Genomic DNA, 71,733 nt, shown 5'->3' with positions numbered 1-71,733 from the left:
TAGTTCCTCTTGCTACTGATTTCTAGTTTTGTTCCAGTGTGGTCAGTGAAGACACTTGACATGCTTCAACTTTAAAAAATTTGTTGAGACTTGTTTTGTGGCCTAACATACAGTCAGTCCTGGGCAATATTCCATGTGCTGATGAGGAGAATGTGTATTCTGCAGCTGTTGGATGAAATGTTCTGTAAATGTCTGTAAGGTGCAGTTTAAATCCAATGTTTCTTTGTTGATTTTCTATCTAAATGATCTGTTCAATGCTGAGAATGGGGTGTTGAAGTCCCCGACTATTATTGTACTGGTGTCTATCTCTCCCTTTGGATCTAATATTTGTTTTATATATTTGGGTTCTCTGATGTTGGGTACATATATATTTAGAATTGTTATATCTTCTTGTTGAATTGATCTCTTTATCATTATATAATGACCTTCTTTGTCTCTTTTTACAGTTTTTGACTTAAGTCCATTTTATCTGAAATAAGTACAAGGGTACTTCAGTTTGTGGAAAAATGGAATTGAAAGACAATACAAATCTTTCCATGAACTTTTTGAAGATTCCTTGTATAGCTACTTCTGCTTGCTTTTAGTTCCTGTTTGCATGGAATGTCTTTTATTATCCCTTCACTTTCAGTTTATGTGTGTCTTTACAGGAGAAATGAGATTCTTGTAGGCAACATATAGTTGGGTCTTTTTTTTTTCTTTTTTCTATCTACACAGCCAATCTACATCATTTAACTGTGGAATTTAGTCCATTTACATTCAAGGTTATTATTGACAGGTGAGGACTTAGTCCTGTCATTTTGTTGATTGTTTTCTGGTTGTTTTGCACATCTTTTGTTTCTTTCTTCCACTCTTATTATTTATCGTTGCAGTTTGGTAATTTCCTATAGTGATAAGGTTTGATTCCTTTCTCATTTGTGTATTTGCTTTACCAGTGAGTTTTATCCTTTTGCATGTTTTTATGATGGCAGCTATTGTCCTTTGCTTCCAGATGTAGAACTCCCTTGAGCATTTCTTGTAAAGCTGATCTAGTGGTGATGAATTCCTGACATTTGCTTGTCTGTGGAAGAACTTATTACTTATTTATTCCTGAAGGATATCTTTGCCGGGTATGTATGGTATTCTTGGCTGGCAATTTCTTTTTCAGCACTTAAAATATATCATCCCATTCTCTCCTGCCTGTAAAGTTTCTGCTGAGAAATCTACTGTTAATCTAATGGGTATTTTCTATATATGACCTCATGCTTTTTTCTTGTTGTTTTTAGAATTCTCTTTTTGTCTTTGGCTTTTGACAGCTTGACTATAATGTGCTTCAAACAACACCTTTTTGGGTTGAGTCTATTTGGGGACTTTTGAGCTTCCTTGATGTGCATGTCCACATCTCTCCCTATGCATTGGAAGTTTTCAGCTATTACTTTATTAAATAGGCTTTCTACACCTTTTTCCAGCTCTTCGCCTTCTGTAACTCCCATAATGCAAATATTTGTCCTGTAATTCCTGTAGGTTTTCTTCCTCTTTTAAAGCTCTTAGTTCTTTTTTCCCCCTCTGACTGGAATATTTCAAATGACCTATCTTCTAGTTCAGAGATTCTTTCTCCTGCTTGCTGTAGTCTACTGTCAAAATCTTAACTGTACTTTTTATTTCATTCTTTGAATTCTTCAGCCACAACATTTCTGTTTAGTTGTTTTTTAATGTTATCTATCTCTTTGTTAAATTTCTCATTCATATCATTAACTGTTCTCCTGATTATGTTGACTTGCCTATCTGTATTCTGTAGTATCTTGTTAAGTTTTCTTAAAGTATTTGCTTTGAATTCCTTCTCTGAAGTTCATGTATTTCCTTTAGGGGGGTGGTGTCTATAACTGGGGTGTTATTGTGTTCCTTTGATGTAGTCTTTTTCCCCCCATGTTTATTTTGTCCCTGCATTGATATCTGTACATCTGGTGGAAAAATTGCCACTTCCAAACATTACAGAGTTGCTTTCATAGACAGAATCTTTTACATGCAGATGGGTCTTAGTGTGCTGTTTGGGAACAGTGTGGTAATTCTGGTTCCATGTAGAAGCAGTGATATAGTCTCCAAGCAGTTTTTCAGCAGCAATTAATGTCACCAATAACTGTGGGTGCCTCTGTGTGGCAGAAGCTATGGTGGTGTAGGTTTTTAAGTTCTTTTTTGGTGAGGGCTTCTCATTTTCCTAAAAATGGAGAGACTTCACCAAGGGGATTCCTCTTGGTGTTGAGTCTAAGATGACCTACAAGCAGTTGCAGTGGTGCTGGGTTCCAGTTGCAGGGACTTGGAGTCACTGTAGAGCTGGGGTCCAAGGCTCAGTCTTGTAAACCTACTGGGGCATCTAGGTCTTGGAGCGCACTTTCACTCTCTGTGGTAGGGTTAGATGTAGATTGCCCACACAGCCATGATCTGTGACTCTGAGGCCCCCCTGGCAACCTTGGCCTGAGTTATGGCTGTGACTCTGACCCTGGGAGCAGGGCACAGCATTGGCCTGACTCTGGGGGAGAAGAGGTGGTTTGGGCCCAGGGTATAAGGTATGGCTGCAATTTGGGAACCAGGGCAAATGTGGTTTAATGGTCACTTGGGTCCCAGGGGGTAAGGTACCATGTAGTGGTGACTTTAGATCCTGGAATGGTGGGAATCAGAGATATCCCAGTGTCTATGAGGCCAGATGCAGCAAGGACACAGAACAGTGGGGCACAGCTGTTGTTGGGGCCCTGGAGGGAGAAAGCAGCACAAAGCTGGCTCCACTCCCTGGGGAAAGTTGTGTCTCAGCAGCTCAGTCTCTAGGGAGATAGTCCAGCTCCAGAGAAGCAGAGTACTATAGTTATTCAGCCTGTAGGGCAGGGTGTCTCAGCTCAGCCACTCCTCTGTTTCCCTTGAATGTGGAGTACTATGTCAGCTCAGCCCTGGCTGCACAGATGCAAAGCTCAGCCAAACAGATTCTCGGCCAAGGCACCAGTTCCTCAGGGGGCATTGCACCACTTTAGCTCAGGCCTGACATGGTGTACTGCAGCCACAACTGTGACAGGTAGTTGGAAATTCCCCCAGAGGGAGTGTGAACCTTCTGCTCTGGCCGAGGGTGGGGTGGAGAAGGGCCCAGCCACAACTGGAAGGAGTGGGTGCAGCAGCTCAACCACTGCTTAGCCCCTCAACATAAGGAGTAATAGCTGCTGGCAGCTCAGCTCAGGGATGTTGGGCCACCAGGCAGGGGTGGTTCAATGGTGGCTGGGATAAAATGTTGCCAATCACCCCTGGGGCAAGATACCCTCCAGTAACAGTTCTAGTTCCAAGATGGTGAATCACAGCAGCCGTGCAGGCTGCAGGGGGCAGGGTAGTGTTGGCTTCTCTGTGGGAAGCACAACTGTGTGGTCTCCAGGAAACTCCCTCAGCTGGGCTTAGTGCCTGGGAGGACTTCGGGGTCCCCAGTGGTGAGGATTGTAGGTGACCAAGGTGTTGGTGAGTAGTGCTGGTGTCCTCTTGCTTACCTTTTCCCTAAAGGGAGAAGTTCTTCCTGGTTCCCTGCTGATCCTGGCTGGGGGGTGTGGTGGTGGAGGCTGGGGGTTGTCTTCCATTCTGTGTGGCTATCCCGAGTTTCTGTGTTCACCAGAGTTTTGGTTACTCCTAAGATATACTCCAATGCTCTCATTTAGTTATTTTCATGTACATATAGTTATTTATTTGTTGTTTTGCCTGTCTTTATGGTAGAGGCAAGCAGCAGGGTCTTCTAGTTGGCGATCTTGCTGATGTCATTCTCAAAGGCAAGACTCTGAAGACCGTCCATCTTGGGAGTGGCCTGCCCAGACTCATGCTGTGGAGAGCTCTCTATAATGGCTGTGCAAGCAGTGGGTTGTGTGTGGGGTGGGTGCAAGAGGGGAAGTGGGGGGTGGGGGGATACAGTAGGGGAGGGAGGTGATGGTGGCTTGGAGTGGGAGGGTGGCAAGGAATAGGGAGAAAAGTACCCCCACCTCTTTAGGGCTTTTAGGGAATCCCTAATAAGACAGAAGGAGCAGGCATCTCTGGGCTACCACGTCCCCTTTCCCAGCCCTTATTTTACTTTTCAACTTGATATTAACTTTTTGAAAAAATTAAACTTGTTTTTTCCTAATTGACGCAAAATAATTCTACATATTTATGGGATACAATGTGATATTTGGATACATGTATATGACATGCAATGATCAAATCAGGGTAGTTAGCATTTCCATCACTTTGACCATTTGTCATCTCTTTTTGTTGGGAACATTCAAAATCCTCTCTACTAGCTCTTTGAAATTATACAATAAATTGTTGTTAACTGTAGTCTCCCTACAGTGCAAGAGTACAATCAAACTTATTCTTTCATTGAGGAGCCTGCAGAAAATTATGTTAAGTGAAATAAGCCAGGCATAGTAAGAGAAATACTGCATTTTTCTCACTCATGTGGAAGCTGATAAAGTTGATCTTGTAGGGGCCGAGCCCGTGGCGCACTCAGGAGAGTGCAGCGCTGGGAGTGCAGCAGCGCTCCCGCCGCCGGTTTGGATCCTATATAGGGATGGCCGGTGCGATGTGCTCACTGGCTGAGCGCAGTGCGACCGGTCACAAAAAGGACAAAAAAAAAAAAAAGTTGATCTTGTAGGGGCCGAGCCCGTGGCGCACTCAGGAGAGTGCAGCGCTGGGAGTGCAGCAGCGCTCCCGCCGCCGGTTTGGATCCTATATAGGGATGGCCGGTGCGATGTGCTCACTGGCTGAGCGCAGTGCGACCGGTCACAAAAAGGACAAAAAAAAAAAAAAGTTGATCTTGTAGAAGTAGGGTGCAGAATAGTGGTTACTAGAGGCTGGACAAGATACGGGGAAGGGGAAGATAGGGAGAGGGAGGTCAATGGATACGAAATTGGCATTAACTTCTTCATTGGCATATGACATGTGGTAAAGTACATGAATTGTAAGCCGGCAGCAATCTGTACAGCCCAGATTGAGGTATGGAGCATTTCCAGCTTCCAGCAGGGTCCCTCATGCTACCTTCAAGTCAGTTACCCCCAAATTGGCCACTATTCTGACCTCTATTGCAACAGAGTGGCTTTGCCTGTCCTTGACCTTCCTACAAATGGAATCACACGGCACGTGCTCCCTTCACTCAGCACAATGTCTCTGAGGTTCCTCCATGCTGTGTTTTTCTTTGTCTTATTGTGTTGTGTTCCATTGTATGAATGTACACATGTTATTTATAATCCTCCTGCTGATGGGTATTTGGGTTGTTTCCAGTTTGGGCTATTATGAGTAGTGCTGCTATGAATATTCTTTTATGCATCCTAAGATGCTCATGTGCAATATAAGCACTTGTTTCTGTTGAGCATACACCCAGGAATAGAATTTCCAGGCATCATTTTTAGGAAGTCTTCTTCCACCTTTCCTCCCGTTCTTAGGCAAAAGAGAAGGTTTTAGGGGAGCTGGGGTGGGACTTCCTTATACTGCACGTAACCCCACAGCTGGGTGGTTACCCCACTAGCAGGGCACGGGGTCTGTCCAGGAGGCCAGATGCTCAGCACCATCTCAGGTGGACACAGGCAGTTCACTGAAGTGGAAATAGCACTCTCTTGGTCTTTTAAGGCTCTAGGCTTCCTTTTGGCTTTTTCTTTCTTCTTTTTGTGATGGTCTTGAAAGAGACTGTTACAGGGGAAATAACAGAAAGCAAAGACTTCTGTTTCTGATTCATGAAATGGCTCCTCCAGAGATGACTCTACCAAAACCTCCTGTCCCTGTGTTGCTCAAAGGGGTCCGTGGACGTTTGTGCCCAGGGATAGCAATAGCAGTAACTTAAAAAGAGCTACTTTCATTAGAGAAGTTCAGGAAACACCCAGTTGAACAAAGTGAGGCAGGTTTTCCTACCCAGGACTTCCCGGAGCCTCAGTGAATCTCTAAGGGGCCCTCTAAAGCCCCTTTCTCTTGGAGGAGCATTTGGAGGGATGAGTGATCTGAAGAACACACACTGAGAAGGTCTGTGTAGAGGGATATTTAGGATGAAGTTTTCTTGGAACTTTTATGTTTGTTTTATTTCGTGGGGCCTATTTCCTCCAAATCAGACTCTGAGGTGGGGTTGGACCCAGTGGGGCATCTCTTTCTCTTGAGAAGACCGGGGTGAGCAGCACAGCCCTGGGTCCCTTCTTGATTTTGGCTCCACCCAACTCTGAGCATTGGGCTGACTTGTCCAAGTTCATATAAACCAAGTTCACATAAAACCAGGCCTCTGGGGAGTTCCCAGACCCCCATACAAATGGCGGAGGGGCTCGTCCCTGAGAGCTGGGCCCTCTGGAGCCCTGTAGGACTTTGCACTTGCTGGTCCTGCTGGCTCTTCCTCCAGATATCTGCAGAGCTCACTGCCTCACCTCCTCAGACCTTGATCTTCTGCACCAGGACTTCCCTGAACATCCTAAAATCCACCCCACCCCTGTTCCCCATCCACTGTTCTGCTATTTCCCCTTCCTTAGCCCTTACCTCCATTTAACATACCACATATTCTGCTTATTTAATTTGTGGATTGTCTACTCCCCTCTTCTCTCCCACCTAGAAGGTAAACTCCACGGGGGTGGGGAATTTTATCTGTCTTGTTCTGCTGTATCCCCGGAGCCTAGGACACTGCCGGGCACATAGCAGGTGCTCAGCAAATATGCCCCGAATGAACAAAGGTGTGCCTACTGTGTTCTTGTGAGAACTCTTTCTTCCAATTGTTTCTGCCCAGATGAGGTGAAGCTGCCAGTCTGATTTAGAGAGGCGGGGACCACAGATGGGACCACACTTGCCTTATTCAAGAGATGCTATCATGGTTCTCTGAATCAGGCACTGGGCTAGGAGTGTGCAAAGGATTCTGAGACCCATTGTGAAAACACTCACCACGGTCACCAGAAAACAGGGCTCCTTTTTCTGTCTAATATATACATATAGTAAAATAAGATCTACAAACTCATGTCCCTTTCTCACCTTGAACCCCTAAGTTCTGCTTCTGCCCAGAGGTAACCGCTGGTGAGTTTTTAATACATTCTTCCAGACGTATTTCATGCATTTATAAACTCCCCCCCCCCCTTTCCATAAGTAGTAGCACACCATGCTCTTCAGCATGTTACCTCCTCCACTTAACGATAAGTCTGGAAGGCATTTTCATCTTGGAGCATGAAGAGCTCCCTTAGAAAAGGCCACAGAGTGCTCCGTTAGGGGGATGCAATGGACTTAACCCCCCCATATCCATGGACATGAAGGCTGATTCCAGTTTTTGCCTGTAGCAAGCCATGACAACATGTGTGTACTTTTTGTAGGAAGGAAAGAAGGAAGGAGGAAGGAAGGGAGGAAGGAAAAGAGAAGGGAGGAAGGAAAAGAGAAGGGAGGGAGGAAGAGAGGGGAAAAGGGAGAGTGATCCACCCATATGGGTTCAGAATTTGACAAATATTTATTGGCACATATTTTAAGTGCCAGCCCTGTTGTTAAACTCTGTGAAGCTCTTGCCCTTGGAGGTAATGGCTGTCAAAGCCCTGCCGAGCTGTCTCCTCCACCGAAGTGGCTCGTGGCTTCGCCTGGCGGGGGTGGCAGGGGTGTGTGCAGAGAAGAGGACTCTGCTTGGCTTTGAGCTGCACACTGCGGCCGCAGGGTCTGATGTGGAGGCACTCAACCACGAGCTCGGTGGCAACTCTCACAAACACACATCGGGGCAGCCCGAGGTTGTCAGGATATATTTAGAATGAGCCCTTTAGTGGTGCCCCGAGCCAGAGAGTAAATAGCTGCTTACATGGGTATTTAAAGTGAACATAGAAAGAGGCTGTAATTGCAGAGCTCAGGAAATGCTGTACTTGAGAGCTTTTCTAAAATGACATGCTATTTGACCCAATATTTTCCAGAACGCAGAGAGGCCTCTTTGATCTTGAGGCGAGGCACCCTTCCATGATGACTGGTTCACAGCCGTGCTGCAGACCAACACGCCCAGCCAGTAGAGCCGACACTGGGAGAATGTGGGCTGAGAGGTGGTGGATGGCTTCTTGGGTTGAATTCCACCTGAAGCAGACAAGGATCAAGTTCAAGTACATTATTTGGAAGGCGGCTCCTGGAAGCACCATGGGGGAGCAGCAAAGGGAGACAAGGATGGGAAGGAAGCCTATTCAGAGTGTTGGTGGGCGGTTACCCCCTGGGCAAATGGGACTCAGGACCACTGGGGCCTTGGGAGACCACAAGCTTCAGAGCTTCCACCCGAGGGCCAAGGAAGCTGGGGGGTTTATTCCACCAACATCCATCCATCATTGTTTGAGGGCTCCTTGGGAGGGAGTTGGGGTTGAGTCTACAGTCTGCATGGCATGAAGCTGTTGGGTTGGCCTCCATGGGATTTGTATGAAAAACATTCCAGTTGATCTCCAAATGTTCTAAATGCTGTAAGAGCCAAACAAAACAGGTTGAACTCCTAGATGCAGCTTGTGAACTTCCAGGATGCTGCCAGTGCTAGAAGGAGGGCAAGACTCCACTGCCCTCCCTCTACGGGCTGCGTCCCAGGTGTGCAGGCTGGGAGATCTCCTGATACATGGTGGACTGAAGAACCAGAGAGCTCTGAGTAGCCATGGTCTACCCACCACTCCTAAGAGGATGTGCGGTTATCCATCTGCCCCTTTCCACCTCTACCTAAAAAAAACTACTCAATCAATTTGAACTAGAACAAAATCTAAATATTTGAAGCTTGCAAATGGGACTGAAATACCCTTTTGTGTGAGTCTCTGATTGAAGGTGATAGCAAGGTTGACCTTGTGAGTAGCAGGGAAAGTAGTTGTTAACAGGTTGTGACTTAGGTTGCATCAACAGACCCTGCCATCCCCACCCTCACCCTCACCTCCACCCCCTCATCCCCCAATTTCCCTGCTGGGGAGGCAGTGCCCCCAAGTGCTGTCATTACTGCACCGTTCTTCAGCTTATGGCCCAATTAAAAATTCCACTGAGTCAGAAACAGCCGACAATTTAGACCTCCTCAGTTGCTTACAACTCAGTTTAAATGAGTTTTATAGATGAAAACCTTATTGCTTTTTACTGAAATCTTACGGATAAAATGATATGATGGTTTGGATTTGTTTCAAAATAATACAGAGGCGGAAAGTGGGTGTAGATGCAACAAGACTGGTCATGAATTAATAATCATCGAATTGGGTCATGATGATTGTATACTATTTTTGTATGTTTAACATTTTCTATAAAGAAATTTTGGGGGAAAACTTTGAAAGTTATTATTTTTGTTAATGAGTGGATTAAGCGTGCACATCAGAATAAGAGTGGGACCAATGACATGCTGAAGGTATACAAAACCTCAGAGTATATTGTGTAAACAAAGTTTCATGACACCTCTCCCTGCACATTTTGATTTTGGAGGTGGCTGTAAATTCTAGAATAGAATTTAGGTTTCTATATTGGATTGTCAGCAAATGTTCCTGAGTGGCTGTTGGTAACGCTTGACCTCAAAGAAAATTCTGATGTGGTTCTAGAATCATATGAGAAACAAAATATGCTCTGAGGCTGTGCGGTACTGGATCCAGCTCAAGTCAGGTCTCAGGAGCTGATCGTGAGCATCTCTTCCCAACTCTGCTTTCAGTGACGTCAGGTTGATAGCTTGCAAGTGGCCATGGTAGGAGTATTTACACCATGGAAATTGGCAAGTGCTACATATCAGAACTTTATTTTAGACAGCTGGTTGTTACACATGAACCATCACACCTCTGCTGTAAAGGCTCCTCTGTCTCAGGATGACCACAAATCTGGAACCCTGGGGCCATGAGGATACAGATATCTAACATCTTAAATGTGAACACACTCTGGAAACCAATTGCTGCTAACTCTTGTCAGAGCTTAGGGGAAGGTAAGATTGACAGGGAGGAAGATGCAGCAGATTGCTTTTATTTAAAAAGCCAATGGCATTCAAATATGCCCAGCACAGGGTGTGGCCCATGGTAGTTACCTAGTTCACGTTAACAAATTTTATTGCACAATGCTGGGGCACTGTGGCAGGTTCTGAGAAGAGGTGATGTGTTTGAAAAGGATGATGATTAGTTTCACCTGGGATGCTGTGTTGAGGCTTCTGAGGTGGGTCTGGACTCAGCAGGAGCGAGCAGCTATCTCTGTAATGCTGGCAATTTCCGACCCTTGATCAAATGCTATGTGGCAGGCCCTCACTGGTCCCTGGGAAATGCACCACTCTTGCTCTCAGCACCTTAAAATCTTGTACCAATAAATGTTTGTTCTCTTACTTTCTCATTCATTCATTTATTTACATCTATTCTTCTTAGGCTATCTAGAGTGAATTTATTGGCAACTTTCCTGAGGGGAAAGTTTAAGGCCACTGAATATAATTAAAATATCTGCCATTTTGGGCTGTCCATTCACCACTTCCCCTTTGTCTAGAAATAGCACCCAGTTTCCTTTGGGGGACCCCCTCCTTCCCTCTCAGTGCACCCTCTGACTCCAGGGCTGATCGGCACACTGATGTCCTTGACCACAGTGATTGGTTCAGGTTGAACACATGACACAGTTTAGTCTTAGGAAAGGCAACCCTGGGAATCACCTGGAAAGAGGCCCTTCTCTTCACTGAGATAAATGTGCAGTATTAATATGCTTGCACTGTTGGTGGCCGTGTTTTTCTATCACATGGAGAGAACTAGCTTAAAAGTGTAGTCAACAGAGAGAAAAGCAGAGGTGAAAAAGGAGGAGAGCAGGAACCTTATGATATTTTTGAGTACCTGGAGCCTGCAATCCCTGAAGCAGTACCCCTAGGCTTCCCAGGTACACAAACCAATCAATGTGTTGTATTCCCATCAAGACCAGTCAGAATTGGATTTCTGCCCCTGTCTTAGAAAGCCCTAGTGATACCCTGGACTGACACCCCTTGAGTACCCAAAGGGGAATAAAAAACAAAGCCTTGTAGACAGACAGACAGTTACTACATAGTGGGTAGGAAAGGAGGTTCATTTCCACATCGGTCCAGATGTTAGGTCAATTTTAATAGGTCTCTATAAGAAGCTCATGTGTTGTTGGGCTCCCAAGCTCCGTGCTTTGGAGCTGGAGGAGGACTGCTGTGCCCCATACTCCACACTGGCCAGACTGGGATGCAGATAACAGCAACCACTTGGCTGCCCGAAGGAGCCAGGTAAGGGAGCCCAGGAGTTACACTGCTTCCTAGTCTGTAGCACATGTCCCCGGGGTAAAGTGTGGACAAGACTTGAGGAAACTATGGGTGTTTTCTGTGGGGTCTCAGAGAAAGATAGGGGAGCAGCCAAGAAGATGGGATATTTGGGGAGCTGAGCAGGGGCCATAAATAACTGTGCAAAAACAACTGGACTTTCAAGTGACAGTTGTTTGCTTGTCCCCAGCACATCTGTATTCTCTTGGAGGCTTCCCACACCAGTTCTGTTAGCCCTGGGTGTTGCCATCCCATAGTTAAAAGAGTTTTAGAGAAGAGACAGGGCCCTGAGCCCAAGAGAGGCCCACGGGGAGGAACACTGGGCTGTGATACAATCCCCAGGTTCAAGAACTGGTTCTGTGCTCTGCTGGGTGGCTTTGGGCAAGTCAGCTCACCCCTGTGTCCTTCTTGTTGAAAGTGGATGACGTCTTTTCCTCCTTCCATTGCTGTCAGCCACACCTGTGCCTCTGCCATTGCTTGCCTGGACCACTTCATCATCTCCTAAACAGTCTCCTCACCTCCACTCTGACACCCCCACAGCTGTGCTCCACCAAGCGGCCAACTTAACCTTTGTCAAATATGTCAGGTCATGCCAGGCTCCCATTTGAAGCTCTCCCTTGAACTCTCAGACCACTTTGGAAGACTTGTTGGCAGAATCTACTGATGTCACCATAGACCAGCTGTCCAATCCAACAGTTCTGCTGTGGGCTCCACACCCACCAGAGATGGCACTAACAGACTTATCCAAGAACATTCATAGCCGCTCCATTCATAATAGCCCCGATCTGGAAACAACCCAACTGCCCATCAACAGGAGAATGAATAAATACCTTGTGGTGCATTTATACAACAGAATACGTACACAGAAATGAAGAGGTATGACCTGCCACTGTACGTGGTGAAATGGGTCAATCTCACAGATGCAGTGTTAAGTGAAAGAAGCCAGACACAGAAGAGCACGTGGCCACATGGCTCCATGTCCATGATGATCAAAAACAGGCCAAGCACATCTCTGGTGGCAGATGTCAGAAGAGCAGCTACCTTGGAGGGGGCTTTTGACTGGGAGGGGGCACAGGAGCCCTCTAGGGGGCTGGAAAAGTTCTGTCTTGCTCCATGGGGGTCTTGTGGGTGTACGCATATGTAAAATTTGTCCATCTGTACACTTAAGACTGGTGCATTTTACTGTATGTTAATTGTACCTCCATACAAAAGAAACAAAAATCTGTCCAGTTGGCCCCCGCTGCTCTGAGAATAAAGCCCTCATTTCTCTAAGAACCACACAGCCTGCCTGCTTCTCTGCTCCAGCCACACTGGCCTTCTTTCTCCAAACTCCATCCCACCTCAGGGCCTTGGCGCCTGCCACTTCCTCCTCTTGTGTGATCTTCCTCCAGGTCTTTGCATAGCGGGCACCTTTGTGGCACTCCCTCCCCCAAGTAACTCCTACCCTGGATAATATGATCACTCTTGCCATTAGACCAGGGCAAACAGGGGCTCGGCCCTGAGCCTTGCTCTTGCCCTTCGTGGCCACCCCCCTCCCCACAGGGCAAGGAGTAGACAGACAGAGGGGAAGCAGTCACCCAGAGCCCATGCCCCCATCTAGACCACGGCCTGGGCACCCAGGACCCATCTCTACTTAGACGACCCAGTCCTGCTTCCAGCTGGGTCACAACACAGGTGTATACACCTGTGGAGGGGAGCAGAGGGGAAGGTGAATGTGCTCCTGGGTTTTCCACATGCATGAAGGCCCCTTCAGAAGCAGGTGGGGACATAGAGTAGGAAGAGAACTGGGGCAGGCTTTGGCCAGTGGCCTCCATTTGAATGCTTATCTGGTGACCACAGATATTAAGAGTGAGTCTGACCATCCATTGTCCTGTTCAATTGTCACAACTGTTAATCGTCTTGTTTATTTATTTGCTGTTTGTCCGTCAGCACTGTAAGGAGAGGGATGAGCTATCAGCATCTGGTTCAGAACTTGGCACACAGTGAGTGTGCAGAAAACATTTGCTGACTGCACCAATGAAAGCTGCCCCGTCAGCCCACTGCCTCTCGGGAGGCTGTGAGCAACATGGTTTGTTGAAAAGGGACCGAGCTGAGCCAATCTGAGGAGAGACATTGGCCTTGGAGCATGGTGGCTCCGGCAGGCAGGTGACATCCAGCCCTGTCTCGGCTCCTCCTCAGGAAGGTTCACATCCTCTTCCCTGGAGAGGCAGGGCTCAGCCACCCAGCATGCAGCCCCTCCCTACCCCTCCTCACCACTTGGTGTCCAAGAGGCCAGTCGGTAGGTGAGGCAGATATGCAGAAGCATGCACATACTATAAGTGTACAGCTTGCCAGATTCTCACAAACTGAACCACCTGGGTAACCAGCACTGGGTCAACCTGCCCCCAGAAGCCCTCACGCCCCTCCAGTTTGTGCCCTGCCAAGGCTGCGCTGTTATGTGAAGGCAGGGACTTGCTTTGCCTCTTGAACTTCACGAACGTGGACTCACCCAGCGTGTTTGTGGCTGGCTTCTTTTGCTCAACATGATGTCTCCATGTGTTATTGCAGATTGTGTACTCTCATTGCTGGAGAATATTCCACTGGATGGGATCAATTTATTTGTCCATTTATTTATTTATTATGATTATTATTTATTCATTATTTGCCCATTTTACTGTCGATGGGCACTTGGGTAGTTTCCAATTTGTGGCAATTGTGACTGCCACCACTGTGAACCTTCTTGAACCTGTCTTTGGTGGCTGTCTAAATGCTTATCTCTTGAGTGTACAGCAGGAGGGAATTGCAGGGTGTGGGGTGAACGTATGTGGGGTCAGCTTCCCTGAACCCAGAGAACGTGGTTTGTGTTCTTTTGGGGAAGGGGCAGCCTATTGATTTCTAAGGCTTTGGGTCCTTCCCATTTGGGGTACAGGGTGCATGGCTTGATTGGGAAGCATTCTCATTTTCATTTTTTTTTTTTTTTTGTCTTTTTTCGTGTCCGGCAATGGATCGCAACCCTCAGTGTCGCCCCCGGACCGGACCGGGACCGGCAATGGGATCGCAAGCCTCGGTGTTGCTCCCGCGCCTCGCTCAGCCAGTGAGCGGGAACCGGTCTGTACGTGGGATCCGAACCCTTGTTTTTCTGTGTCCGGCAACGGATCGCAACCCTCAGTGTCGCGCCCGTACCGGACCGGGACCGGCAATGGGATCGCAAGCCTCGGTGTTGCTCCCGCGCCTCGCTCAGCCAGTGAGCGGGAACCGGTCTGTACGTGGGATCCGAACCCTTGCAGGGAGCGCCACCGCGCTTCCCAAGCGGCGCACTATAGCAGTGCGCCACCAGGCCGGCCCCCTCATTTTCATTTTAAAGGAAGCTGCCACCTCCCCTCTGTCGTGAGGCCCCCTCCCACAAGAAATGCACTTACACGCTACTCGTGCAGAAAAGGGCAGTTTATTCACTCCAGCTGGCCAGCGTCTATCTCCCAAGGAGCAACCAAGGAAGAGCGGCCTTGGGCTTTGGTCTTGTAGGGTTTTTTTTTTTTTTTTTCCTTTTTTTCTTTTTTTGTGACCAGCAACGGATCGCAACCCTCAGTGTCGCCCCCGTACCGGACCGGGACCGGCAACGGGATCGCAACCCTCGGTGTTGCGCCCGCAACCTCGCTCAGCCAGTGAGCGGCCGGTCTATATGTGGGATCCGAACCCTCGGCGGGAGCGCCACGGCACTCCCAAGTGGCGCACTGTAGCAGTGTGCCACCGGGCCGGCCCTGGTCTTGTAGGGTTTTTAAAGGCAAAAACTACATCCCGTTGGCACACGGGTTTGTCCATGTGCACAAAGCAAGCTAGGGAGCTAGGTTACAGAGGCCAAGAATGAGCCGTTCAAGCAATCAAGCATACAAGTTGTCATTGTGTATGGCTCTTGTTCCTATGTAGTTGTTTTTGTTTCTATGAGAAGGTCAATGGTTTCTCATGCAGAAGTGGGGGTAGTTTGCAGGTCAGACGGGGGTAAAATGGAGTTACTTAGGTTAAGCAAGCAATTCTACAGAAGCAGACAGCATACGTTATGAGGGTATAGGGAGCTCTATTTCACCTCCTCCCCCCCATACCATGACCTGCAGAGAACAAACTGCCAGAGCCTGGATCCTGCAGGTCCACATTCCTTCCTCCTCCCAGCCCAGCCCAGTGCAGCTCGCTGAGCTGCCCAGCACCCGCCCCAGCTGGAGGGGATGGAAATGGGATCGTGGTGACAGGAGGAGGCACGACCCTGAGCTCCTGCTTGGTTCCTTGCGGCCTGTGTCCAACTCTGCCCTGAAATCAGGCTTCCGGGCTCCCAGGACACCAAAGCAGCCACCCAAACCTAGCAGGAGAGTCAGCGACAGAGAGTGCAAGAGCCAGAAACAGAGAGACAGAGAGACAGAGAGACAGAGCAGGAAGACAGGGAAGGAGAGAGGGAGGGAGGAAGACAGAGAAGGAAGACTGGGAGAGTAAGACAGATGGGGATGAAATGACAGAGACTGGGACAAAGAGAGGGAGGAAGAGAGAGAGAGAGAGAGAGAGAGAGAGAGAGAGAGAAAGAGAGAGAGAGAGACTACAACGTCAAAGGGAGCTGCAAAGCAAAAAGGAATGAAATCTCAGGGCTGTGAAGTAAAACCAAATAGCTTTGGGGAAAAAATCTATATCTTCAAACAGGTGATAATTGTGTTTTTACACCAAATTGTTGTGAGATGTGGCTTCAATTGGAAAGGAGCACAGCGCTTAACTCAGGATAACTCCGAGGAAATGAGATCAGCGAGGCCTCTGGCTGACTTCAGAGACAGCAGGAGCCTTGGAGGGAGGTGGGAGGCCTGCTGGGGACTGACCAGGACCCCTCTGCCACAGCCCCACAGCTGAGGCCTCCCATCCTGCAGGCCCAGCGGGGTGAAGGGAGAGCTGCTGTCGAGTCCTCCTCCAGCACCAGCGGCAATGACGACAAAGACGCTGGGGATGGGCTTCCTCTGCAGGCCCTGCTCCAGCCCCTCCCCTCAGGCACCTGCTCCACACCTTCAGAGCTGGGCACACCCCCAGAGGCCAGGCTTTTCAGAGTAGGAAAGGCCATGACCCTGCCTCACCCACCTCACCCTCATCCTGCCATGGTTCCAATAAAACCTAATTTACAAGATTGGGTGGTTGGCCCACAGGCTGTGGCTTGTCAATTGGATTTTTAAATAATATGGGTAAGGTGACCATCTTCTTGGCCTTCTGGGTCTCTGCGTGTAACAAGAGACAAGGACCCCAGGTGTCATGGACGTCGAGACTAGCAGGCAGGGAACAGAGGACAATGAGCTACTCATCCGTGAGTGGCTGACTGCCTGGGCAGGAGGACGGGTGGCAAGCCGGCCACAGCTCCACAAACACATAGGTTCCTCCTTGCGTGGTGTGCAGAAGCAGCTGTCCAGCAGAACTATATTCCCCATCACCCCATGCATCCCAGCAGGGCCATGTGACCATTTCCCACCCAGGGGGTGCAAATAGGAGTGAAGTGGCTCAGAAAGGGGTGTGTCTTCCCCACTCTACCTTTCCCCCTCTTCCCGGCTAAGTGCAGAGGACTCCGAGGAAGGGAAAGGTAGAGCCACAAGACCAAAGGAGAATTTACATCCCTGAATTAGTAAGTGGAAGGCAACCTGCTGACTCTAAACACACACACACATTGGACGTTTAAGTGAGCCAGAAAGAAACTCGTATTGTGTTAACCCACTGTGATGCAGGGGCTTATTTGTTACAGCAACTTGTGTTACCTTAACTCATAGAGAAAGGCATCAGACAGGGGTCGCAGAGGAGGCTGAACTGAATGGTCCCCAGAAGCTTGCGTGGGATTTGGGATGAGCCAAACAGACCTTCCAGGTTGGAGAAAAAGATGAGTAAAGGAAGGCATGAGCTGGGTGTGCCTTCCACTGGTCTCATTCAAACTGTCAATGTTAGCAGTAAACCTGAGGGGCCATCTACAGTCAGCTCCACTTCCAGGAGCCTCCGCCCCTCCCCCACTCTCCTACTCCCACAATACTGATAAGTTGCCCGTCATGGTGCCCACCCTTGGCGATGGCTCAGCTATCATTGCCCTCCCCCCAGACTGTAAATACTGGAACAAAGCGTCAGGTCCTCTGTTTCTGGGCAAGTAAACAAACAGACAAATGAGCATCAATGCTCTTTAGGGAAATAGAACAAAATCCAGAGTCTCTACAAAATAGCATCTACAATGCCTAGAGTACAATCCAGATTTACTTGACATGGGGAAAACCTGGCAGTTGTCCTTGGTTTTTCACTGTCTCTTGCTTTCTACATCAATCCATTCACAGGAGCTGTCAGCTGTACCTCAAAACATGGCCTTGTGCCATCTTCTTGCCATCTCCACTATGGCCTTCTTGTCCCAGTCACCACTGTCTCTGACCTGGATACAGCATGAGGCTCATCACAGAGTCCCTGCTTCCACCCTCATCCATTTCCTGCATGGCAGCCAGGGCCATCTCTTTAAAGTCCAGACCATGTCCCTTGCTTCCTTGCCATGGCCCTCAGGCCCTGCAGGATTGACCCAGCTGGACTCCAGGGCCCTGTCTCCTTCCACTCACGCTCCTCCTCAGCACTTCCCACTCTCACTGGCTGCTCCTCACACATCCTCAGAACCTTTGCACTTGGCCATCCCACCTGATCCTCCTGTTGTCATCCAAGTTTCAGCCCAAATCTCACCTGCTCAGATAGATCCTTCCTACCCAACCACCCCCTCAGGTAGCCCAAGAGTCACTGTTTTATTTTTCTAAAGCACTGAGCCACTGCTTGAGCGTTTGTTTCCATTATCTATCTTTCCCAGTTAGAGCGTTAGCCCCACACGGGGAGGGACTTTGTCTACTTTGCTCACTGCTTATCTGCTGTGCCCGGAATAGCACCTAATACACAGTAGGTGCTTACCCATCTATCCGTGATGCATATGGCCTTTCTAAACTTAGAGACCTATTATATCTGCAGATTGGGACAGAGCCCAGTAGGGAAAGTATGTTTCTATTTCCAGATTTCTGGGGCCTCACAATGTCTGGGAAGACTGGACCAGCTGGGGGTCACTCCAAGGGCTGGCGCTGGAGGACCCATTTCCAAGAGGTCTTCTCACTCACACATCTGGGATCCGGGCTGGAATGGGTGGGAGGCTGGGCTCAGCTGGGAAGGTTGACTGGGACCTGCAGGTGGTCTCCCAGCCTGGCAACCTCAGGGTCATCAGTTTCCTTATACTGTGGTATGTAGCCTTTCGGCAAACTAGGCTAAAGTTGCATAGTCTTGGTCAAAGAGCAGAACTTTCACCATAATCTGTTGGCTAAAGTAATTACGAGGGAATCTACACGCTGATGGGAGAAGTTCCAAAGAATTTGTGGCCATTGAAAAAAAGTCTGCAACAGTTCTCAACAAATACTTGTTGGATGAATGATTGAATCTATATTAACATTTCCCTAGGTAATTGGTCTCAAGTTTCAGCCGCTGAAGTCAGAGCCAATACTGACGAGTCTATGGTCTTAGATAAACACATTCTTCCTCCTCACCAGCTCAATTAGAAGGTCCTTCCTGTTGTCTGCCTTGCTTCTTGTTCTGGCAGCATGAACGAACCAGCTGATGAGGGCTTGAATTGAATTCATGTTGAATTTTTTAACATCTTAACTTGCTTCTCAAGCCATCGACAGCAGACACTGGATGAGACACAAGCAATGCATTATGTGGTGGCTTTTCCCACGCTGGATGTGGGGGTGTCCTGCTGATCTCAGGGTAACACAGCCTATGACACTGGATGACGTGGCTCCATGGACCCTCATGATTGGGTATTGATTATCAGTGGGCACGTGCCATTCTAGATTATGGTCCATGGAACTGCTCTCTACTTCGCTGGCTGCTCCATTATCGTGTCCTTTGAGCATCCGTATACACCTTCTCACCCTTGAGACCTTGCAGCCACCAGGATTCTATCCCAGGTCCTTTCCTCTTCCCAGCCAAACCCATGTCTTGAGCCTGTGTTCTGATGACCCCAGGGGTACATCTCCAATCCCAAGTCTCTTCCCAACCTCCAGACCCATAGACCCATCTGCTTACAAGACCTTGACCCCTACATGCTGCACAGACACCCACAGCTCAATGTGTCCCAAATAGAACTTATCAGTGTTCCCCACCCCTAAGTCTCTTTCCTTGATTTCATGCGCCAACATTGTCTTAACTGAGACCTTGCCATTTCTCACCTGGATCCCTGCAATCACCTCAGATTCTGCCTCCCTCCCCCCGTCTTCCCTCTGATGTGGTTGTAGTGACATTACCCTCCCTGCTTTAGTCCTCCAGTCTCCCTATCATGGCCAGGAGAAATGCAAAATTTGAGAGTAACACATGAGGCGCTGTGTGACCTGGCCACTCTGCCTAGCCCTAACAAGGCTCTGGTCCAGTCCAGGCTCCTCCATTGACTGGCTGTGTGACTTTGGGCAAATAGCATAACTGCTCTATGCCTCAGTTTCTCCACATGTAAAGTGAAGAATAATAATTACAACTTCTGTTATGAAGATGCAATGAGAAATGCACATAAGTGCTGAACACTGTACCTGGCATACAGTGACTGTTACTGATCGCTCTTGTCTTTATGGACAATCCATGGTCTCTTTCCCCATCCCTGCATGTGTCCTGCACTCCAGACACACCATCCCCTGAAGCTCCGAGGCCCCCTTTTTATTCTCCCACCTTGCTCACACTGTTTTCTCTTCCTCTACCTGACATTCCCTTCCTCCTCTTCCCCACCCTTTCCCCCTGGCTGTCTCCTTTTCAAGGCCCCACACAGGGATCATGCCCTTCAGAAAGCTTCCTTTACCCTCTGGCTGGCCAAGGCTGGGCTGGGGTCCACATACACATCTTTATTTAACTCACCATGGGTAGTAAATTTGGGGTCTTAAGGTAGGTTACAGGTATCAACATACTTTGTTCGCCTTGTACAGTATTTTTCAATTTTTTTGAATTTGTTCCATTAGAAAGTTGGGAGACATCACATGAAAATCTGGGTTTCTGGCAACTCTTGAAAAACTGTAGGAGATGGCAACGTGGCAGCCACCAGCCGGGAGCTGAGTGTCAGCTATTTTTCAGGGAGCACAGGTGCTCCAGTTCACCACAGTCCCTATTGCTACCTATTGTATGACGCCCAGCCTCTTCCCATTGTTTTTGTGTGAGTTCCTCCCAAATTAGACCTTGAGATGAGGACTTGGGTGCAAGCAGTTTGTTTGGGAGGTAAATCCAGGAAGCACAATGGAGGGGTTGGAGAACTGAGACAGGGAGGAGAGGAAGCCAATAGAGGGTGTGTTCATGGACAGGATAGTCCGTGACCAAATGGGGCTCAATCTCATGGGGCACCTCTGTGAGACTGTAGAACATGCCTCAGAATGGTTTCACTAGGGCCGGGGCAACTGGGGTATTTATCCACCAATTTCCATTCTTCATTGGTTGCAGGTCACTCCTGGAGTCAGGTCACCCTGACCCTGTCAGTTTGCCTAGTGTGCAAACAAAGAAAGTCCTTTGAGAAGCAGAGCTGTAGTGTGGCTGGGTGCTGCCCACCTCACTGTGGCGAGCTCAGAGGCCGGCAGAAGGGACATGGCATGGGACACCTCACAGCATCTATCTGGCCCCTATACACACTCATGTTTGCAACCTCTGAACCCAGGAGCATTGCACTTGTCTGGTTATTTTTCTTCTCCAACTAAACTGTGAGTGTCTTGAGGATAGGGACTGTGAACTTTAGCTCTTCAACTCCAGTACCTAGCACTCTGCCTGGCACACGGTACTCAGAGAAGTCTCATTAAATATCTCAATTAAAATTTTTAAAAAGGTTGGCATGCTTCAGTTTCCCCATTGTAAAACAAGGGCAGTTGCAGCTCTGCAACAGACGCAGGCACACTCTACAGGAGTGGAGCAACTCCCCAGCTTCTGCGGCATTGCAGCACAAATACGTGTGCAAGGACAATTCACCTCCTTGGCGCTTCTATAGCTGAGGTAGGAAAAGTCAGTGCACCCATGTGTATGTATGGGCATCTGAGCAAGGCATCCTGTGAGTGGGGGCAGGGATACAACTATACATTGTTGGATCCAGTGAAAGGGAGGAGACCCAGAGGATCAGACCCTGCTGCTGCTGAGAGCATGATAGAATTCACTCTGCAAATAATGATGGAGTTCCTGTGGGATGCTGGTCACATTTCAAGGTGCTGGGGATATACAACCTTACATTCTGGTGGTGGGGAGTCAGGCACTTTAGAAGTAAATCAAGATCTTTCTAGAAGATGATGAGCATTATAAATAAAATAAACAGGGTGGTATGACAGACAGTAGCCAGGGGAGGAGATGACTTGAGTGGTCAGGAAAGGCCTTTTTGAAGAAGTGGATTTGAGCTCAATGCAAATATCAATGGGAAAGGCATTGCAGGTGGAGGGAACAGAATGTGCAAAGACCCTGAGGCAGGAACTAACTGATCTGACTCAAAAGACAGAAAGGAGTTTTGATGGGGACAAGAGGAGAGAAGTACAAGACAAGGTCCAGGAGGGAGACAGGAGCAGGTCACATGGGACCAGAGAGGTCCCAGACAGTGTGGCTATTAATCCAAGTGTGATGAAAGGGCAATGGAGGGGCATTGAGGTTTTCTAGAAGTGACTGTCATCATCTCATTTTTTCTTTTAAAGAATCCTTCTGACTGCTGGGTAGGGAATGGGCCCCAGGGTGCAGGGAGGTGTGGAAGCAGGTGGGCCAGCAGGGAGCAGAGGTCATCTTTCAGCTGGAGGAATGGGCATGGCATGGAGCTAAGACAGTAGGAAGATTGTGGGGTAATTTTGGAGCTGAGTTGATGGGGCTGATGTCGAACAGGATGTGAGGGTCGGGGAAGGGGAGACCACAGCTTTGGAGTATGCAGATGTGATCGCTTCTGGGCTGAGCCGTGGCAACACCTTAAAAAGGGGCTGTCTCCTGTCACACACACCCTATGCTATGGCCTGCCTGGGGTGTTAGGACAGTGGGTCTTGGCCCTCCTGAGGGAGGCAGCATCCTCCCTATCAGACAGACTTTCTTAAAGAGGGGTCAGGCTTTCCTAACAGGCACTCCAGTATCTTGGGCTTGAGGGAGAGGTGGGTGGTAATGCCCACATGAAGTTGCTTCCTTGTCCCCTCCCCAGCCCATAGCCCCTTGGGAAACACCTGCATCCCGTAGCACAAGTGTCTGCAGATCCTTGGAAGGGTCCTTCAACAGACCTCAGGATTGTCCTTTCCTGAGCCTCTTGGGAGCCCCCCAGGTGATTGGGATCATTGAAGCAAGCCTGGATGGTATCAAGACTGAATATTAACAGTGATATCAGATCTCCTGCTTCCAGGGGAGTGACCCCTTGGACTCTGCCACAGTGCTGCCCCATGCCAGGTCCGGGGGAGGTCTCTCCAGGCCTTGTTGTCAGAGCTCCACTGCAAACCCAACATGAGTGTCCATTTTGTCCCTTACAGCCCCATGCCGAGATTTTTAAAATGAAGACCATATTCCAATGCAAATTACAACTGAAAAATGTGATGCTACTATACCCTCCCCAGAATGGACAAAACTAAAAAGACAACCCAACAAGGGTTGGTGAGGGTATGGAGCAACCGGGATGCCCATACACAGCTGGAGGGAGTGTAAGTTGTCACAACCACACTGAAAGTCTGGCCGAGCGTTGTAAGCTAAAGGCACGCACGCTTTGTCCCCAGCGCTTCCACTCTGAGGTGTGCCCGAGAGACACAAGTGCATGCATTCACCAAAGGACACGTGCCAGAATGCTCTTAGTGGCACTATTTATAATAGCCAATACATAAATAATTTATAAATGAATACATAAATAGGTCTATTGGTACAACGGACTACTACACAGCCACGAGAAAGAATGGAGTCTTGCTGCCTGCAATATCATGGATGAATTGCACAAACATGACATTGAAAGAAGCCAGACACCGAAGCGTACATATTATATGCTTCCTCTTATACAAAGTTAGAAAACAGGCTAAATGATCTCTGCTGCTAGGTGTCAGGATCGTAGATATCCATGGGATGGTGGGCCTGTCTGAGGGGCCAGAGGGGCCCCTGGGATGCTGATAATCCTCTATTCTTGACTTGGGTGGTAGTCATGTGGGTGTGCTGATTTCTGAAAATTCATCAAGCTGTTCACTGACGATTTGTGCACCTTTGTGTGTGTACATTACACTCCAACAATGAGTGTTTTTTGTGTTTTTTTTTTTTGACCGGTAAGGGGATTGTAACCCTCGGCATGGTGTGGTCCACACCACGCTCAGCCAGTGAGTGAACCGGCCATCCCTATATAGGATCCGAACCGGCAGCCTCGGAGCTACCAGCGCCGCACTCTCCTGAGTGAGCCATGGGGCCAGCCCCAACGAGTTTTTTAAAAGACTATGTTCCATAACTTGATTACCCAAATGGATCTTCAGAAAGAGATTCACCATGTTGAGAATATTAAAGAGAACAATTTTGGGCTCTAGCAGCCATTCCAAGGGAGGAATTCCAGAATGTTCTGAGCCAGGAGTGGGTGGTCCCTGACAGTGGCCGGGTCCCTTGAGGGGATGGGGCAATATCATTTTGGAAAGAAGCAGGAGGGAAACGCTTTGCCCTGGGGGGGGGCGGGGGGCCTGCTTGCTTGCAGAGGTGACATAGAGCAGCTCTGTGATTTGGACCGTCCAAATTTGCTTCCTTTGCTGAGGGCCCAACCCTGAGACTAATTATGGGGCATTGTTTGTCCACTGACACTTTTAAAACAATACTGTATGGGGTTTGGGAATTTTGATCCTATGCCTGCACTGGGACCCCAAGAGCCTGGCTGGAAATGTAGTACAACAGGGAGGCTCCTGATGGACTCCTGGTGCTATGCTGGACTCGGCCAGAGAAGGGTTTTCCCTGCTTCCTGCGGGCTCTTCATTTCCCACACCCTCACCTGTGTTGCAGTGCAGCCTGTGCAGGAAACTGCCTGTATTCTGGAAGACTGGAGGGCTGCTGTCCAGGTTTAGGCACAGGGGACCAGCTCCCTGGGAGGTCCTGGTGAGGTAACAGCACTGGGGTCTACTGGATAGGCAGTCAGGGGCCAGCAGCTAGGTGGGCTGCTGGGGATTCCTGGGGGGGCTCCACTCCACATGAGCCCTGGGAAGGTTCAAACTCCTTCCGGAAACAAACCTTTATTCTCCCCAGTCACATGCAGGCTTATCTGTCAGGGTCGGCCTCTCCCAGGTTTCACTCGGGGTAGAGCAAATAATCCTCAGGGCAGCTGCCTTTCCAGTTTGCTCCAGAGCCAAGTCAAGAAAGGACAGGTGACCAGGACTTGTTAGAAGACCAGTGCCTCCACTGATGGCAGGGGAGGAGAGCAGAGTGGGCAGGAGGTGGAGGCCCCTGTCTCATAAGAGCAGTTCTCAGTGCTAGCCATTGACTCCATACAACTCTTACTCACTCCACACCTACCATGCCAGGCATCAGGACAGGCTCTAATGATTAATTCTGCATAAGCAAATTATGCAGCATTTTAGGAGGTGATAAGTGCTATGGAGAAAAAATAAATATAAAGCTGGTAGAGGAGATAGGTGATGCTGGGGATGATGTTTTTAATGAGAGCGTCTCATTAGGAGGCGAGTGAGCTGGGGGAGGGTGTTCCAGGAACAGGGAACAACTGGATGAGAACAGTCAGCCTCCCTAGCAGTGAGCAGGTCTGGCATATTTAAGGACAAGAAGGTGGTCAGGCTGGCTGGAGCAGAGAGGGCTAGAGGGGCAGAAAAAGGGCGACGAGGGAGGGAATGAGCCAGATGGTGAAGGGCCTCATGAGGAATTTGGTTTTACTCTAAGAGAGATGGGATAAGATGTCATAGGTCTCACTTAAAGCCACAGTCAGCAGGCCAGTCAACTTTTCTAGAAAAGCAGTTGCCATAGGAATCAAAAGCCTTAAACAGGTCCCTGTTTTTTTCACCCAGTTGAGTCCCTTTCTAGGCATCTTCCTTAAAGGAAGAATGAGAAATGCTGTAAAGATGTACATTTAAGTATTCATTCATTCATTCATTCATTCATTCAATAAAACATGAATAGCTGCTCATAGAAGGTCTGTTTGTAATGGTGAAAACTGGAAACCTAAAAGTCAAAAATGGAGGGCCTAACTCAACACATTATTGCCCACAGATTTGCTGGGATGTGCTGTGGATTGATTGAATTGTGTCCCCCAAAGTTCACATATCAGAAGCTTAATCCCCACTGCAACTGTTGAGGGTGGGAAATCCTATTATGGTAATTGAAAGGTGGGGCTTTGAAGAGGTGATTAGATTGTAGGACCACGCCATAGTGAACAGATTAATAATGGTGGTCAGGGGAGTGGTTCTGAGGGCTTTAACAGGAGAGCATATGAGAGTCTCTCTCTCTGCCATTTTCTGCCTTGTGAGACCCCTGCATTGCTGTAAAGCCACCACCAAAGAAGACCCTCACCGGATGTATTCCCTGGACTTTGTACTTCCAAGCCTCTGAAACTGTAAGCAATACATTTAGTTTTCTTATAAATTACCCACTTCCAGGGGTATTTTGTTATAAGCAACAGAAATGGATTAATACAGATTGTTATATATATAACTGTTCAAAACTATTTCTCAGAGAAAATTTAATTATGAGGAAAAGTTTTTAAAACATACAAATGAAGGAAACAGGATACTCACGTTTGATATGATCTCAATTTTTTTTTAAATGTACAAACATACATGCTACCACATGGATAAGCCTTGAAAACATGATGCTAAGTGAAAGAAGCCAGTCACAAAAAACCACATAATTGTATGATTCCATTTATATGAAATGTGCAGAACAGGCAAATCCACAGAGACAGAAAGCAGATTAGTGGTTGCGAGGGACTGGGCTGGGGGTGGAGAGTGAGTGTTAATGATGCTGCTAATGGGGTTTCTTTTGGGGATAATGAAAATATTCTGAAATCATATAGGGGTGAGGGTTGTACAGTTCTGTGAGTGTACTAAAAACCACTGAATCGTACACTTTAAAAGGGTGAATTTTATGGTATTTGAATTTTATCTCCATAAAGCTGTTATTTAAAAATGTACATACGAGGATACTTCAAAAAGTCTGTGGGAAAATGGAACTGAAAGATAGCATGAATCTTTCCATGAACTTTTTGAAGACCCCTCATATATGTAATTGAAAAAAGACTGGAAAGAAATACAATAAAATATTGGATGGTAGAGGTTTTGTTTTGTTTTTCTAGCTATTCATTTTCTTCTGTGCATTCTATACTTTTCAAAGTTTCCATGTGCGAATGTACTATTTTTTTTCATCGTTACTCACACCCATTGTTTAAGAACCTCAGTCACTGTGGTAAATCTGTAAAAAGATAAAGAAAAGGTGCAGATACTGCCTTAGAACAGAGCCTTCTCCGGGACTTCCTGTGGGTGTCATCTCTCTCCCAAGATAGATTCATGTGGCAGTGATCTGCGATGTTTGCCCCAATTTTCCATTCTCACCTCTCCCAGCATGCAGCTCAACCTGATTCCTTGGGGCCAGGTGGGACCATGTGACTAACTCTCCAGTGATTTGTGAGTGGAAGTGACATGTCACTTCTGAGCCAGAGCATTTAAAATGGCCAGTGTGAGAACCCCCAGAGCTCTTTCTGCTGAAGCTGCCTGTGAGCGTTTAGGATGGCAGCGGCTCTGTTGTCCCAGGTCCTAGAGCGAGGGCCACACAGAGCCATCTCAGCAGACCTGAGATGGTGTGTGTAGTGGCAACAAGATAGAAATCTTTGTTGTTCTGAACCACTGAGTTCTTGTGGGGTGGGGTGGTTGCTGTTGTTGCTGTTATTGCAGCACAACCTAGGCTGTACTGACTAATGTAGACAAAACCTGGGATCTGTGAAGCCTTTGTTGCCATTAGCTGTCTGTAGCTGCTATGCAAAATGAAATAAAACACTAACTACACCTTACATTGCTGTAGGGCACCCCACCTCCTTTTCTTTTCAAAATGCCTTTATGTCTATCTTTGAGCTTCTTTATCTTTATGTCTATCTTCAAAACCAATCTGGGAGATAGGAAAATCAGATAATTTCCCCATTTCACAGCCCAGGAAACAGAGACTCAGACAAATCAGGTGATTTCTTTGTGGTCACAGACCCACTTAGTGGCATTATCCAGGTCATCTAAATCTCTGCACTGCGCCCTGGCTGCAGTAGCCCCTCATGCTGGTCTAAGAAGATCTGATCACGTGGCCCTCCTGTGGACTTCCATCTCAGTCCAACTAAAAGCCAAAGTCCTGTTGATGACCTGCAAGGCCCAACACAACCTGACCCCACCCATTTTCTCTCCACCTTGTTCACTCTACTACTTGCACTCATCAGGTACAATTCCACAGCAGGGCCTTTGCACTGGCTATTTCCTCTGCCTGGAATGATCTTCTCTCAGCTATCCCAGGGCTCTCAGCCCCACCTTTTCCCAAACTTTACTTAGCCTCTGCAGTGAGGCCTTCCCTGGCTATCCTATTTAAAATTCCATGTCTACCTGAGCCTGTCGACCCCTTTCCCTGCTTTATTTTCCTCAGAGCACTCATTGTGAAACTAACATACTGTTAGGTTGAACTGTATAAAATTGTCTATATTTGGCCACATTCCACCCTAAGATGTTGGAAAAATTAATATATATTTTACTTATGAACTTTTGTTTTCTGCCTCCTCCCATTAGAATGTCAGCTCCTGAAGGAAGAGAGTTTTGTCTGTTCTGTTCCCTGCTGCACCTAGGACTGTGCCTGGCACATAGATGCTCAGTAAACACTTGTCCAGTGATTCTTTTTCAGTAACTTGCTTTCCCCCTTAACACATCATGGTCATCTTTCCACGACCATTCAAATGCATATTCCTCATCCCTTCTAATGCCTGCCTGTCCCTGAGAGCATCTCTACATCACCAAATATGCTCCCCACCACCAAGGGAGCTCTGCAGGCAGTGGGCACAGACCTGGACTGAAGTGACTAGCCAAGTCATCCTGGCCATGTTTCTTAACCTCTTTGGTCCTCAGTTTCCCCATCTGTGAGACAGAGAAACCCCACCTTAGCTCTGGGAGGGTTGGGGGATGTTAGTAAGGTACTTGGTATAGCGTGTGCCGAATAAACCCTTCGTGTTTCTGCTCATAATCCTTTAAAGAAGCAAACACTTAAAAATCATATGTATTTCCAGAAACACTTGCTATAAGGTTTATCTTCATGAGTCAGCTTTCTTTCAGAGGTTTCTGGGGATAAATCACCCCAGGCCACCCACAGCCAGTCATGCAGTTAATAACTCTTGTGCTCGCCCTCTGAGATTCAGTAGTAGTTTTGTTCTACCTCCTTCCGCTCTGGGTTGTGCTTTTTAAAAACCAGTCTGTTCAAGCTTAGGTTCCACTATTTTCCTCACTCCACCTCCCACCCCCCACTTGCTTGTTTTTTGCATAGGAGCTGATGATCCCTCCCATTATCACCATGTACCTGGTGTCACTCAGGGTGTTCTCTAGATGACAAATAAAGCAGAGGTTCCCATCTTACGCCAGGAGATACCCCAGACGTAGAGGACTCACCTGGGAATTGTATCAGTTACCTACAGCTGCATGACAGACCACCCCCTCAATGTAGTAGCTTAAAACATTGACTTATTTGCACGAGTGTGTGCATTAGGTGAGTGGTTTCTGTCTGGGCTGGGCATGGCTGATCTTAGCTGGACTCTCCCATGGATCTGAGGTCAGTTGATGAGCCGGCTGGTCTAGGATGGCCTCACTCTCCTGCGTCTGGAGATTGGCTGGCTGTTGGCCAAGGCAGTGGAGACAACTGGGCCATGTGTCTCTCATCCTTCAGTCAGCTGGCCCAGGCTTGTTCATAGGATGACCACAGGGGTGCAGGAGTGTGAGCAGAAGCCTAGGCACACAACTGTCATGGTGTCACACTGCCATATTCTTTTGACCAGAGCAAGTTGCAAGGGTAGTCCAGATTCAACAGGTGGGGAGTCAGACTCTGCTTTTTGGCTGGAGGATCTGCAAAGTCATGTAAAGGGTGTGGGAACAAGGAGGAGTGAAAGATCGTGGGCATTTTTAGAATCAGTGACTACAGGATCTTTCTCAGAAGTGGGCAGCAGAGCTGCCATATTCTGGGTTATCCATGTAGATGGGATCCCTGTCCCCACTGACAGTTGCAGAGCACTGACCTTCCTCAGAATTGAGACCCTGCAGTGACTGGCTTCTTCTTTTTTTTTTTTTTGTCTTTTTCCATGTCCGGCAACAGATCGCAACCCTCAGTGTCGCCCCCGTACCGGACCGGGACCGGCAACGGGATCGCAACCCTCGGTTTTGCCCCTGCGCCTCGCTCAGCCAGTGAGCGGGAACCGGTCTGTATGTGGGATCCGAACCCTCGGCGGGAGCGCCACCGCGCTTCCCAAGCGGCGCACTAGCGCAGTGCGCCACCGGGCCGGCCCAAGACCCTGCAGTGACTGGCTTCTTAAACTGGGCCTGCTACCAGCTCACACAGAGCTTCTGTTTCAAGGAAATTGGAGGAAGCCTCTTGGTGCTACAGAATCCGGCCCCACCCCGTACCTGTTCCTACAGGTTCCCACAGCTCACTCTGCCTAGGCCACTCAGATTTGTCTCCCCCTCACATCTCTCTCCACCTTCTTGTCTCCCTCCGTCTTCCCCGTCCTCAGCTTCTTCCACCCTGACCTCCCCTTTCACACCAAACTCAAATGTCACCTCCCACTAGGAGCCTCCCTTGACCATGCTGGTCCATACAACCTCTCCCTTCTTTAAATAACAGTAAATAATCAGTGCTGCACATGTCAATACCTAGGTTTTCAGAGCTTCCACACAGGAAGTTTTTATCAGGTGCGAGGCATTTAATCTTCCTTGAGTTGATACTCTTATCGCCATATTATAGCTGGGCAGCTGGGTGGAGAGGGTGGCTTTCCAAAGGTCTTGCAACTGATGGTAAGGGGTGGAGTCTGTTTTCCAAGCCTGGCCTGTCCTACTCCAAAATGCACCTGTGTCAGAGGCCATGTCACCCACCATGTCACCTTGCCCTTATTACTTCAGGGTGTGGGCTGGCCCAGCTGCCAGCTGTCAGCGCCTGCATTCCTTTGCCTGAACACTTCCTCAGTGAGGTTCATGTTCTCCATGCGGAAGACTCCAGAGCTGAGGAATTAACCTCCTGTGGGAGCAGCCTCAACAAATGAGTGCTGAGTGGTGTGGAGCTACTCCAGGGCGGGTGACTGCTTGTTCTGCACTGGTTCCCAGAATGGCCCTGCAGGATCGAGCATGGCTGCCCACAGTGATAAACAGTGAGGGGCCACCTTTACTGGCCTTCCCTCCCTGCCACACTCTCTGCTCCTCTACCTGCATTTTGGGCAGCATCTCTGAATAAACCACTTTCACTCAGACTCTTGTCTCAGGGTCTGCTTCTGGGAGAGCCCATACTAAGTCATGCCTCCCAACACTTTTGCTGTGTGACCCTCCCTCCTCCCAGTCTCCCGTTATTAAGTGGTAAGCTCCTGGCCAGAGAAACACATACTTACTTCCTTTCTCCTGCCTCTCCCACAGCACCTAACCACACTCAGACCCTTAGACACTCCAAAAATATGAATTGAAATCATTTATTGATTCACAGACACCTCCAAACTACAGATATCAGGCTAGGAGGAGGGGTCCAACCCCTCTTCTTTGCAGACATTTCAGCTCCTGTTTAAGATGCTGGTCAAATTCATGACAATTGATAAATGTTCCCAGGCACCAACCCTTTCCCAAGTCATTGAAACAACTGCCCTGCCCAGTAGAACGTGCACCATTGGCCGGGCTGAGGTCATATTTGCAAGCCTGCTCCTCTTTCTTGCACATCCTTTAAAATGCCTTTGGGGATCAGTGAACTAAAGTAACCCCACAAGATCATGGTCAAAATCTGAAATAATTAGGCTTTGAGCTGTTGTCCTTTCTTACCCACTCATTAAAGAGTGTATAGGTTCTCCTAACAGTCATACAGTGTCCAGTACTCATGTGTTGGGACAGAACTGGACTAGATTGGGATAAGCTGATATCTGGGCTCTCTTCCAACTTGCAGCTGCGAATTCTCTCCCAAGTGCTGTGAAGGGACCAAGTGCCCAGGGGGCCAGGGTTCCAAGGAAAGTGATAAGAGCGGGGGCAGGGATTTATCCTGGTCCTACTTCATCACGTACTTTACATGGACTTTTTTCATCTACCTACCTGCAAGGCACGGTTATTACCCTCTCTCCCCATTTCACAGATGAGGAAACCAAGGCTCAGCGAGGTTCAGTAGTTCGCCCAGGATAAGGTGGTGACTGGTAGAGCTGGAATTCACACCCATGCCTGGCTGGCTCCTGAAGCAACTTTTTCACCACCCTGGGCTGCTTCTCCATCTGAAAGTTGGGTTGGACTTCACTGTGGCACACCTTGGCAGGGTAATGACATTTTAGACCACAAAGAATGTATCGGTTAGATATGGCTACATAGCAAACTGTCCCAAACACCAGAGACCTCTCTCAGATCACCAGCTTTGGGGGAAGCCAGATGCCTTGCCACGAACACCCCTAAGGAGAGTCTCCTGTGGTGGGGAACTGAGGTTGCCGGCCAACAGCCATGTGAGGGGCCGCCAGCCTTCAGATGACTGCAGCCCGGCTGACAACTTGTTACCTCATGAGAGACCCTGAGCCAGAACCAGCCAGCCAAGCAACTCTGATTCCTGACCCTCAGAAACTATGTGAGATAATATTGTTTGTTGTTTTAAGCTGCTACATGTTAGGATAATTTGTTATGCAGCAACAGATCACTGATACAGTGACAAAATTTAATTCCTGTTCTTACATAAAAATATCCATTTTTGTATACAAATTTTTGCTGAGAGATATTTGGCATGATATTCATCTAAGGTAGATATGCAGTTTCTGGGTAGTGGGTTTGGGGATAATTTTTCTTGTGTGCAGCCTTTTTGGTATTCTGGAGCTACTTTTATATGATGCAGGTGCATTGTTAAAGTTAAAAACACAAATCACAACTTGGAGCCTGGGTGCAAGCAGAGAAGGTGTCATTTGCCCAGGGTGGAGCAGTGAGATGGTGTCTACAGGAAGCAGGCGCACCACTCCTTCAGACAGTTGGAACTCTCCCGGGCCTCATAGTCGGTGGCGCCACAGCAGCGAATCATCCACTTCTGGAACTCGGATTCATTCTTGTGCATCAGAAGGAACTGTCCCAACAGGATGTAGGCCTGGGGCCGGGGACAGGGCAGCAAGGAAAATGGGAAAGGTTGTAATAAACTGGCTCAGATGTACTCTTCCTTCCCCAACCACTAGGACTCACGTGAGCATCAAAGGAAGGGGTTACAGGTCAGATGCAAGGGAGGCTGTCAGTCCTGAAGCCCTGATGTGGGCCAGGAGGATTGGGGCACAGGCTCCTGGGGAGATGTAAAGCCAAGTTAAATGCCCGTCTCCCAGTGCTGGTTTGGGGTTGTCCAGCCTGGAATGAAGCAGACCGGTCCTCGCAAACTTTAATGAGCACCTGAATCACCTGGGACCTTGTTAAAAGGCAGGCTCTGACTCAGAAAGCCTAAGTCTGGGGTGCACCTGAGAGTCTGTATTTCCAGCATGCTCCCAGCTATTGCTGGTCCAGATGATGTTTTGAGTAGTGGGGGCCTAGCATACCTCTGAGGCTCCCTTCAGGCCTCTGATCTAGTATTTCTCTTTGGAACACACACACACACACACACACACACACAACACACCCACCCACACACAACATGGGGTTAGAGACACTCCCCACCCAACTACTTTCTCAGTTGCTGTAGCACAGGGTTTCTAAACCTCAGCACTGTTGACAGTTTGGATAGTTCTGTTTTGTTGGGGCTGTCCTGTGTACTGTAGGATGTTTAGCAGCAGCCCTGGCCTCTACCCACTGGAGGCCAGTCACACCCTCTTCACCATCCCAAGCAGTGGCAATCATAACCATCTCCAGACATTGTCAAATGTCCTCTTGGGAACAAAAATGTCCCTCAGTTGAGAACCACTGCACATGGGGCCAGCGGATGAAGGGCATCTTTACATTGATTTGTTTTTGCAAACCTCTTGTGTGATCTCAAGCAACGCACTTAAGCTGAAGTAAGAACCTGCAGAACCTGGGTTTCAGTTTCTGCACCTTCCTAAGGCACATCAAGGGACCAGTCCTGCAAATTAAATTAAGTGAATAAAATGGGAAAGCATTCAGAAAATGAAATTTCTCTTTTGTAATGGGAGATGTAGCCCTTTGGGAGGAGCATAGAAGGTATAAAACCTGCTGAACCTTGCCCGTCTTTCCCTTCCTAGGAGTCTCTGCAGATGAAAAATACATATAAGATAAATATTAAGTGCATCATGATTGATATTTCTATGATGTTCTCTAGTTTTCTAACTACTTGCCCCCACAGCTTTTCATTTATCTTTTACAATTGTTTCACACCGTTATTGACAAGGAGCAAAGACCACATGGAGAAAGGAACGTTCCAAGACCATGTGACCATAAAGTGGCCAAACCACTAAATGGTGGAGGCTGGAGATTTCAGGTCACATTAAACGCCTGTCTCTCAGGGCTTGTCTGGGGGCTCTCCAGCTCGGAACGAACGAGAACTAGTGTCCACCCACACCTCTGAGTTCTGGGCCCTTTCCAGAAAACCGGCTGGTGTCTGTTAACGCTTAGTTAGATAAAACAAAGCAAACTTCTACTTAACCAAAGGGAACATATTTTTTAAACAGAGAAGTCAAATAAAAATTGAATCCCAAGCATTGGCGTTTGGTGAGGTTTTATTTTTAGTCATGGTCCAGTTGTTGAAAAGAGAAAAAAGCCAGGGTTTCGTGGTAATTTTAAGCTGCTACTTTAATCATCTTTTTAAAAAAGCAATATAGCTTAACACGATCCCTTTTACTTTATGAGTATACCCCCATTTTCAGTGGTGCATTTCACTGAGATGTTTTTCAATCAACGTTTAAAAAAATTAACGTTTATTGAGTGGTAATTGAGCCAGTTGCTGTAGGTGTGGAAGGTACCAAGGTGAATACAACAGGATCAGGAGACACAGGTTTTTGTCCAAGGAAAGAAAACATTAGTAATAATAATTAATGATGATTAATAGTAAATGGTTTATGCAGAACTTTGTCCCAGGAGAAAAACATTAATGATAATAATTAATATTTAAGTGACACGGGGCACTTTCATGGGCCGTACTCACACGCTGCTGGGGACACGACACAGTTTATTCCATCCGATGCTCACATGTGCCCCGCCCGTCCCATTCTCCAGACAGAGAGTCACTAAGAATTGGAGAGTTTAAGACCCTGTTTCTCTCTCCTGTTCCTGTGTCCCAACTGTCTGCAGTCTGGCCTGGAGGCTAAGGCGCCCTCACAGCTGGCATTGGCTGGCCCGGTAATCAGAGCCTCCATGTCCCCACCAGGCTCAGCAACCAGGCAGCCGGGGAATGTGTGGCACGTAGGGCCTGAGGCAAGCTTTCCAGGAATGCCACAGGAAGAAGGGCCTCGGTCTTGCCAAGTTGCAACCTGACACTCCCTCCTCGGCTTTCCCTCCGGTCTCACTCTGGTGTCTTCCAGTGGGCGGAAGGGAAAGTTGGCCTGTCTTCTGCCTTCATCCCTAGGGGGTCTGCCCTGCTCCCTAGGGAAGCTGGAGTCGTGGCCTCTTGCCGTGGCCCTGCCTGCTGTCCGCTTGGTTTCTCTGCCAGCTCCAGAAATTGAATCTCTATCCAAAAGGAAAAGACACCGCCCCTCTTCCTCCCTAGGCCAAAGCTCCCAAAAATCCAGCTGCAGGGAGGCTGACGTGGAAACATAGAAACCCTGAGCATCTGTCCCTGGACAGTGGCCATGACCGAGCCAGGGAGTGAATTCCTTCCTGAAGTCATAAGATGAGAGCTCAAGGGCAGACTTACCCTCAACTCCAAGTCCAAACAGTGAGGTTCACCCAGGGGCTTGCCCCAAGCAGAGTGAGAACCACCCTCCTGTTTGCTGAGTCCACTCCTTGCTAAACAGCAGCAATTTGAAACTGCACCAGCATGACCCACGTTGTCACACAGGGGTCCACACTCAGACGAGCTCTCGACTTGGTTTAATGCTCTGTTGCTGCTGTCTTGAAATTCTCAATAAATTTGAACAAGAGGCCTCATATCTTCATTTTGCACTGGAGCCCACAATTAGGTAGGTGGCCCTGGTCCGCACTCATTGAAATTTTCAGTCTTCACTACGCCCCCCGGCCTAGGTCCCCGGCTCCGTAGCACGCGTATGGAACGCACCTCACGTCGCCCTGAGACTCCTCGGTTCGATGACACAACTTTCTGTTTTTCTCTCACCAGACTTTGGCCCTTAAGCCTTTATGTCCACTGATGGCCAATGGCAACCTTGCAAATCCAATATCTCTCGGTCATTTCAGGTTTAAAACTCTGTCTTCAGCCTGAGTGCTCAGTCCAGTGCTGGTCTTGCTCCGTCTTTCTCCTCCATCTCCCTGGGATGTGCTTATTCTAAACAATTATGTTTACCTGAAATTGAACTGGACCCCTTGCATTTTATGTGGCACCCTACGCAGGGACACCCCAAAGCTTATGTGGTTGGTTCTTTGTGGGGCTCAGATGTCAGGCAGTGGGGCCCGGTACCTCCCTGTCCATGCAGCTGAGTGGACGGACAGGAGCTGGGGCCTTCGGCAGCTCAGCCTTGGGGACTTGGGAACATGAGGGTGGCACGGGCTGACCACACTGGGGCCTCTGATCCTGAGCAGCCTTTGCTCCTCTTCACCAATTTTAATGAAGTGACTTTGGGAGGAGGAGCGAAGTCCCTAGAGTCTGGAGAGTCTAGAGGTGAGGAAGCGGTGGCAGCTGGCAGACAGGTGCAGGAGAGAGCGAGCCTCACAGGTAAGTGGGGAGGGCAGCCATGCGAGAGGCCCCTTCCTCACGACTTCAGTTGTAGCAGGGCAGACAGCACAACGGAATAGTGTCCCGACTCGCAGTCTGCCTGCCCAGACTCAGATTTCATCTCTGTCACTTCACATGACTGTGAACAAGTCACACGTTGGCTCTTTGTGCCTCAGTTTCCCCATCAGTAAAATGGAAATGAATACAGGCATACCTCAGAGATTTTGTGGGTTTGGTTCCAACCCACTGCAATAAAGCAAATATTGCAAGAAAGACACAAATTTTTTTGTTTCCCAGAGCATATAAAAGTTATGTTTACACTATACTATAGTCTATTAAGTGTGCCATAGTATTATGTCTATAAAAAAGCACATACCTTAATTTAAAATATTTTATTGGTAAAAAATGCTAACAACCATCTGAGCCTGCAGCAAGTCATAATCTTTTTGCTGGTAGAGGGTCTTTCCTCAATGTTGATGGCTGCTGACTGGTCAGGGTGGTGAGTGCTAAAGGTTGGAGTGGCTGTGACAACTTGTTAAAATAACAGTGAAGTTTGCCGCTTTGATTGACTCTACCTTTCATGAAAGATTTCTCTGTAGCATGTGATACTGTTTGATAGCATTTTACCCACAGCAGAACTTCTTTCAAAATTGGAGTCAGTCCTCTCAAACCCTGTCACTGCTTTATTGACCGAGTTTATGTAATATTCTAAATCCTTGGTTGTCATTTCAACAATGTTCACAGCAGCTTCACCAGTGGTAGTTTCCATCTCAAGAAACCACTTTCTGGGGCGGGCCCAGTGGCGCACTGGAGAGTGCGCCACTTGGGAGCACGGCGGCGCTCACACCGAGGGTTCGGATCCCATGTGGAGACCGGTTCCCGCTCACTGGCTGAGCGCGGTGTGGGTGCAACATCGAGGGTTGCGATCCCGTTGCTGGTCCCCGGTACGGGCGCGACACCGAGGGTTGTGATCCCGTTACCGGTCAGTAAAAAAAGAGACAAAAAGGAAAAAAAAAAAGAAAAGAAACCACTTTCTCTGCTCATGCATAAGAAGCAACTCTGCGTTGGTTAAAGCTTTATCATGAGATTGCAGCAACTCAGTCCTATCTTCAGGCTCTACTTAATTCGAGTTCTCTTGCTATTTCCATCACATCTGCAGTGACTTTCTCCACTAAATTCTTGGACTGCTCAAAGTTTTCCATGAGTGTTGGAATTAACTTCTAAACTCCTGTTAATGTTGACATTTTGACCTCCTCCCATGAATCATGAATATTCTTAATGATGGCATCTAGAATGGAGAATCTTTCTAGAAGATTTTCAATTTACTTTGTCCAGTTCCATCAGAGGAATCACTATCTCCAGCAGCTATAGCATTATGAAATGTATTTCTTAAATAATAAGAACTGAAAATTGAAGTTATACCTTGATCCATGGGTTGCAGAGTGGATGTGGTGTTAGCAGGCATGAAAGCAGCATCATCTCCTTGTGTATCTCCATCAGAGCTCTTGGGTGACCAGGTACATTGTCAATGAGCAATAATATTTTGAAAGAAATCTTTTTTTCTGAGCAGTAGTTCTCAACAGTGTAAACTACTTGGTAAACGATGCTGAAAACAGATGTGCTGTCATTCAGGCTTTGTTTTTCCATGTATAGAGCACGGAGTAGACTTAGGAAAGTTCTTAAGCACCCTAGGATTTTCAAAATGGTAAATGAGCATTGGCTTCAACTTAAAGTCATCAGCTGCATTATCCCCTGACAAGAGAGTCAGCCTGTCCTTTGAAGCTTTGAAGCCAGGCACTGACTTCTCTCTAGCTATGAAAGTCCTACATGGCATCTTCTTCCAGTATCAGGCTGTTTCATCTCCATTGAAAATCTGTTGTTTAGAGTCACCACTTTCATCCATTATTTCAGGCAGATCTCCTGGATCACCTGCTGCAGCTTCTTCATCAGCACTTGCTGCTTCACCCGGCATGTTGTTGTTATAGAGACGGCTTCTGTCCTGAAACCTCATGAACCAACCTCTGCCAGCTTCCAGCTTTTCTTCTGCAGCTTTCTCACCTCTCTCAGCCTTCACAGAACGGAGGAGAGTTAAGGCCTTGCTCTGGATGAGGTTTTGGCTTAAGGGAATGTTATGGCTGGTTTGATCTTCCATCCAAACCACTAAAACTCTCTCCATATCAGCAGTAAGGCTGCTTTGCTTTCTTATCATCTGTGTGCTCACTGGAGCTGCACTTTTAATTTCCTTCCAGAACTTCATTGCATTCACAACTTGGCTACCTGTTTGTCACAAGAGGCCCAGCTTCCCGCCTGTCTCAGCTTTTGACATGCCTTCCTCACTAAGCTTAGTCATCTGTAGCCTTTGATTTAAAGTAAGAGACGTACGACTCTTCTTTTCACTTGAACACTTACAGGTCATAGTAGGGTTATTAATTGGCCTAATTTCAATATTGTGTCTCATGGAACAGAGAGGCCCAAGGAGAGGGACAGAACCTGGGAACGCTGGTCGGTGGAGCCATCAGAACACACACGACACCTACCAGTTAAATTCACTGTCTTACCTGGGCACTGTTTGTGGCGCCCCAAAACAATTACAACAGTCACATCGAGATCACTGATCACAGGTCACCATAACAGATAAAATAATAATGAAAAAGTTTGAAATTTGCCTGAATTACCAAAATATGACACAGAGACATGAAGTGACCACATGCTGTTGGAAAAACAATGCTGATAGAATTATTCAATGCAGTGTCTTCGCAAACCTTCAATTTGTAAAAAACACACTATTGGAAAGCACAATACGATGAGGTATGCCTACAGGGTACCTCACGGGATTTTTTTGGCAATGAAGTCAGACTAAATGAGATAAATATATGCAACACACTTAGAAGTGCCTGACGTGCCACAAACACCATGTGCCACTTCTGTTAGCAGAGACGGGGGAGCAGGTGAGCGCCCAGGGCATTCATGCCACTCTGACCCTGCAAGTGCCCCTCAGGAAGAAGACTTAGGGTCAAGAATATGGCTTTATAGTGTCTGCAAAGTGCACTGAGCCAAACCGGATTCTCTGTGATGTTAAACTGACTTCTAAGCTGTAGAGAACTCCAGAGTTCCACAGGCTCTGCCCCACGACTCTGAATGTCTGGAAAGTCACCTCTCCTGGGTGAGGTTTTCATAGGGAGAGGAGAACACAGACCCATCCTCTGCCTCAGAGGAGTTTAGGGAGAAAACCACAGGCAAGCTGTACCCCTAACATGGGTGTGGGCTCTCAGGCCACGGGTCGAAAAACTACAGTCTGCAGTACAGATGTCACAGTGAGGGGCTCCCGCCAAAAACTCAAACTACTCAGAAAAAGGAGTGTATTGGGTGGGGTGGTCAGAGGGAAGGCTTCCTAGAGGAAGGGGGCCATGAGTAGGGCCTAGAAGGGGATCAAAGTCTGTTTCGAGAGGGGCCCCATTGGCAGGAGGGTGGGTCCCATGTTTGTGACTCACAGACCATCTCTCTCTAGCATGGGAGCAGTGGGCGGTGGGTGGGGTGGGACAGAGAACATAAGACAGACTAAAGCTGGGCCATGCCAATGTGTGCACCATGGGCTTCCCATTTCTAGAATTCCTTTCTCCCTTGCAGCCCTTCCGCCATTAAATCTAGAGCACTGTCCATGAGAAGCTTCAGGCGAGCCAGCTGTTTAGATAATTTTTAATTTTCTAGTAGCCACAGAAAAATGAGGAAGGAAATAGGTGAAATTAAATCTGATATATATATTTTTCTTACATCTCCAAAATATTATCATTTCAACATATAATCAGTAAAAAATTACTGATGAGATACTTCACATTCTTTTTGGGGGGGAAGCACTGTCTTTAACGTCGCAGTGTGTATTTCATCTTTCGAGCACATCTCGATTCAGACAAGTGCTCAACGGGCATGCATGGCTGGTGGCTACTGTACTGCATGGTGGAGATCTAGATCCTCAGGCCAAAGCTGACTGCCCCAGGCAGACAAAAAATAGCCCAGAGAGAATGTAGTCACATTTTTGGCTTTTGAGCTCTGTAGGAGGCTTGGGTGAATTTGGAGCAGAAGCAATAGTTGTGAAAGTCATGACTTCCACTGTGAGACAGAGACCGGTTCATGCTGTAAGTTGTAGCTCTGGAGAAGGTGGGGAAGGACGTAAGAACAGCCCCCTCCCAGCACCCTGCACCTTCTGTGGAAGGAAAGATGAAAGACCTGTGGGAGACACGGAGAGTGGCGAAGGTGCCAGATTTCGGGGCTGGAGAGCTTCAGGGGGTGCCTGCATGCCCAGCCCTCCTTCAGGGGCATGCCCCGAGAGAGGTGATGGAATACCCAGATTGATCCCAGGGGCATCCTGGGGCAAGGGGCTGGTGCCTCATCTTCCCTGTGCATCCAGCATCCTGGTGTCTCTGGAGAGAGCTGATGGCCGAGCAGGTGTGAGTGTGGCCCACAGGTCTGCATCCCAGTGGGTGCTCAGACAGGGTGAAGAAGGAGCTGAGAGAACCAGTGCCCATGGGACAAGGCCCAGCAAGGGTGCGACCTGAGGCAGTGTTTGCTCACAGCAAAGAAACTGAGGCTGAGCTGCAGTCTGGGGTGGAAGGGGAGCAGGGGAGAGGGGCAGCTACGCCTCAGTAGAGGCCAGCTCATCATGTAGGGACCACATCTGGGTCTCCTCCAGGATCTTACTACAGGCCCAGCCAGGCTCCAGGTCCTGATACGGGGTCTCACCACCAAATCTCAGTCTAAGCCCCTCCCTGCAGGGCGTAACCACCTGGTCACGGTCTTCTTGTATAGTTTAGGGCAGCGGAATCCACAGCCGTTCTTGTCTGCACTCGGGACCTCAGTCAAGGCACTAGCAATCCCAGAGCCTCTTTCTCCTCATTTGTGAAGTGGAGATAGCAAAGCTCACCTTAATCATAGGTGGGAGAGGCAAAAAGCAAAGGCTAATGGTGAAATCCCCAGCATCAGTGCCTGGAATTAGTGGCTCCAGCAATGCACGGGGTCTACAGGGGAGTGCTGGTCATTGGGCTGGCCTGGAGGTCATAAACACAAGAGGGGCATGTCTCTAGGGACCAGGCTACACACGGCTAAACTGTCCCTACGGCCCTGGTTCTATGTAGGCAAGTCCTCAGATGCCTGAAAATTTTCCATTACCCATTCATTCCTTTTTATTAAATATGTCTATCATCCCACTTGTAATCCTCATTTAAAACACAGTTATACTGAAAATGGCAAAATTGTAGGGGCAGAAAATAAACCAGTGGTTTCCAGAGACTGAGAGCAGTGAATGTGAAGGGCATGGAAGGACGAATATCTTGGAGAGGGGATTGTTCTACGTCGATTGTGGTAATGGCTTCATGACTGTATGCATCCGTCAAAACTTGTAAAACTGTGTATTTTAAAAGGTGAAATTTACTGTATGTAAATTATACCTTAATAAAAGTACTTTTTAAATGATGAGTATAGATAAACAATAACAACAAAACCCCACAATTATAGAAACATCAAATCAGTGGTGGTAGATGTCAGAATAGTGGTTGCCTCTGGGGATAGGAAATGGCATTGTCTGGGAAGAGGCACGAGGGAACCATCTGGAATGTTGGAGGTGTCCAATCACTGGGTCTGGGTGGTGGGTACATGGGTGTATATACGTGTGAAAATTCCTTGAGTCGAACCTTTCATGTCAATGCCTGTCCCCATAATTGTGTTCCAACACAACAGAAAAGTAAAAGGAACAGTCATTTCTTTAAAAAAATAATTTTTAATTTAAAATTTCTCCCCTAATGAGACTTGCCAACTTCGCTATGCTTAGGAATGGCCCTATCTCCCTTACCTGGGAGGAAAGAATCAAATCTGCCTAACTGCGGAGCTCCAGTTTCCTAACACTACCGCCTGTTAGATATTAAATTGGCTGGTGGATTGGTGTGGTATTCCAAATATTTAACAACTGGTACAGAGCAGCACATCAGGTAGAAAACCAGGTCCAATAGTTCAGGTGTGGGTACAAACCAAACTGACATTCAGCTGTGCATGCAGCAGTTCCCAGCCTGTCTGGGTGTTTCTGCAGCATCTTCCTGCCTGCTGGTGTAGACTGTCTTGAAAACTGCAGGGTATTAACAGCAGCAGCTCCAGCGCTGGTCTTGACTGGGTGTGCAAAGCTCTGTGTCAGTTCCCAGCCCCCTTGTCTGTGCTCACTTTCTTTGGGTTCTCTTTAGGACTGTCTCCCATTCTCTCCTGAGGTTCCAAGCAGCTTTTTAATAGCCCCATGAAAACAAATAATTACACAGAAAAGAACGCTCACATTCCACTGGGTATCCTTAAGGCCATTCTCAGGCTGGAAATAGCATCTTAGAATAACTCACATCCCCTTACCCGGGTACAGACCCCAGGCTGCCATTACTCCTCCTTGGGTGGGGAGTGTATCCATGTCATCTGTCCTGACAGCTCTGCCCTAGACTCCGGCTGCCGGCCCACTCCTGTCCACCCGAGTGTTTGAACACCAAGCGAATCATGCCCAGCCCAGCTGCTCTGAGATGAAGTGATTCCATTTGCCCATCATCTGCGGGCCCTTGAGGCTGACCAAGCATGTGGGGTCAGTAGCCCTGAAGCCTGTGGCACCCTGCCAAGCGGCAGCTTTGCTCTCTGATGACCCCTTGCAGGAACACGTGGTAGGAGCTGCCACCTGGCAGGACTGGGGAAAGAGAAGCTGGAGAAGTAAGAAAAACAAATTACCTTGTTGAAACCTTTGTTGATCAAATTGATGGCCAGCTCACGGCTGATCCCGTCCACACAGCCAATATCCTTTTCTCCAATGGGTTCATAGAGGAAGGCTCTCAGCCTGGGAGACATGTGACCCATCTCCTGCAACTACAGTGGGGAGGAAAGAGGATTAGCAGGTGTTCACGGTGTGGATGGATATTGGGAGCTCCCTCAGCCTACCGAGGGACGGGGAAAACAGATGGCAGAATTCCTTCCGTCATCCAAAGCTACTGGGGACTTGTAAATGCCCGGTGCACTGCCCTACACCGAAGGTGGCCTTTACCCCTCCATTCACAAAAAGAGAGGTGGAATGATGGCCGCAGATGAATCAAATAAATCCCCAAGAAACGGTGCGCTTAACGTTAAGAACTGGGACCGTTTCCTTTCCACCTCTTCCCACCCTCAGTGCTCAAAGAACAGCTTGCTTCTCTTAACTAACTAACCTAACTTCTCTTAGCCACCCCGACGCTCTTGTCATACTTTGATTTTAGCATTTATCACACTCTGTAATAGTTTATTATTTGGTTGCAAGTAACACGAAACTTCAAAATGACTCAAATATTAAAGAAGACATTATATAACTCAAAAGCCCAGGAGTAAGGGAGGGTGTGGTACGATCTGGGTCCAGCTCCATTTCTCTGTGATTCTTTCAACTTTCCCTCCTTGTGTTGGCTTTGGTCTCAGTTGCTTCTCATGGCAGCACTTGTATGTCCCAACAAATCCACACCAAAAGAAGGAAGAGAGAGAACTCGTCTCTCAGAAGTTCCAGGCAGATGCCTCATCCAGTCTCTAAGATCTACGCAACGTCACCAGCATGAGCTTAGTGTCAGAGCCATGTGCCTCAGTCCTAGATCTGGGAGTGGAGTTAGCTTCACTCAACACAAGCTGTGAGTTCTGGTGTAGTTACCTGAACAAAATCAGGATTGTTATCCAGAGAAGGGTAGATGGGTGTTAGAGTGGTAACCATAATGTCCCATAACAGCCCACCGCCGGCAACCCAACATCCATGTACTCTCCTTCCCCTAAATAATCATCGCAAATACCCACACTTGGCTAAAACGGCCTCACCCCCTCCCTCAAAGGGTGCAGCCCTGTGATTCATCCAGTTACTAGATTTGGATTCAAGGTCATATTTCGGGGGGAGGTGCATCATACTCTCCATCATGTCTGGTAATCAATGAACTAAATTCTGAAGTTCACCACTATCAATACAGCTGGTAACCTGGAAAGAAAACAGCAAAGGATATTCGCAGTAAGAATTTCCATTTGAAGAAGAGAATGGGAAACGTTCCATTGCCGTGGGTTACCAGCACACGCAGTATCTTGCTGGATACAGACATTGAGGGTTCCCTGCCCTTATGGTAAAGTAAGTTCCTCAGTCAGACAATGTGGCAGTACCCGGTTCTAGATTCGGGTATATCTCCCTTGTCCACTACCTTGTCAACATCTGAGTGGCCGCAGGGTTGAAGCCTGTCACGAGTCGATGTTTTAGCGCCCCACTTCTTGTGGCTACAAGTTCAGGGATTGCCCTGAGGGATGGGTGATCTCAGGTCAGGTTTGGCCACTTTCTTTCGCAACTCAGCTCCCTTAAGAATTTAATGCATTTCTTCTATTCAGATCTATGGGCTGGTAGCTAGAGCTGGAGATCTTCCCAGGTCAGAATCCTCAAGCTGGCCACTGGCCTCTGTGCCTTGCCCAGTGCCTGCTCTTCAGATTAGTGGCATCTTCCCTCATCTCTGAAGTGGGGAGTCACCCCAAATTTGCCCCTTGCCTCCCAGCTGTTACCTAGATATGTCTTCACAAGTCAAGTGACCCCTTTATCAAGCTTGATGTTCTTAAAATGCTTGGGAGAGACCTGGGAATTGGGGGAACAGTTTTTCTGGGGCCCCAATCTTTCCTCTTGATGAGTCCCCTATTTGTTGCCTATATTCTGACTTAGCCAGATAAATCAGCTTTTCCAGCCCAGCAGGACTTGCTTGTCAATTTCCAGTAACTTTCTTTTTTTTTTTTTTGTCTTTCTCGTGTCCGGCAACGGGATCGCAACCCTCGGTGCTGCGCCCGCACCTCGCTCAGCCAGTGAGCGGGAACCGGTCTGTATGTGGGATCCGAACCCTCGGCGGGAGAGCCACCGCGCTCTCAAGCGGCGCACTGCAGCAGTGCGCCACCGGGCCGGCCCAATTTCCAGTAACTTTAGATTGCAGACCACAGGCAGAAAGGTTTTCTCTGAGCAAAGCTTATTTACATATCTCTCCACCTTCAAATGGGCCACCTCCTCCCTCAATTTGAGCCTTCTGGGACCTTAATGAAGACTGCAAGAAGAAGCCAACATCCTGAGTATTTCCTTTAAGACCTCCAAATGGCATGGTCTCCATGGGCATGCAGTCTACATCCCACCTCCCTGGCTGTTTTGCTAAAGAAGGAATATTGTCTTCCTAGTTTGAGTACAGACATCCTTGCTGCTCTCTGCCTGAACATCTCTCTTCAGCTAATTGCATGTTGAAGGTTTGTTCATTGTAGCATCCCCTTCCTGGTACCTAATTCTGTGTCACTTTGGACAGTTTATGATGCAAGTGACAGAAAATCCAGTTCGAACCAGCTTACACAATAAGGAGGTCATATTAGTACGTGCTACCAAAACGTCCAGAGGTAGATCAGATGTGGTTTGATCAAGGCTCCAGCTTGATTTCTCTGCAGCTGTCTTGAATCCGCCTTCGTTTGCATATGGGCTTAGTCCTCAGCTTAACTCCATTATGGAAATAAGCAGCCACAGCAGGGCCTGGCATCACTTTTGCAAGACACTCTCCTCCCCCAAAGGAACACAGAGCTGTTTCCCTAGAAGCAGCCAACAAATGCCTTCTCCAGTCCAAATTGTTATATGCCAGCACCTAACACAAAAATTATGGTCTGATATGCACGTCCTGCCTCTAGGTTCAGAGAGGGAGTGAGTGGCCCTCAAAGGTCACAGGCTGCAGAAGTGGGGGTGGGGGTACAAAAATTGGGGTAGTTGCCGTATACCATAAAATGGGACTACACTAGGAGAGCAACCCAGTGGCTACCACATAATCCCCAGTAGATCGAGAGTCCCCAAGGGCTGCAGCTGCCTCCTAATGGCCTTTGCTCCCCACCCTGACACCAGCCCCAGTGCCTAGTAATGTGCCTGGCACATGGTGAGCCCTGGGCAACATACATGATCAGATGCACCCAATGCCTTCCTTTCACAGCACCTGTCCCCTGTCCCCTCCCCTGCTCCCACCCTCCCAATCCTCCTCCATACTTTTCTATAAAGTAGAGATCCTCTTGTAAGTCTTCCTGTCCTGGAGGACATTTTGGAACACTTCAGATAGAACTAAACTCTCCGCGAAGAGACGAATCTGAAGGCACTGATTTTAGAAGTCAGGGGACTCCCAAAGAAAGTGGTCTTGAGGTGGTAGTAGATTCTAGGAAGGGAAACACAAGACAAGAGAGGTTGGTCAGGGCCGGCCCACAGGAGTGCAGGATTTCCAAGTGAGAACCAGCCTGGAAGTCTCACAGGCCACACAAACTTTGCTGAGGGAAAATTCCGTTCACTATCCATGCTGGCCTTCTGTTACGTTAAACATCTCTGCCTATTAAACCTCCTGCGAATAAATAGAAATGGGCACTGTTATCAATGCTCGGCAGCATCAAAGACATAGTGATTAGTAACACCTTGCGTGTGTTTGCTTTTCTCACACACCTGATCTCACTTTGATCCTTAAAGGGCCTCAGGGGAGGGGAGGGAAGCAGCGAGTTTTACTTTCCTAAGGACCCACAGCAGCGTGAGGCGTCAGACTTAAAGTTCTTTTTTTTTTTTTTTTGGTCTTTTGTCTTTTTCCGTGTCCAGCAACGGATTGCAACCCTCAGTGTTGCCCCCATACCGGACCGGGGACCGGCAACGGGATCGCAACCCTTGGCGTTGCCCCCGCGCCTCGCTCAGCCAGTGAGCGGCTGAGCGGGAACCGGTCTGTATGTGGGATCCGAACCCTCGGCGGGAGCGCCTCCGTGCTTCCCAAGCGGCGCACTAGCGCAGTGCGCCACCGGGCCGGCCCAGACTTAAAGTTCTTTGCGTTCCTTGGGATGACATTGGCAGCAACAGTGGTTCTGAACTGGGGGTGATTTGGCCCCCCAAGGAACATTTGGTGATGTCTGGAGACATTCTTAGTTGTCACAACTGAGGGAGGGAGAAGTACTGTTGGCATCTAGTAGGCAAAGACCAGGGATGCTTTGAAACATCCTACAATGCACAGGACAATCCCCACAACAACGATTTATCTAGCCCCAAATGTCAATAGTGTCAAGGTTGAGAAATCCCAGGCTACAAGTAATAGAAAATCCTACTCAAATGGTCTTAAACAATAAATGTATTTCTAATCTCACATAGCCAGAAATCCTTTGATGAGGATTTTGTCCAGAATGTTGTCAGTCAGTGGCTCTGTGTTATCAAGGATTGGGCTAGCTGCTTGCAGGGTCCCAAGATGTCTACAGAATTTGCTCTGTTCGCATCCTGACATGAAAACTTCCAAAGTGGCCATTTCTTTTGGGGTGTCCTTAAAGGGAGCCAACCTTTCCCAGAAATTCATTCCTTAGTTTTATTGGCCAGAACCAGGCAACAGTCCCAACAGCAAACCAGTAACTCCAGGGGAGTGGGACCACCATGGGGCTGTGGATGAGGCCAGCCTCCCCTGAAGCATACGGCTGCTCGGAAAATGTCGGGTTTTGTAAGAAGGAAGAGAGGTAATGGGTGTGGGGTAGGCAAACAACAGTGTCTGCTACATCTTCTAAACCCTGGTCTAATACTCAGTACATTATGACTAGCTATTCCCAAAGTTTAGTGTGTGCATGGGCCACCTGGAAGATTCTTGTTAAAAAATGCAGGTTCTGATTCAGCCCATCTGGGATGGACCTCAGATGCTGCAGTTCAAACCAGCTCCATTTACTTTTTATGTTATTTTATTTTTAATTGCAGTAAAATGCATATAACATAAAATCCACCAGCTTAACCATTCTTAAGCATACAATTCAGTAGTGTTACCTGTATTCACATTGTTGTATAACAGATTTACAGAACTTTTTTTATCTTGCAAATGTGAAACTCTACCCATTAAACAGCAGCTTTCCATTTCCCCCTCCTCCCACCTCTGGAAACCACCATTCCTACAGTCTGTCTCTGAGTTTAACTGCTCTAGATACCTCCTGTAAGTGGAATCACAATATCTGTCCTTTTGTGGCTGTTTTATTTCACTTAGTATAATGTCCTCAAGGTTTATCCATGTTTTATAATTATTATAAAAATTATAATATATATTATAATTTTTTTCCTTTTAAGGCTAAATATTCCACTGTATGGACAGACCACATTTTGCTTATCCATTCATCAGTCAATAGACACTTAGGTTGCTTCCACCTGTTGACTATTGTAAATGCTGCTGCTATGAACACAGGCGCACAAATCTCTCTTAGAGAACCTTTTTTCAATCCTTTTGAGTATATGCCTAGAAGTGTGTTGGAAAAATATAGGAAAATGGTCAGGGCCCCTCAGATGTTCAGAATCTTGCCAAGCATTTGATGTAAATAGGCACGTGTGCCCAGTGTTCCTTGGTTATTGTCTAATGTAATTGTGCATGTGCACCCAGGTGTCCTGGGATATGACTTAAGTATAAAGGACGAGTGGCTCTGACCCATTGCACCCCACTGCCCCCGGGATGTCCCCGGGGGAGCCTGGGGAGGCCACTACTGCTGCTGGAGGCTTTTGCTGTAAGCTGTTACTGCAACTGTCCCTGGGATGCCCTGAGAGGCTGCTGCTGCCGCCACCAGACATGTAAGCTGCTGCTGCCATTGCTGAGGACTGAGCTCATGTCATCTGCCAACGGCTCCCGGGATCTTTCCCAGTTACCTTAACATAGACCTGGCTGTGAGAGGTCTGGTGACCCAGTCTGCACAACAGGCTTGAAGGGTTTGTGAGCCCTAACGCTGACAATACAAATGGAAACTTAGTACAACTGAAATAACGAAATGTTTTGGCTTTAGTTATGAAATGCCTAGCCATACGTTAGCATAGCTATTGCCTCAGCCTGACAACTGGCACAGTGGTGTAGCCTTACAAAGTGGAATTGCTGGATCAGGTGGTAATTCTGTTTAATTTTTTGAGGAATTGTTATACAATTGTCCAAGCAACTATACCAATGCCACTTATTCTTAAACTCGACAGCACATTAGACTCACATAGGGAGATTTACAAATTACTGATGCTTGGGTCTCTCCAGAGTTTAAGTAGCATGGGGCATGGCATGGACATCAGAACTTTTTTTTTTTCCTTTTTGTCTTTTTTCGTGCCCAGCAACGGATTGCAACCCTCAGTGTCGCGCCCATACCGGACCAGGACCGGCCACGGGATCGCAACCCTCGGTGTCACTCCCGCCCCTTGCTCAGCCAGTGAGCGGCCGGTCTGTATGCGGGATCTGAACCCTCGGCGGGAGCGCCACTGCACTTCCCAAGCGGCGCACTATAGCAGTGCGCCACCGGGCTGGCCCCATCAGAACTTTTTAAAACTCCACACGTGATCCAATATGTTGTGAAATGTGAGAACCATTGCTTCCTTGTCATTTGCTTCTCTCTCAGGGAATTCTGAGCAGGTTTGGTAAGATGATGGGATTCCAGCTAAGTGGGACTATGGTGGGATCTGTAACATCTGCATCGCCATATGGCATGTGCTCACCAGCTCCCAGGCACTGTCGATCCCCCAAATCACCAGGCACATCATGTCCTCATTAGCCATCAATAGGATGCCTTGACTATGACCCCTGATGTCTTTGAAGTCAGACAACTTCAGAGATAGACCTCACTAACAACCTGCTCCCTTTTTTTTTAATTAAAAAAAGGGGGGTCTTTACTTCAAAGGAAATTTTTACCTGGAAGCCCTTTATATAAAATAGATCAAAGCAGAATTACTCTGTAATCCTTGAGAATTAGGTGAGGGCACAAGAGCCTACCCTCACCCCAGTACATGGAGGCACGCCCACGGTCCCCCTCGTACTCCCTAAGACCCCTCTCTACTCTAGCCTCGTTTCACCCATAAGAAAACTGAGGCCCAAGAATTTAAGTGACCTGCTCAAAACCATGCATTTACCAAAGCACACTCGGCTCTCTGTCTCCCAGCAGAACATCCCTCTTCTAAGGCACATGGAATTTCCTGGGTGAGCTTCAGGGTTGGCTACATTACTGTCAGATGAAGCCACCACAGGACAGAATGACTGCAAATGCCTCAATACCATCCTGCCCTGTGAAAGATTCTCAGTGACTTTATTCTGAACCACAAAGTACTGCTTGGGAAGACACACTGGTGGGAATGACCTCACTCAGTTCTGGTTTTAGATGCTTAGAGAGTCACGCATTTAAATAAGGAATAAAGGAATCAAAGGAATTTAATCATAATTTCCAAAGGAATGACCTCCCAGTTGCAAACGTTTGACGTCCTTTAAAGGTCATTTTAGAAAGTTATATGATAGGTCTTTATGAGGAGGGGATCACAAACATGCCCCTATCACATAATGGGGTGGGGGTGGAGGGACTGCTCTAATGCCATACAAATGGGTATTTGGAACTTGGGGTACAATTTCCAGTGCAGACATTATACACGAATTCAACAAGTGACATCCCCAAACAACTACCATTAGCCATAAATGAAATTGTTATTCTCTGAAAATTACAAAATGACAGAAAAAGTGACTCCTATTAGAACACCATTGTTTTCTTGAAATGCAAATGGAAAAAGTGCAATATTTCTAAGTATGATATTTTATGTAATATATAATTTTAAATGTGAATTTGATGTAAATGCAAATTATGAAATTAAATGGTATATGTAAGACTATTTTAGCTATATCCCTAAAAGTCTGTATATTTAAATGGCAAAACAAACAAACAAACAAACAAAAAACACCATCTTTGGGATTTTCTTGCTGAGAAAATGAGGGATTCTCTTATTTTTGATTGGGACATGTGTGGTGCTGCCGACCCCAGGGAACCAAGGTGCTAATCTGTAGACTTCTTACTTTGTCCTCACCGTTTATGGAGGTTGGCAACAAGGGGTACGGTGGGGGGGGGAGGGAGACTCTGCATATATAGTAATGTTCCTGAGAATGCTGCCACCCGTATTTTATTCTATAAAATATCCTGCATGACATATTTCTTTTAGAAGTTAATGCCAAGAAAAAAGTATACCTTTCAAAATTGGTATATTTCTGCCTTTATGATAAAAATAATTTATAAACATCCTATTTTCCTTTTTACTCAGCCCACCAGGAAGCTGTGAGCGAAATATGATGTCCATATTAGAGACACTAACAAGGATTAACCAGCCCCTCCTTCACTTTGCAGTTATATTTGCTTCTTTTGTTGAATGTCTTCATTTCCTCTTTCTACCTGTTTTAAAACTTAAATTCATGTATTCAAAGCATTCACACACACTTTACTAAAACCTGCTTTACTACACAGCCAAAGCCTCAAAGACGTGGAAAATATAGATATCTCCCAAACCAAGCAGATTTATGAGAAAAGGCAGGATCCATCCCTATGCCCTCAAAACACTGCAGCCTTGTAGCACCCAGGGAAGGGAGGAGAACGACACTGAGAATGGTCCCAGGACTGTCCCTACAGAGGCCTGGTGTGCATGAGGATGAAGGGCACAGGGACACTCACCCACTTGTCACCCTAGCAGGACCGAGGGAATGTTGTCTGTCAACACCACTTCCTGGCTCTTTGTACCTCTGTCCCCACTCCTCAAAGCTACAGCTTCTTCCTTCAAATGACCAGTCTTTCATAGAGAAAGAATAGAAAGAAAGGTGGTGACATTCCTGTGGCACTGAGGTCTGACTCTGGGGAACCTTCTACCCCTTAACCTGTTAAAGGTCTGGGGAGACACTGTAAGGCTGTGCTTGGACATTAGGAGAAGAAACGACTCCCTCTTTAGATGGAAGCTCATGGCCTCTGTAGCCAACTCAGGAACTACCTTTCAGGGTGCACTGTAGTGTCTTAGGGATGGCATGGGACCACTTTTTACCTTCTCAGGCCACGAGAGTGACCTTCTCTGTGAGGATTGCTCAGGTGGGATCTGAGCCTGCTGGTGGCCATCTTTGCCACCCCCTGTGGGTGGCCCATCTGAGAAGAAAGCCAACCGGGAGGAAGGAACTCTGAGAGAAGGAAAGGGACTGATTTCCCAATAATCATTTGCAGGCCTGCATCTAGCCATGCCTGAAGGCTTCTTCCCTCAGACTTCTCAATTAGGTCAGGCAAAATAAACGAAACAGTTATTATTGCTTAATTCACTTTAAGTCCAGTTGTAGCAAAGAGTACTAACTAGCAGACCCCCACAATTCATTTATTCACTAACTCATTCAACAAGTGTTTGTGTTGCACCTGCTACGGGACAAGCGCTTCGCTAGGCACAAGAGCATCCCCACTCCACCCACAGACCTGGGTAGGATTATCCCACGGCTTAGGCATCAGGAATGGGAGAAATCATTTTTCAATGATCATTAATGCTCTTTTTTTCAAAAACAAAGGTAGTATTTACTCTCCTTGCCCTTAGCTCCAATTCTACAGTGGCAAAAAGATCTTTTATTCTTCTGCTTGTTGGCTGTCTTACAAACCATCCTTTAATTATAGATCTTTCTCTTGATGGTGATAATAACCAAATAAAGTCAATGATTCCTCAGACCTTCACTCAGCACCGTCTGTACGCAAGGCCTTGAGTTAAGTCTATGAACCCATAAAGAAGGCCTTTTGCAGATTACTTTCCCAGAGAAAACTTAACTGGCCCATGGCAGGGCACACCAGGCAGGATGTTCTAGCTATAAGAGGGACATTCCCAAAGGTGAGGGCTCACCTGAATCTTCAGGGAACTTGCAGGAGAGGCCGGGTTGTCTTCAGGGACTCCAGACTACTTAAAGGGCAATCTGGGTCTGAAGGCCATGGCTAACTCCTTTTTTTAAAATTTTAACTTCTCAATATACATTGTAGCTGATTTTCATGACCCTTGACCCATTCCTCTTCCTCTCTCCCCTCCCCCCCACATCTTATCTGTTCACTTGTCTTAACAAGTTCAAGGAATTGTTGTGATTATCATGTCTTCTTCTCTTTCACCCTTTGTTTGTGTGTTTTTATTTATTTATAGCTTCCACAAGTAAGTGAGAACACGTGGTATTTCTCTTTCTGTAGGCCATGGCTAACTCCTGCTGGAGTGGCTGGGCTGGTGGGAAGGAGACCCGACGAGAAATCAGCTCTGCCCATGACCAGCTAAACAATCGTGGGCATGTCACTGATTTTATAGTATTTATTAAGTCAGAGTGTTGATTTAGCTGGAACTAATCATTCTGTTTTCTTACGACATTTTGTCTCTTTGTTCATCTACAGTCTTTAGATGGTGCAAAATTCATACAGGTCCACAATTTCTTTTCTACCATTTTCAGATCCAAAAAGCTCCGGAAACCAAAATTCTTTATTTTTGGCAGGAGGGGGGCACTTACTTGGCAGCAAAACCTGGCCTGAACGGACATGAGGCTATTTATAGTCTTTATTATCCCTCTTAGTGTGAATATTTATACATTTTGCCACAGGAATATTAATGGGTTTGTTTACAGGGTGCTAAACCAGATTCCACTGGGAATGCTCTGTAATATGCAGAGTAGGCACCATATTGCCTTTCTAAAGTTTTTTTTTTTTCAGTCTGGATTCCCTAAAACTTCTGGCCTCAGCAGTTTTAAGTAAGGCTTTACAGACCTTACTGTGCCTGCAGCCAAGACAACCTGCAACGATCCGCCCAAGAAGCCACCGTCTCCCCAGCTTATCCCTTTTTATTTTTTTTGTCCTTTTTGAGACCGGCTGCACCACGCTCAGCCAGTGAGCGCACCGGCCATCCCTATATAGGATCCGAACCCGCGGCAGGAGCGCTGCTGCGCTCCCAGTGCTGCGCTCGGCCCTCCCCAGCTTATCCTTATTCCTTCTCTTCTGTCCCATGACTCCAGGTCTCCCAGCCCCTTTCTGAGTATAATCCTTCCCCTTTTTTGTAAAATCTTATCTAGGCTGGACATCCTTGTCTGGAAAGTGGTTTCATCTGGGACTATTTCCAGTTACATCTTTCCCTCGTGAAAATATTCTCTTTCCTTTGGGGCCCTGTTCTCTGCAAGGGGCAGGAGCTGGTCTAATAAAATAACTCTTAGAAAGAAAGGATGAGTGTATTAGTTTACCCTCCATGGTCAAGACTTCTGCATTTGTAACAGGTATAGGCTTCTTCACTATTTTTAATTGTGGTAAAATACATGACATATGATTTATCATCTTAACCATTTTTAAGTACACAGTTTAGTAGTGTTAAGTATATTCATGTTGTGCCACCAATCTCCAGATTTTTTTGTGTGTGACTTTGTCATTTTGTGACTGGTTTATTTCACTAATGTTCTCAAGGTTCATCCAAGTGTAGCACGTGACAGGATTTCTTTCCTTTTTAAAGCTGAATAACATTCCATTGTATGGACGTACCACATCTTGCTTATCCATTCATCTGTTATGCACCCTTGGGTTGCTTCTGCCTTTTGGCTTGTGAATAACGCTGCTATGAACATGGGTGCGACTGGAACAGATGTATTTTTTAACCTCTTGATTTATAGTCTCTGGTGAATGGAGCATTTTGATTCCTCCTTTCTCTGTCACTACAGCCTAGAGAGGAGGGGAAAGCAGTGTTCTTGGGAAGGAGAAGGCATTTCCCCAGAAGAAAGAAAGGGGCAGGCAGGATCTACCTTTTCTGCCCCATGGATTCTAGAAAGAGAAAGGGGAGAGCTCACCCCATTATCCACACCATCCTCCCAGGGAAGGTGGAAGAGAAAGGATTGATGTTCGGGAGGTAGGTAATGGGGCAGGGGATTTGACCTTCCCTCTGGGACAAAAGTCTGAAAGTGAGCAGCCATGCTAGATTCCAGAGGGTAGGGTCTGGAACACTGGCTGGCCTGGGGTAATGGTGCATGGGACTCAGTGGCCTGCCTCCCTGGGCTTACGAGCAGATGACAAACAACAGGGCCACCTCCAAAGTGTCTGGGGCAGTGGTGCAGTGACAGCCAGCAGGGCTAGGTAGATGAGCCTGAGGCAGTGTCCTGGGCTTTTTGCAGTAAAAAGTGCACACAACAAGGGCAAGACAGGGTAGAAGATGCTTCGAGGGTTGATGGGTGGGTAGACTGAAGCTTTGAGTCAGGATGAAGAGGTCCTGTGAGTGGGGATCTCAAAACCATAGGCGAATGACCAGACAGTCTGCAGCAGCGGGTACTAAGATATCCCTAAAAGACAAGAAGGGGCACCCCTCTGTGGCAGCGAGCAGACCAGAGCAGCCACACTGCCACAAGGCTCGACTCCACGAGTACTCAAATTTCCTTCTCCCATTGCCATGAAGACACAGCAAGCACCTGTCCCCACCCACTCCCTGACAGCCACATCACTCCTTAGAGAGGATCGAGAAGAGGCAGAGCAGTCCCTAAGGAGACCACATCTCCCAACAGAGACTCTCTAAAGCAGCCTGGATAGTGGCTGACAATTCACACTGCAAGGAGACAGTCTGAAGCTGAAGAGACAGTGTAGCGGTGCTGTTGGTGTCATTCCCAGGTCCCCTTGACCAGCCAGTGCCCCCATCCCCAGCTGCTACTGGTGCTGTAGCGAACCTCAAGGCAATGGTGGTTTTCTCTGGAGCTTGGCCTCTGTGATGGCAGCTGCCACACCTGGAGACACCTGGGAGGTCACGAGGCCCAGCCCCCTGCTTGAAGACAGCTAATGGCCTGGCCTGTGGACGGGGAAGTACAGAAGGCTGATCCCCTTGTCTCAAGCGTGGGGGCAGCTCTCTGGCACCATTCCTGCTCCAGAGCCCTCGGTGGAAGGCTCTCTGTGGTAGCTAGTCCACCTGACACCACACCTCGTGGCTCCTTCCCTGCCCCTTCTACTTCTCTAACTAAGCCACATGCACCTGAATCCTGGTCTCAGGCTCCGCTTTCAGGGATCCCCACCCAAGACAAACATTTTGCCAGCTAGTCCACATGTCCCCGTCCCCATGGGGTGGAGACACCTACAAATAAAGAAGTGTATTTTCCTTTGCACATGTAAGTGTAGTGAGAGTGAATCTGTGACTGAGTCCCTGCATAGTGTAACAATGTCTTAAGGCAAAAGTGACTCTAATGAAGGGTTTGCAGGCCCTGGAATAAGGCCCTAGGAGAGATCACCTTTCTGCACTCCCCTGCAGGGCTGACTGAGGGGTCCCAGGAGGTTTGTTCCTGGTTCCCCTCAGACTAGGGATGTCAGACTTAGGAAATAAAAATACAAGATGCCCAGTTAAATTTGAATTTCAGATAAACTCTAAACTTTCTACTGTAAGTATGACCCAGACACTAGTTATTTGCTCGGCAGCTGAAATTTAAATTTAACTGGCCATCCTGATTCTGTCTGGCAAACCCTCTCCCACAGTCTGACTCAGCAGAAGCCCCTAGATCTGCCCGTTTTCCCGACCCTGGGCTATAGGGTGAGCTGCAGGGGTCAGAAATTCTACCTGTTGGGATTTTGCTCCCGCTTAGCCTCTGTCAGGCTGGCCACTTATTCCTCCCTCTCTGGATCTGATGAAAGCCACAGACTCAAGAAGCTTGAAAGCTAACGGGAAACAGTATGACAATATGTAGCCAGGGAGATCGTTGCGGCAGGATGACATGCCACTCACAAGTCGCCTTCCAGGCAAAGACTAGTTTGGATGTCAGCGTGTCCCTGTTCATCTGGAAAGACGGTCTGGTGCCAGCCTGGGCTCATGGTGGGACTAGAGACAGAATGAGGGTTACAGGCAGGCAGGAGAAACAAAACCAAAATGCACTGGTAAGTCTGGGTCTCACTCGATGGCCATTGTCACACTTAATCCTCAAAATTAACTTGGCAGCCCTGGAGAATTGTTCTTATTTTGAGAGATGGGGAAACTGAGGCCCAGAGAGGTAAAGAGGCTCACCTATCTAGTAAAAGGCGGTGAAGGGCTGCCAGCTCAGGTCTGGGGGCTCCAAAGCTGAGCACTTTCCTCTCTGGACAGGAATCAGAAGAACAATGGCAATTTTAGCAGATGCTGTCCCTCCCTGCCCATGTCCCCTCAGGGCTCAGGGTTCCCCTGCAAGCACCTGTGGCTCTTTGTACTGCCAGTGGGTGGGGCTAGAGTGAGACAAATGTGAGTAGATAGATAAGGATCCTGCCCCACCCCCTCAGATGGGACAACTCTGGGGCATGTCCTGGGTGGGGTGGGCCTGCCACTGCTCATGGCAGTAACCTGCCCATCGCACCTCCCCTCCCCATCTCAGTCCCTCATTCCCCTACTCCTGTGACCTGGATCCCTTCCCCAATTAACTATTTGCACTTAAATTAGGTTCGCAGGGTTGGCGATTGGTAAACCCAATCTAAGAGAGCAGCTAATGTTTAGTCAGACTTACTAAGACACTGTGCTAAGCAATTCACATTCTCTCATCTCATCCGCCTGCTCAGGTGATGAGGTGTGTTCTATGATTATCCCCATTTCACAGATAAGATACATAACCGGCCCACGGCATTGCCAGGCCTCAAACAAAGTGAGCCTTAGACAGCCCCCCGGCTCCACATGTCTCGGGCTGGGAGGGTCTGGGCATGTGCATCTGTGAGTCTCAGTTCAGAAATCAGCTCCAAGTGACTTGCCTGATCCTCCCAAATGTGAAGACCTACTTAAGACCCTTTCAAAAAAATCACTACGTTTGTTGGCTCTGGCTTCAAAAAGGGGGCCTCAGCAAGAGAGTTCTATCTATCTAATTTGCCTCCATTGGAAACCAGATTCTCAAGGCAGTAGGAGAGGGTTTCCCAAAGATTGCTTTTGTTTATTACAGTCTCTAGCAGAGACTATAGGAAGGAGTTTCAGTAATTTCTTTTGATGTTTTGTAGCCATCAAAAGATAAGCTTGTCCATTTGTATACATGCCCTTGGTCAGAGAACATAAACGCATTCCTTAGGAGGGGGAGAATCTGCGTGTCCTGGCCTGGGCAGGGCATTGTTCTGCTCCTGCTAGGGATCAGTCTCAACATCACATTGTCAGGGAAGAATTTAAGCTAGAGGAGATCTTAATTACAGTGACCTTTTTGAAACCAGGCACCCTCCTGAGTGTCTATTACAAGTTCAGATCAAGGGTTACAAATGCAAAAGCCAGACGGACCAGACAAATGAAAAAAATAAATCCGTGAGGAAGAACAGTGCAAGGGCACTGATAAACGAGGACTGACATTGGCATTCATTGGAGGCTGCAAGAGTGGTGTGGACTGTGGCTTACCAGGGTCCCATGCACCATCTAAAGAAGGTAGACCCCTCTCCAGAATGTGGATCCCAGGTGACCAGATCTTGTGAGTTTTTTCAAAATAAGCCCCAAATTTACATTTTTATGTTTAATTATGGGCAATAATTCAAATATTCATAACACTATGTGGGCCCAACAAAACAAAGCCACACCACCAGTTCGCCTCTCTGGCTATAGACCTTTCTTCCAAAAAAATGCCCACTTGCACATATAAATACAATCTGGCATCACATTTTGGGTGTGGAGAGGCTCCTCAGGTTAGGAGCCTCTGCAGTCAAGTTTCAACTCTTAGGAAACCTTCATCTTGGGTTGAGTAGTTCCCATCATCAGCCTTAGGTGTGGCTTCCTTGGGACATGTCCTGCCTTCCCCACTCAGGATACCTGCAGACAGCAAACCACCCTTCTCACCTCTACTTCTGTCTTCCAACTAAGTGGCCATACTCTACTCCCTGCATCTTCTCATTAGTTCCTGCTGGGATTTTCACCTCCAAGAATCCCCTGGTGAAGGCTTGATTTCCAGTGCATGCAAATCCAGCTGAAAGTGCCAGGTGTGCTCTCCAGTCTCTTTTCTCCAGGTGGCCTGTGAGTACTGTGCCATGTAGATGTCCAACCAAGTCATGCTCGGCCATGGCTCTGCTCTGCAGGGTCAGGGGCACACACTCCACCTTGCTCATAGCCTCTGTATTAGTCTGTTTTTGTTGCTTTTAACAAAGTATACTGAACTGGGTGATTTATAAAGAAAATGGAATTTATTGCTTACAGTTTTGAGACTGGGAAGTCCAAAGTCCATCTGGTGTTGGCAACAGTGACCCAGGAGTCTCACATTGCAAGATGGTGGGAGCAGAGAGAGCAGAGAGAGGGAGACAGACTCTTGTTTTCTTTTAAAGCCCTCAGAACCATGCCCTGACCACCATTTTTAATCCATTCACTACAGCAGGGTCCTACAATCCAATCACCTCTTCAAGGCTCCACCTTTCAATTACTGTAATAGGATTTCCCACCCTCTTAACAGTCACAATGGGGGCTAAGTTTCCGATACATAAAACTTAAGGGGACACAATTCAAGATTCAATGAATTTTGGGGGGACATAATTCAATCCACTACAGCCTCTATTTCTCAGCATGGACTTTGGATAGAGTCATCTGGAAGTGACCAAAGAAACACGCATGCCACCCCTCCTCCTTTACAGAGAAGACTTGAGAAAGCCCTTTGTACCATTCTGCTCCAAGCCGTGGCTGGCTGCTCACTGAATGCCATGGTGCTCTGAGTGGCCGTGCAGCTGGGTGGCTGGACCTGGGTTTGATCTTGGCTTTGTCCCTTGCTTACCAGACACCTGGACTTGACTCCACCTTTCCATTCCTGCTCCCACTTAAGGAGCCCTTACTCTGGGTGAGCTAGGCGCATTGCTATTTCACAGACATTATCTTATTTAATCCTCATAATAAAGCTATAAAGCAGGAACTCATTTAGCCCCATTTGCCAGATGAGGAAACGGAGGCTCAGAGAGTGGGATAACACACCCATGATTGTGTACTTGGCAAAGAGAAGAGCCAGAGCGTGAATCCTTCATGATTAGCTAATACCTATGAGTTTAGCCAACTAACCAATGGCTGCTTTTCTCTTCTCGATCTATGTGGGTCTTAATAATGTCTGTATCAGGTCACTGAGGCTTAAGATGAACTTATATGAAGTGCCCATACTAAGGAGGTTCTAAAAAACAATGTTGTTATAAATGATCACCCCCATGTTAGTATGCCACCACCCTCACGCACAATGTCTCTTGATTTAAAGTACAAGCTTGGCTCCAGGAATATTCCTTTCCCCCTGGCCTCCTGCCTGGATTTCTCAGCGTCTGACTGGTTCTGACTCTTACAGGTTTGGCCAAACTTCGAGCCTCTTCAACCTCATCAGTGTGTCATCTTGCTGGTTGGGTGGCTGTGTTTTCCTAAGTCCAGACCCACGGGCCTTTCTGCACTTTTCAGTAATTCCCTCAGGCCTGCAGCAGCGAGGGGCACATCCCAGGCAGGGATCAGGCACTCTGGGAGCCTGGCCCCCCTCACAGAGGGTGTGCCGTGGAAGTCCATGAGCTGTTGTGCAGAGATGTGTGCAAGAAAGGAAAACGAACACCCTCCAAACAGAAGGAACACAACCACGAGACAGGGCCACCGAGGTACAAGGGCACGCTTCTACACAACAAGAGGTATGTCACTATTATGGTACTTGGGGTTAATCCTAGCACTAACTAGTTGCATAACCTTCCCAAGTCACTTTCCCTTTCTTGGGCTCAGCTCTTTCATCTATAAAACGGCGGAGTGGAGTTAGGTTAATAATTTTTCAAACAACATCCCCTAATCCTCTCCCATTCTTAGAAACTCACAGCGTGCTTGAGCTTATTCAAGGCTCTGACAAGTCCCGCACAGCAAGGGAATGCTGACTTGGCCTAATCCACCTGCCTCCGAACCTTTCCTGACCACACAGGCTTTTAAGTGACATCAGTTAACATCCTCTGAGCCGGTATTCTGTGGAACATGCTTTGGCTAATGATTGAATTTCTTCTGGTGCTAAAGTTCTTCTTTAGTTCAATAACCCCTCTGAGTCTGTGCTGGGGGTTGGGGGCCTGGTTAGTTGTGGGCCCTCTGGAATTGATAAGGCCCCTACCCTCTGCTTTCTCAGCCATCACAAGAGGACACCAACCACTGTTCTCACGGCCAACTGGGTAAGTTTTTGGCTCCCCAGCAGCTCTCCCTCCTTTCCCATTTTCCATAGAGAATCATGCCTTTCCTGCTTTCATTCCATGTGGCTTGGCTGGGGCTGACCTTACCACTTGGCTCCAGGGGTATACACAGGATCCAGGCCTGACCAATGAGGTAATGCATCTTCTTGGCCATAGTGACTGCTTCATTGTGAACATGTGACCCCACAAGGGCCAACCAGAGAGAACTCTGGCACTTTTGCTGAAAAGATTAGGAAAAAATGGTGCCTCCATCCTGCCAGGGTTGCTAAGTGGGGAGTCATCTCTTCCTCCACTTGGGGGAAAGCCTGCCAGAGAGATCCTGGGGGAAAGCAGAACTGAAGATGGTGACAAATAGTTTCTTGACAACATCATTTGAGGGCCTGGATACAGCCAGTCCTGAAGCCATAACATGATTCGATCCATTCTTTTCCTTTAAACTAGTTTGAGTCTGGCTTCTGATCCTGTAACTAAAAGCTTTTATAAGGAGCATGATGAGAATCAAATTTTATAAGGGGCATGATGAGAATCAAATGTTAAAGAAAAGAAAGAAGGGGCTTTAAAGCTTGCTGAAGCAATGTATGGGAAGGGTTCGGGAGGTAGAATGGGATGGCTACCCCATGGCACAGTATGGGCACAGGCCTGGGTGCCAGAGGAAAAAGAACTGAACACATGGACCTCAGCAAGAGTGGGTGATGCTTAACCCAATGGAACGTCCCCCTAGTAAAATTTGGGGCACTGCAGTGGCAAATCTAAGCTCAGGGTCAGCCCTGAGAGGATGTATGCTAATACAACCTTGCTACTGCAAATGTGGTCTGTGGACCTGCAATCTTGGCATCTCCTTGGAGTTTTTTAGGAATGCAGAATCTCAGGTTCCACCCCAGACCCCAGGTGGTCCAGGTGTACATTCAAGCTTGAGAAGTACCACTGCAGAGTTATTCACAGCAACTGCTGTGGCATGCGAAGGGGGCCGCCATAGATTCCTTCCTCCGTGTGTGTATGCGGGTGCTTCAAAAGTTCATGGAAACATTTGTGTTATCTTTTTTTTTTTTTGCCTTTTTTCGTGTCTGGCAATGGATCGCAACCCTCAGTGTTGCGCCCATACCGGACCGGGACCGGCAACGGGATCTCAACCCTCGGTGCTGTGCCCGCACCTCGCTCAGCCAGTGAGCGGGAACCGGTCTGTATGTGGGATCCGAACCCTCGGTGGGAGCGCCGCCGCGCCCCCAAGCGGCGCACTGTAGCAGTGCGCCACCGGGCCGGCCCTTGTGTTATCTTTTAATTCTATATTTCCACAAACTTTTTGAAGTACGAGAGTACATGCAGCCCCAGCCATCAAGAAGTGGACAATTTCCCCTTCCCTTTTATCTGGGCTCGCCCTGTGACTTGGTTGGACCAACACAATGTGATGGAAATGGTGCCATCAGTTCTAGGCCCGGCAGCTTCTGCTTCCTCTCTCAGCAGCCAGCTGTCATATAAAAAGTCCAACTACCCTAATACCTCCCTGCTGTAAGGAAACCCAAGCTAACTGCATGGAGATGTTGTGTGGAGGGCCTGAGAGTCCTGGGCATATGACAGGACTTCTTGTGCTGCCTCGTCCAGCCTAGCCCCCAGCTGAATGTGGCTGAGCGACACCAGCAGAGGGAACAGCAAAAGCAAAAATCAGGAAGTTCAGAGCATCTGAGAGGTGAATGCAGAGGGGAAGGGAAGGCTGGGGGAGAGGGGACGAGATCAGATATGAAGTCATAAAAGTCTTCAGGGGCCAGAGCTGCACTGTCCAGCTCAGCAGCCCTAGCCACATGTGGCTGTGTAATCTAAACTTAAAATTTAAAATGCTGCTCCTCAGTCCCACTAGCCACACTTAAAAAAAATTTTTTTTTATTGAATCAAAATTGATTATACAAATTTTGGGGGTTCAACATTGAGATATGTTGATCAAATCAATATTACTAGCATATATATTGTTACAAATTGTAATTATTATTTATGTCCCTTGTCCAATCCCTCCCCTTCCCCCTTTCCCTCTCCATCCCCCCTCTCATCACCCTAGATTTCTTCTCACCCTCTGAAAGAGTAATGGTTAGTCTGTTGATTTGCTGCCCAAATGATCTGTCCAATGCTGAGAGACGTGATCAGGTCCCCCAATATTATTGTAGAGCAGATGCCTCTTCCATCATTCTGAAATGGGCTCTGTGGAGAGAGACATCCTCCTCCTTTCTTTATCTCTGCTGGTGACTTTCCTTGTGTAAACGCACTCCAGTGGCTGGCAGATAATCTGCGTCGTGGTTGTGGTGTCTAGTCGCCTTCGTGGCAGCCATGGTTATCATGGTGGCTGTGGTGGGCCACCCACATGGAGGAGATGTTTTTGGCATGCTCCTTGGTGCTGATGGTGTGCCTGGTTGTGTAGGGTGTCCGATCCCTGGCTCCATATGCCAGGTCCCTGAGTGGGTCCCGAGGTGCTGGCATGGTGTGCCTGGTTGTGGGAAGGGGGTCTGGTCCCCTTCTCCATGCTCTGGGGCCCTGGGCAGGCCCTGAGGCACTGGCATGGTGTGCCTGGTTGTGGGAGGGAGGGTCTGGTCCCCTTCTCCATACCCCAGTCCCTGGGTGGGTCCTGAGGCACTGTACTAGCCACATTTGAAGCGCTCGACACGTGGCTGTGTAATTTAAGTTTTAAATCTATCTATCTATCTATCTATCTATCTATCTATCTATCTATCTATCTATCTATTTTTTTAATTGAAAAGCTAACAAACGGTCTAGTTACATTTCTCCCCTCAAAAAAACACAAACTAGGTAGTAACTGAGTCTCCAGGCTATATATTCAAAGCTGAGAGGGTTCAAAGTAAAAAAAAAAAAAAAAATCCTCTAGTCCAATTAAGAGAGACCTGCTGCATATGGGCTAATCAATACCAGTGGTACTCTTTGACTCTAGGAAGCTGGAAGACATCCTAATCACCCCAATCAGAACATTTACTTCAAGTTGACTTTTTCCAGTTTCCAACTCATGAATATATTTCATTAATTCTATTTCAGAAAACTTTTAGCAAGTTGTTTTATTTACAATGCCAACTTTTAAAAGGTTATTAAAGTTAAATGGACAATAAACTAGGCAGAAATTGCTTTACAAAGAAGAGGGAAAGACCAAAATGTCACTTTCTATAGAGAACTCACACTTCAGTTTTATTCAAGCAAAGAAAAAAGAAACTTTTGATCACACTAGAAGAAACTCTGCCATTGGTTTGGAATCTGTACTCAAACTACACATGCAATGAGGACAATATTCCACTAATACAATTGATTTGCTGTTGCATTTGTCTATTGTTTGTCTAATATTAACAATTATAAACAGAGCAGTGCAACTAGTATTTGGAAAAATCCTTACAGTGTTACAGTGTCAGGCACAACCTATCACTTCTCTTCACACCACTGGTTCTCTTTGTGTACCTGGGCTTCCTTCCCCGTGAAGTCATTTTTGATATTGAAGGTCTTGTGAATCTCCTCAGGAGTTTCCCCCTCGATCACACCGGCAACAGTCTTGCATGTGACATCAGGCAAACCTTTGATGTCTAAGCAGTTTGCAGCCAGAATAAGTTAAAAAAATGTTCCTCGGTCAACTGTCAGGAATTCTTGGTCCCAAACAGGGATATCATCTGTTCACTTTTCTTTGTTCTCATCCTCCTCAGGAGGAGGAGGGTCATCCTCGTGGTGGGTGCACCACTGAATGACCTTTTTTAATATTGCTGCATTAACTTTTGGTAGAGGATCTGGGTCATCATCTCCTTCATCATGCATTCCCAAATCTTTCAACATGGTCTTGATAGTCACAGATTGTTTGGGGATTTCCATATCAACTTCAAATATCTCTCCATCAGAACTCTGCAACTTAATTGAAGGCATAGTGTTTGGTCTCAAGGAGATGGCTGGCCGGATGCTAACAAGAGTGTGGCAGCATCAGCACACGCTAAAGAGAAAGACCAAGGACAAGGCCACTCTAAACTTAAAATCTAAAATGCAGCCCCTCAGTCCCACTAGCCACATTTGAAGTGCTCGATAGCCACATGGGCTGGTGGCTAGCACATTGGACAGTGCAGATTCAGAATACTCCGATCAGTGCAGAAAGGTTTATTGGCCAGTACTGGCTCTACAACAAATCAGAAGAAGACCAGGATCAGAGTTCAAGGTCAGACCATGTGCTCTTAAGCTTGGTACTTCATTAAATCCCTTGAGGTTCCAGTTTATCCCAGGGTTAAATGAGGCTCTTCCAGCCTAATAGTGGATCCGAATTAGCCACAGCAAGAGGCCAAGTCCACAAACAGTTGAAGCCGGGCCTTACCCAAAGAGTATCATCAGGTCTCATCCACAGTCACAGGCAGCAAAGAGGTCTGTTTAATTGACTTCTCTGCAACCTCATTTAAACTGCCAATTCGGGGCTCCCTGATGTGAAAGAAGACGTGAGCGTGGCTACTATTTCAGGGCAACACGGAAGGGAAATTGCCACAATTAGCTGAAGCTGATTTCGACTCGCATATTTTCTTCTTCTGCACATAACATCTGTTGGCATGGAAACGGTCGCTCTGTCTTGTCCCGTCAGAGCAAGAGGCCTAGGGAATGAACCAGGTGGGCCCACCAGGAGCCCAACATCATCCAGGACAGAGTCCAGGAGGGGCCTGAATAGCCTCCATGGAACTGGGAGGTCAATGGCAGTGTGTCTTAGGGGAAGGAGAGGAAAGGAAATGCTTCCTCGAGCGAGCTGGGAGGCACAGATGGAGAATGCAGGTTCTCCATGGGGTTAGTGAGACCTGCTTTGTCATTTAGTGTTTGTGACATCTCCACAGTATCCTAATCTCTGGGGTGGTTACCTAACTGTCCTCATCTGAGAAATGAGGACAAAAACACCCACCTGATGGGGTTAGAGGAGGAGTACGTGAAATAATCTCTGGGAACACACTTGGCATACAGGAGGTGCTCAGTAAATGGTGGTTGAGTCAATCTAGATAGGAAAGAGTCTTAGGAGAAGTAGAGAGATGGGCATAGGGATGTTTGATTAGCACTCAAGCTAGGTCCTTTTTTCCTTCATTCAACACATATTGACTCTGCGAATTGGCCCTGTGGCCTGGAACTGCTCTCTTAACAGCCTGGGCTCCTGTTTCCTGCTGGGGCCCAGCCAGGTGACCCAGCTGATCTTCACAGTTCCTTCCAGCTTTCTCTGCCTAACAAAGTCTGCAGCAGCCCTGGAAGGCCTGACCCGTCACTGTTCAAACATGGAGAATTAGCAAGGCATTGAGACCCAGAATCCTACAATCTGGATTTGGAAATGGCCTTTAAAGACGTTTTGGTCCAGCTTCTGACTGATGGAAAGAGTCCTGTCCCAGCCCTGCTGGCAGGAGGCCCCCCACTTGCCTGCACACTCTCGCTGCCTTGCAAAGCAGCCCATTCTATTTTCAGAGTGCTCTAATGTACGGGATGGTTGATACGGAGTGTATATACTTTCCAGGTCAATGTCCCTCTTTGAACACAGTGTTCAGCACAGAACACAGCTCTTGGTTTCCATATATGTAAAATGAGTGCGAGAAAACAACTTCGCGGAGCGGTGGTGGAACTGAGAGCAGTGACGCAGGGGGTGGGCCTGGCACGCGGCAGTGCGGTGTTTGCTCCCTGCTCTGTGAATGAGGCTGCCACCGGCCGAGGACCTCAAGCCCCTTTAGCTCTGGCCCTATACTGTTCTTTTCCTTCAGCAGGGCCTAAGATGGAGCTCAAATGTTCTCAGCATGCCCTGTGAGCCCCTGGAGTCCTGGACTCTTGTGTGTGAGTAGAGGTCAGCTTCAGCCCATGACACACAAGATGGAGGGGGGATGGCGCAGCCAAAGGGAAAAGATTTCTCCGGTCCCCTCCCTCCCTTCCTGCTTTACACAGTCAGGTCAAGCCAGGAGCCTGCTCAAAATCATGGGGTTCCCAGAAAAACCACTCCTGCAGGTGACGGGGTATGCTGCTGCAATGGCCAATTGCCCATCTGGATGCAGGGAGCCCATGGATAGACAGATGGGGGAGGCTGGCTCTATCTACCTCCTGTGACCCCTGAGCCCATCCCCACTGTCTGTTGTAGAAGCCCCTGGGCCTCAAAGCACCTCAGCAACTGCTGGGGGCCTGGCGGGAAGAGCCAGCAACCTCCCAGCTCGATGGCTGTGGTCCCTGCCCCCACCCCTACCACCTTCAATTTACCAACTTTTCTGTGTTCTAATCCATCTACCCACTTCCCATCACCATCCCAAAGCTCTCCTACTGTTCCAAAGAGGATTTGATACCCCAGAGGGTATTCTGGAGCTGTATTTAAAAGCAGCCAAAGCAAGACGGCAGTCTACAAAAGGCAGGGCCGTTGTGCACGTTTTGGTGGGGAGGTGCCTTAGGCATTGTGAAGCTACCTCTGCTCACACTGCTGCGAGGTGTGTCGTGTGGACAACGGCTGCCTCTGACCTCTATTAGGGCTAGGGATGGTGCTCTGGTGGATTTGCCATCTGAGAACTTGTCCTCTCTGCCCCTGAGTGTATATCAAGAATGCAAGTGACTTCTGCCCTGGGAGCTGGCACATGTGGCACACTGAGCCTTAGAGGTGGTTAGAGTGCTACCTCCTGCAGGTGGCTACCCAGCAGGAAGAGATTTGGAGGAAGGGATATATGCATTGGTGAGTCAGCTTTCCTAGCTAGCATGTGAGATTTGTCCTGGCACACTCTCGGCCACCAGTTTGGCCCATCCAACCCTGTTGTGAGTATGAGACCCCAAAGTGCTAAGCCAGCCAGCTATTGGCTGTGTCTCCTTCCATAATGCTTGGCAAGTTCTGAATACTCACCAGGGGCACCCGATAAGTCAGTGGCAGCAGGTGGTGTCTCAGTTGCTGTGGGTCTGTGATTGCAGGCCAGCCCTAGGAGATTAAGCTTATGTCCTGGCCCCATGGGGCAAATCAGTCCCAAGATCCTGAATGGACCACATTATGATGTCACACAACTGGGTGGCCTCACTGCTGTGACTGCTGGAGTCAGAGGACAGGGTGGGGCAGGAGTGACTATCCTCCAGGAGAAATGGACACATCTAGGTGCTATTCTTGGCCGGCACTGCTCAAGCAGTGAGGGGTGTCTACGATCAAGGAAACATCAGTCTGGGAGACGGCTGATGAAACCACCCACTACCATTCCTAGCACGCCTGGCCTGGGTTAACTTGATGAACCCAAACCCATCTTTTAAACAGTTTTCCCAAACGAAGTGACTTACATGGGTACCCACCAACTCTGCACATTTTCTATGATCGATTTAAAATTCCAGGGCAGCTTTTTCTTCTACTGGTATACCCCTGACTTTTCCCCTACTGCCTACGTGGCATGGCCTCAAACTAATTTAAATATTAGCTCAGGAAAACAAACAGGAACCAAAATCCACCTCCCACCCAGTTAGGTTCAACATAGATAACTTTTAGGTTATCTTCTATACGTGCCTGGGCTATTTTTCATTGTTGGTAATTGAAAATTATGTACAATTTGTATTTAATAAGCCTAAAAAAAAAAGAAAAGAAAAACTCACAAAAGGGCGCAAAGTAAAAACTGTTTCTAGAAGTTTCATTCCCTTTTTCCTCTGGGGTTTAGGGTTGGGGGGAGGAGCATTCTAACCAAAGAGCAAATGGTTTCACTCTGGAAACTGTTGGGTTGCCTTAAATTTTAGAGTCTAAAACAGTTGGTCTCTAAAATTTTAGGGTGCATTAGAATCACCTGGGGGGCTTGTTACAGATTCCTGGGCCCGACCCCCAGAGTTTCTGATTCAGTAGGTCTGGGGTAGGACCTAAGAATTCCCATTTCTAACGGATTTCCCGGTGATGTTGCTACTGGTCCAGGGACTACACTTTGAGAACATGTAAGGGGCTCTGGTCTCCTGGGTTTGATACTAAAATAGTGCTGCCAGATGATGGCAGTATTCAGGGGTTGCTGGAGAATAAAAAGAAGCTGTAGCTGTGGGGACAAAACTAGCTGAGCCCTCTGGGTCCAACCAACATGCTTTATTGAGGCTCTGTTCCAGGACTGAGCCTGGTGTTGGGGTGGCACAGATGACATTGCCAGTGCCCTGTCGGAGTCTCTCAGGCTTACCACTTCAGTGTACAAAGGTAGCCCGACTTCCAGCCACCAACGCTTGCATCTCTTTGCTTGGGGGCTCTCTCCAGCTGCTGGAGCCTACCCTGCCTACAAGCAGGGTAGCTGCATGTGCCAGGAATTAAAGCCTCCCAGGAACATCCTCAAACAATAACTAGTAGCAGTTGGTGTATAAGTACCCCAGCTCCCTCCCTGCTCAGGTGGGACAACTTGGAGGCATGCTCTGCACCAACTCACAGAGGTCCCCACAGGACTGAGCCTCGGGGGCATGCAGAGGTAACTGGCTTAATAACGCACCTCACACTGCTGCCCCCCTCTCTGTCTCCCGTCCCCACCCCTCTACTTGTGTTTCCTGGGATCAACCCCCAAATAAACTACTTCCCCTCAAATCCTTGTCTCAGGGTCTGCTCCTGGGGGAATCCAAACTAAGATATCATGAATAAGGAATTGTGTTTGTCCTTGATAAGTTCAAGTGTAGAGAGGGAAAGACATAAACTGGCTGGGTACATTTGGGAATTTCTGGGAATTGCTGGTGAGTGTCAGGACTCAGGGCAGATGGAGGCATTCAGCTGTTTGCCCTTTGGAGTGTCATCCAGAATGCCTTGAGGAAATGCTGATATGCTCAGGGGGAGGCCTGGCCACCTGGCCCAAAGGCCTTTTCTTCCACTCAGGAGGCCTGAATGTGCTACCTGCAGGGGACTGATTTGCTACATAAATTCCTCCTGCTTTCCACTTCCCTGGACCATTCCAGGGAAGACAATAAGGAGGCAAATCTTGCACAGTGGCTCTTCTTGTTCATGCTTTTAGGGAGTGGCAGATGCTTGCAGAGAGGGGTTGATAAAGGTCTCTGCTAGCCTGGTAGGATTAATGTGCTTTTCTAGGTGCCTGGCCCAATGCCATGGCTATGCCCAGCCTCACCCCTGCATGGTGGCAGGATTCATCCAGCTCTTCCACTGCCTGTGCACTGGGCCCTACTTGCCACCCCCAACTCTTCCCTTATGCTCCTTCCCATCATCATTAGCCTCCCAGAATCCCCCCAAACAAACGTACAATCTGGATGAAAATACTGCTCATGGCAAGAAAATCTCTTCCAGTTCCCAGCCCCCTCCAATCAGACACTTCACATACAGAAATTCTGGAATTGCCTCTGAATGGATCCAATCGCTGCTTGACTATTCACCTTCACAGACCGACCATTCTTCGGGGGCAAGCCACCCCAGAGTTCTTCCCCACATTTCAACTTAGCTGGAGAGAAAATGAAGCCTGTTGTCCCAGAGCATTGTGTCAATAACAGTATTGACCTTTTCAGCATTACCCAGGGCTCAAAAAATACAGATGACAGATGCTCCTCGACTTATGATGGGGTTATGTCCCTCCTGATGAATCCATTGTAAATTGAAAATATCATAAGCCAAAAATGCATTTAAAACACCTAACCTCCTGAACATCATAGCTTAGCCTAGCCTGCCTTAATCATGCTCAGAACACTCACATTGGCCTACAGTTGGGCAGAATCATCTGGCAACAGCTGCAGCTTGCTACCACTGCCCAGCATCACAACAGAGTATTGCACCACACATCGCTAGCCTGGGAAAAGATCAAAATTCAAAATTTGACGTATGGTTTCTGCCAAATGCCCATCACTTTTGCACCATCATAAAGTCAAAAAATCATTGTCAAACCATTGTAAGTCGGGGACTGTCTATAATTGGCTACAAACAGCTATTAGCTCTGCCTCTAGACAAAAAAATCACATTAATGAAAGGGGCCCAATTCAGAGACCTCAGGATGGAGCTAAGAGCTGAAAAAGGGAACTTAGCTTGTGCTTTGGAAGACTAACAGTCTCAATGTCCACCTCATATTTTATACTCTCAAGGCCTTTGACCTGGTAATTTCATTTCTGTGATTAACTTACAGAAAATAATATAAAATATGGGGGGAAGGGATAATCTAAAATATGGGGGAAAATATATGCACTAAGGTGTTAATGCCAGTGTTATTTAGAATTGTGGGAAATTGGAAATAATTTAAATGTCAGACATAAAAATGATTAAATAAATTGTAGAGAATCTCTTGTTGGAATATTCAGTCTTTAATTTAACAGTTATAAATACTGGATTGAATGTCCCCCCAAGATCATTGAAGCTTAAATTGTGACCTCCAGAGTTTCACATATTGGAAACTTGGCCCACACTGTGACAGTGTTGAGAGGGTGGGAAATCCTATTGTGATGACTGAAAGGTTGGGCCTTGAAGAGGTGATTAGATTCTGAGGACCCTGCTGTAGTGAATGGATTAATAATGGTGGTCAGGGGTATAGTTCTGAGGGTTTTAAAAGGAGAGCACATGAGAGGCTCTCTAACTCTCTGGTCCACCATTTTCTGCCATGTGCGACCTCTGCATTGCTATAAAGCCACCACCAAAGAAGACCCTCACCAGATGTGTTCCCTGGACTTTGGACTTCCCAGCCTCTGAAACTGTAAGTTATAAATTTCATTTTCTTTATAAATCACCCAGATTCAGATATTTTGTTATAAGCAACAAAAATGGACTAATACAAAGACTATGCGGTAACATGGAAGAATGCTGATATTAAGTGTAAATTTAAAAA

The 71,733-nt window shown here is 47.6% G+C and overlaps 1 protein-coding gene and 1 pseudogene across 1 annotated transcript; both read right to left on the bottom strand.

Moving 5' to 3' along the window:
* Nucleotides 1-32,290: 32,290 nt before the first annotated feature.
* On the bottom strand, nt 32,291-42,973 carry BANF2 (barrier to autointegration factor 2). Its single transcript, XM_008588527.1, has 2 exons — nt 42,848-42,973; nt 32,291-32,437 (listed from the first exon to the last, which is right to left on the bottom strand). Exons 1-2 carry the CDS (start codon nt 42,971-42,973, stop codon nt 32,291-32,293), a joined length of 273 nt encoding a protein of 90 aa, XP_008586749.1.
* Nucleotides 42,974-64,402: 21,429 nt separating this feature from the next.
* Nucleotides 64,403-64,891, bottom strand: LOC103603931 (annotated as a pseudogene).
* Nucleotides 64,892-71,733: the final 6,842 nt, after the last annotated feature.

This window comes from Galeopterus variegatus, unplaced genomic scaffold, assembly GCF_000696425.1.
Source record: "Galeopterus variegatus unplaced genomic scaffold, G_variegatus-3.0.2 Scaffold129, whole genome shotgun sequence".
Lineage (NCBI taxonomy): Eukaryota > Metazoa > Chordata > Mammalia > Dermoptera > Cynocephalidae > Galeopterus > Galeopterus variegatus.
This window is presented reverse-complemented; position numbering and strand designations above follow the sequence as displayed.

What these genes read in the sequence shown, in the direction of transcription:
- BANF2 (XM_008588527.1), bottom strand. Translation starts at nt 42,973, where the DNA reads ATGGGTCACATGTCTCCCAGGCTGAGAGCCTTCCTCTATGAACCCATT. An exon ending in TCAACAAAGGTTTCAACAAG is followed by an intron (nt 32,438 to 42,847) that starts GTAATTTGTTTT and finishes CCCCGGCCCCAG; the next exon opens with GCCTACATCCTGTTGGGACA.